At 47.4% G+C, this 71,497-nt stretch overlaps 1 protein-coding gene across 1 annotated transcript; it reads left to right on the top strand.

The window, feature by feature from the left end:
- The first annotated feature begins 11,717 nt into the window (after positions 1-11,717).
- Positions 11,718-57,766, top strand: C1_2H1orf174 (chromosome 1_2 C1orf174 homolog). The gene is made up of 5 exons (XM_085608865.1): positions 11,718-11,842; positions 24,793-24,906; positions 27,385-27,894; positions 50,433-50,562; positions 53,874-57,766. Exons 1-4 carry the CDS (start codon positions 11,816-11,818, stop codon positions 50,544-50,546), a joined length of 765 nt encoding a protein of 254 aa, XP_085464991.1. The 5' UTR covers positions 11,718-11,815; the 3' UTR covers positions 50,547-50,562; positions 53,874-57,766.
- Positions 57,767-71,497: the final 13,731 nt, after the last annotated feature.

Here is a 71,497-nt window from a genome sequence, read left to right as displayed (position 1 = left end):
AAATATGGTGCAATTCATTTTGCACAGCAAATCTCTCCCTAACAAATTTACAGAGCTTGAATCGCACACGACAAAACGGTGCATTTCAGAAAATGTCCCTATGTTAACTTTAACTGGATCAGTGAGATACGTTTTTATCTGTCTGTTGGATACTCCAACTACTTGGATTGTTTCGTCCGAGAGAGGAAGATTTTTAACATCAGCTGACCTAACAGTTGAACGAGTAGCATCAGTATCTACTAGGAAAGTAATGTTTTCGTCATTTACCTTTCCATACACAAATGGGCCTGTCTGGTCTACTTCTAGAGTTGCGCCAAGTATGCACTCTTCTTCCTAACCTCGGCACCGTCAATAACCTTCTTCTGACTCACTCTCATCACGTCGTAGCCAATACTGCGAAACGGCACTAGCGCACGGCAGCTTAGTTACCTGTTCTTCGTTGTAGAATCCTGTCTCATTACTGTATTTCTGATGATTTACGCTCTGTGGAAAAGGCGGTTTTGGCACCTGATTCTGTTGGGGAACAACCTGCTGCTGTTGCTGCGGTTGACAACTCACCTCTTTCTGCACCTGTGAATTCAATGATGCATTATCACCATTAGCACTCGGTGGAAATTTACACTCGGATTTCCAATGCCCTATTCTTCCGCAATTATGACATGGGGATTTCTTTTTGGCTTCCTCTATATTAAATTGTCCTTTCCCTTTTCCGATATTTAGCTTTGGTTTCATACCTGTACCATTTGCCTGTTCAATCAATTGAGCCTCCTGTCTTTCAGCCACTTTTACTTGAGCCCACATGGCTTTTTCTTTTAATTTACGCTGCTTTGCTTCAATTTCATCACTAAAATATTTTGCATGTCTTAGTACTTCATCTATCTTTTTATTTTGCCAATCTACTGTATGCTGTTTAATCATTTCACTTACTTCAGGTCACAACCCATACACAAATCGATATACAAAATGACGCCGATCTTTTTCACTCAAGTTTTCCTCACCACTATATTGTTTAAAGGCAAGGATCAATCTCTCATAGTAAGCGTGTACTGATTCTTTCGCTTCTTGATGAGGTCTATCAATCTTTACCCAATCCGTTTCTTTAGGAGGTACTTTATTTTTCAGAAAGGTAATTACTTGTTCATATTTTCTCATTACTTCTGGATCAGGGGCACCTGTTTTTGGATCTCTAGGTTATTCTTGTGTAGGCCAGCTTATCATTACCTTACATTCTGTCCATAAATCTGCTGGTACTATTATGTCAAAAAGACTATTCAAATCAATCCATAGAACTTTTGATAATTTTACAAACCTGTCTACCTGCCTATACCACTCGACTGGCTTTTCGCGCAGTCGGGGAATATCATTGGTAAATGACAAAATATCTTGTCTAGTCCAGGGGACATGTACATAGCCTCCTCCTGGAATCTCTCTCATGAGACATTCAGTTACTACTTTTTCTTTTTCTTTTACTGGGTAAGCTGCAAACGTTTTATCCGTTGCATCGTCTCGTTTCCGAAACCATCTACTTTTCCATTTGTCTACATCGCCCCATTTTCTCAATAATATAATTAAATCTTTAATCTGAGTTGTTAGTCCTGTTGTATTCAAATTTTCAATGTCTTTTTCAGAAAATCTACTCTATATGGTTTTTGTAATGACTTTTCGAAGTCAATACCCATTTCATTTGCTACTTCTTCTAGTCTATCATGTAAATTTCTAGCTCTCCATGTTATACTTTTGCATAGGAACATTAATTCTTCATCCTGATAGCTTTTTAATTTCTCTGTAGGAATAGTCCCTACTATTAATTCCTCTAACGCTATTTTTTATTTGGACACATCTAAAGGTCTAGGCTCAGCATCTTTTTGTTGTAAACTCCTTAGCCATTCACTTAATTCATCAGAAGTAGGACCTACGGTAATCATTTCATTTCGTGTCTGTTCTAATCCTTTTGGTGATCATGGTACTGACTATGTCATCATTATTGCTCTATTTACTAAACTCTGATTTACAGTCAAATCTTTAGGAGTACTATGTTCGGAAATCCCTACCGTTTGTCCCCATGAATTTTCTCTTGTATCTTTTCTTTGTATTTCATTTTCTCTGCTTCCATTATAAGGAATCGTCAGACAATGCTCACTATCCTTTTGTTTATCAAAAATCGGCATTACTGGTCCTATTGTTACAGGAACAGTTACAGCTGCCATGTTTTTGGTTAATTCCCTAATTTTCTCAATTAATTCTAAAGAAGTTCTAGCTAATTCAGCTGAATTTTCATTTGCCATTTTGCTAGATTGAGTATTTTCTGTTTCTCTGAAAGGATTATTTCTTCCTACCTCATGTGGTACTGTTTCAAATGTTATATTCTGTGGCGATTCTTTTACTGGGGCACTCGGTGTCAATGTGGAATTTGGTTGATACGGGGGTGGATTTTTATAAAACATGTCCTCGAGAACATCATCCTCCGACTCATGCACACCATACTTATAACTTTCTGATCCTGTATTATTTCTCTTTTCTGTACATTTTCTACTAGTAGTTTCTTCAACATTTCTCATAGGAAACAACCCATCAGTCATATTTGCAGTTCGCCATCTCTTCATTCTATCATCATGATTCTCTTGTCCATATGATCTACCAAACATATATCTATACCTTCCGCCACTTCGTTGCCGTTCTCTGTCATACATCTCATCTTCCCATTCTGTCAATGCCTCAAACTGTGTAGGTCTAGGTCTCGGTTCTAGTTTCATCATTCTTTCTCTCAAATTTCTCAAAACCGCTAAATTAAATGAACCATGTTCCGGAAATGCCAAAACTCCATCATCTTTTGTATACTTTGCCCAATTGTCTAACCAAATACATGTATGATAGCCATATTTCGCAACCATAAAAGATGCGGGTGATTTTGCTGGAGGAAGCAACTGTCCCTCTCTAGTCACAATCGGTTTGTCCTTTTTAAATAAGTTCTTGATTTTACCGAACCAGGACTTTTTCTCCTTCTCTGGTGGATCGTAATACATAATTTTCTCTTTTCTGTATCGCTAGTTTTCTTCTACGACTATTTTGTTTGTTTTATCCAATCGTAGCGCGACTCACACTAACGCACCAATCCTGAGCGTCTATGTCACTTTTGTAATTCTCCAATCCCAGCGCGACTCACACTAATGCACCAATCCGGGGCGTCTACGTCACCCTGTAATTCTCCACTCCTAGCGCGGCTCACACTAACGCACCAATCCGGAGCGTCTACATCACCCTGTAATTCTCCACTCCTAGCGCGGCGCACACTAATGCACCAATCCGGAGCGTCTATGTTTCTTTACTGACTGTCCAATCCCAGCGCGGTCTTCTTGACGTCAGCTTTTCTCGCTACTCCTGCTCCTGTTGACCCCTCCTTTACAAAATTTATCGGCAAACTTTCTGCATTCACTTTTACTAACAATTCTGTTAGTAACGACATAAAAACGCCACCATTGTCTGTTTCGCTAACAAAAGGATAGGCTTGACCTTTTTCACAAGAATTCCGTCTTTCCCGAGAGCAGTGCTTACTTCTGCCCTACTACGGAATCATGACATCCGTCGATAAAGTAGCACATCCCTCTACTTTACCCTTCTAGCAAGCATTAGCTAACCGTTTCTCTAGAAATAAAACACCTGTTGGAGACCCAATGCTCCTGAGAATTAAAACCAGAGTTTCACAATTAACCTGAATGCGATTTCATTTACACACATTCATACAGAAAATGTAGTTCATTCACACAGAATCCTGTCTTTCCCGAGAACAGCGCTTACCTCTGCCCTACTACAGAATTATTTCATTTGTTAATAAAGTAGCACATCCCTCTGCTTTACCCTTCTAGCAAGCTTAGGGAACACCTATTACCTTTCCAGTGATGAGCGTAATTAGAGTTCCTTTTGGACTCCTGGTACGTAAGACCAAAATTTCACAGGTGGCCTTCGCAACCCATACACTTCTTTCATACAGAAAATATCCCTAATGGCAACACACGACGATGTTACCAAATCGAACCAGACAACGCATCGTGCAACTTCAATCGTCATTCCCGAGAACAGTGAACAGTCTGTTCTACTACGGAATCGTTACAAACTTCCGACTTCCTGCATCCCAGAAGCCGTCAAGCAACATGGAACGCAACGCGACTCAACATAGAGTGGTATACATAAACCAATACTTATCTAACATCCACAATCAATAATCAATGTTCTAAATTGAAAAATCAATAAGCAATAATCAATCTATAAGCAATAATCACCAAACCAATGCAATAAAACCATCATTCTGCTACCAGAAAAACTGATCCAGCACAAACACAAGTGGGTGAAATTTACAAATTCTCTCTGCGTCACAGACCCTTCGTCACACTAACTCCTTCACACACACATTCATTGGTGGGGCCCATAACACCAACACTCGTACGTTTCTCTCACAGGTCTGCACACAGGAGGAAGGATGTGCTGGACATGTGGGGGTACCTTATAACCTATAGGGAAAGAAAGGTTATCTTACAGAATAAACATTAACATTCGCCACCTATAGATTCCTAATCCCAAACATCAAGGCACTCCACCCACTTGGTCGACGGACCAATTAGTTGGATTGGTTGATGGTGATTTAGAACCAGCTAAAACACATTTAAGACTCAGAATCTTTTATTCTCTTTAACAAAAAACCACAAACTCATAATTTTTATTAATCAATATTTGTTTATCTAGAATTTCATTGCAAATAATATTAGCGTTTGTTTCATTAAAAGTTTTAGAATTTTCTAGATCAAATTATTTAAATCACAGAACATTATATTGACCTATTCTGGCTATCTGGGTTTTCTCTAATTCATTGGCTCTGCATAACCGAATTAGCCGTTAAATTGTCCAAATAAGCAGGCCAAAGCTTAAGGTCCAAAAGTTCTTTGATCAGCACATCACAGTCCCAAAGATCGCCAAAGGACCAAGAGTCGTGCAAGCATCAGTCATCGCCTGTGGGGTCAAAGAGGGTGTGCAGTCATTGTAACCGCTGAATGCCTAGCCCCTCCCTATTCTACTACTCTTTATATAATACATTTGGTGATAACATGAAACATTTTTAGGCGGAGAAAGTCTATGATTGGCTAATTGAAAACGTCCGATTTTAGTCAGTCAGCTTCACATGGATTTTGCTGATTCGTTTCCGGAGATGGCGTATTCCTTATGTAACAAAGTTTTGGTTTTTACTTGTATGATCCAATTGTTCATTTAAACCAGTTTTTTACAGTCAGGACTTTGGCATTCCACCAAGATCCTATCCTTGACCGGGGACAGTGTGGAATAGGTTATGTGGAGATTCAAGGAGCCATTCGAGTCTGCGCAGTAGAGATCGCGCTTCACGAGACGGTGGCTGTTAGACGGACCGGGAGGGTCGGCCGAGGACAAGGGGAGAGGTCTCCGGGGAGAGCCGTCTCCAGCGATCGTACAGATGAGTAACTTCCCCCCCACAGATATACACCACACAAGGATAGGATTTAACGTTCTTTATGAGCGATTTCTTAAGGTACGATGGAATGTTACAAGGAGGTCTGGACTCAGGGGTCCCCTCGATTCTAGTCTTTTGGTTTGGGAAAGGGGGTAGCGGGACAGTCTGGTTACCAATCTGGTAGCTGAGATGGTATGGTGGATAGCTCACAATCCTCGAGCTCCATGTTCTAGCTTTGGACGGGCCGCGGCAGCGCCAGCAGGTCCCGGTGAAGGTGGTCGTTACACGGTCCGCGGCAGCGCCAGCAGGTCCCGATGAAGGTGGTCGTTACACGGTCCGCGGCAGCGCCAGCAGGTCCCGATGAAGGTGGTCGTTACAACGGTCCGCGGCAGCGCCAGCAGGTCCCGACGAGGATGGAGGATGCAGAAGGCCGCGGCAGCGCCAGCAGGCAGGATGATAGTTCACAAGGCAGGGCTACGGCAGCGCCGGTAGTCCGTCAAGGCTGAGTTCTTCTCGGTGTCTCTCGACTCCAGGATACAACTGCCTTCCTGCTCTGGAGCTGCCCTAGTTATAGGTCTGGCGCTCTTTGATGTCCGGACCCTCGCACTTGGAGGTCGGAAGGTCCGGGATGAGGGAGTCCAGACACCCAGCAGGGGGGTGGAGCCAGCGCCCGGGGGAGCTGGAGGGCGATCGGCACCTGGCGGGGGAGAGCTATCGACACTTCTTTCTCCCATTGACCTGCCAAGTGGTCCGTTCACCTCCTGGGTGGATGGTGGTGCCGGGATGTCGGGGCCTGGCCAGGCCCAGGGTTAGGGTCGAGCTGAGGCCACGCGGCCTCGGGGTGCAGTGTCCAAGATGGCGGCTGGTCCGGCCGGGGAAGCCGGTAGTGGTTCGGCCCCATGATACATGGATGTCCGGGGGCAGGAGTTCCGTCGGGAGACGGGGTGCGGGTTGTTCTTGTGGGTAACACCTGGAGGGCCGGGGCTTGGGCCCTGTCATGCGGGGAGGGAGCAAGCCCTTCATGTGGCCTGTCCAACAGTGGCCACTTCTGAACTCCATGTCGGGTGCCATTTTCTGGGTAGGCCCAAATGCCAACTTAAGCAAAACAAACACAAAAGAATAGTTAATACAAAGAAATGAAGATTCTAATGTTATACCCTTACTAATCCCTTTATTATTAGTATTTTCCTAGCGTATAGAAACATTTAAAGCAATTATATTTACCTTTTGGATCCAACCTAGAACGCAAACATCACCAAAGCAACATAAATCATGCAATATCTATTTTCCACATGTACTACTATTAATATGCGTACATATTTTAATTATTAGAGTTAATTTGCCAAGCAAAAAGCAATAAGTCCCTCGTGTAATTTGTGTATGTAAAGGGTTGGTTAAATTTCACACAGCAAACCGTTAGTAAAATTATAATCAATAGATTATAGTGTTAATATTTTCATGCAAATAGAGGAGGTATACAAAATTTTGCTCTACCTGCTACATCAGTAACACGCTGGATCAATATAAAACAAGCATTTGCAATGCAATAGGTCTCGCATTTGCGAGAGTTTAAGCTTTTGACATTGTAAATGACAATGCCTTTTATTTATGTGTTTTGAAAACCTGCAAGTATTGTGTAAACACGCACTTTGTACTTATAGGTGTTTCTTACGATAAGCAAGGCTGGCAGTAACTGTGCCTCTTTGTACTTGTAGTCTATGCTTACCAGAAGCCAGGCTGGTGGTAAAAGAGAAGCAGTTACTGCCAGCCTTGTGTGTCGTAAAGAATTTGTGTTTACCCACCACCTTACAGGTTTTCAAAACACATGCAAGTAGATTTGAGTCTATTTTCTGCTAAAAAAACAGCACTAAATAAATAAATAAATAAATACATTTTGTGAGACATATTGTCAGCTCACAGAGCTTGCTTATAGCTTACTATTTGTTGCCTTTATGGTCACTCTCATGTGCTTGCTTCTTGTTCATTGCTTTGTGTGGGCTTTACTTCCTCTACTTGTGTTTGTCCCTTCCAAGAGCATTAAGGCATTACTTGCGCCCTTACACTGCCTACTTTCTCTGGTACTACTGTTTTCTTTTTGGTGAATCACTCCACGGGAGTGCACGTGGTTTCCAGCTCGCTCTTTTGTGTACTTCTTTACCCTGCACAGCTTTGCTTTCTCTTGCCCACAGAAATATGCAGCCGGCTGAGACACTGGCTTAATTTTTCTTATTTTTTCTAATTTATCCATGCTGCACAGCACCAGGGATGTTATAGAGCATGACTAAAAACCACTGACAAAGCCAATAGGTCCCAACAGTGAGACCAACTGGCTTTGCCAACACTTGTTTTAGTTGGGAAGAGACGTATTTTAACATTTTGTAAGCTGGGGTTCACAGGTTTAGAACACAGAGACAATGAATGAGATTGTAGGAGTAAAAGACCCTCATTTAAAGCAGAGCAATTCATTAAAGCATTTGGAACTTTTGTGATAGATTCGAGTAGGTAAATTCCAGCTTTTTCCCTGGGAATAGAATCATGAAAAGGAGGGGTGGTTGTTCTACAATCTACACCGTGCGTAGGAATTGTTGGCCTTCTTCGTTTATTTGGTAGTTCAGGGACGTTGCTTTATCAATGATACCAAGGCTTTTAGAAGTAGATGCATTTCAGTTTCTCCATTTGTTTTGGAGTATTTCAGAGTGAATATTTCAACTTGGAACACAGGTGCCGAAAGCAATGTTCTGGGGTTGAAAGGATCGACGTGTCTCATGATTAAGCGGTAAGTGAGAGAGGGAAAGAAGCAGGGTGGATTCACAACTAACAGTCTAAGAACGGCTCAGTGCAAGATGTATTCCTTGGAAAAGGGCAAAATGCAGTGACACACAGTGAAGTTAGCCAATTGCTGAGGAGGTCTGACCTACTGCAAAATGTCCCATGTTGTAGTGGGCAGAAGAGACATCTAACTGAAACAACAACAGACAAGCGGATGAAGAGGGCTGGATAAAAGCCCTAATAAGAAAGTATATTCTGTATATAATTTAAGTTAAATCAAAAGGTTTTGGATAACACCAGATCTATCAAAAATAATATTGCAGTAAATGTTTAAGAAAGGTCAGATGCTGGGCGATGATGTTCATATTCTGGGTGCAGTGAGCCACACAAACACACTTAGGCCAGGGTACCACTGCAGCTGAAGTAATTGTAATAGCGCTTACTACCCTTGACGAGGGGTCAAAGCGTTTTTCGGCAAGTAGAATGCTACAACGGAACCCAAAGAGGATTTAGTGGTGAATTAGTATAGGGAGATTTAAAATTAATTTGAGCGGTGGGAATGTGAGTTTTTTATTTGGATTGAAAAAGGACAGTGGAGGGCTAGAAGAGGGAAGGGTATGCATTTATATAGTGCTTGCCATCACTGATGAAGTGTTGAAGCGCTTTTTGGCGAGTAGCATGCTACTCAGGAACGCAAACAGGATTAGTGGGGAATTAGTACAGAGAAATATGAGATTCATTTGAGTGGTGGAAATATGAATCTGTTAGTTGGATTGAAATGGACAGTGGGGGGATAGAAGATAGGAGGTCTTGAAAGTGTTATTTTTTTATCACAGCAGTAGAAGATGGTTTGAGATGAGTAATGGAGATGTGGGGGGTACCATTTTAGGCTAAGTCACTGTACACTGTTAGAGAGCCTAGACACACCATCCGAGAGAAAAGTATTCAGAAATGAACTGAATTTGCTTTTACATTTGCAGAAGAGATTTACTGCAAAACCTATTTTAAAAAAAATAAAAGGCACGCTCGAAAAGTCAGTCAATACCAGCGCCAATCTCTGCACTGCCCCCACGGTCACCCCCTGACAGCAGGACAAGATAGCCATCAGGAGCGAGATCAGAGAGGAGGGGTCATCATCCTAAAAGAAAACAAAGGTCGAGATTCTTAACGCATCTAACCTGAAAGGAATGTCTGACAAGAGTGCGTGGCTTAATTCAGAACAGTGACCCGGGGAGGGAGCAGGGCCGCTTCACAAACCTGATGAGATAAAGGAATAACATCTTTCATCGGTTATCAGAGTGTGTTATGCTGAGTACCGGTACTGCGAGAAGTCACCTTGATGCCACGCAGGACTTTTTAATACAGTACCCATAGTTCCTCGTTAGACTTCTAGTCCTATAGAGAGGAGCCGCGTGAATCAAGCAAGACAAGGTCTGTGTGGGGAGGATGGGGGCGAGGTAAATCTATTTGTGGATTTAAGCCATGGCAGGGGGTGTCTTTGTCCTGCTACTGTGATTTAATTACTATTAACAAAAACAGCAATGGCGCAGTCGGAATTGGAGCGCCAGTGCCCTGATAGCAGTCGCCAGGCCCGGGGCAGGGCTCGCCCCCGGGGAGTCCAGGAAAGGTGGGGGCCCGGTCCTGTGAAATACCTGGTCTCTGTCAAACAACGTCTGTCATTAAGGGCCCTGGAGTCCGGGTAATTGGTGTAAAGTGAGCCCTGAGACGAAGTATTCGGCCTGAAAGGAAGTTATCGGAAAGCCAAGCGCATGCAAGGAGTGGGTCAGAAGCATGTTTACTCAGATTGCCCCTAATGGCACCTAGAAGAGAGGCTGCTGCCACAGACGCAGCAACCCTCGAGATGGCTGCACAAGACACGATGACAGAGCAACTCCAAAATGTTCTTAGACAAACACCGCTTCATACTAGTGGCAATTACATCAGGGTCCCTAGCAGTGATTGGCGCCAGCTGTGATGTGCCTTATAACAGCTAAATCTTGTGGCACGCTTTTTTGTATGCAGCCATTAAAAAGCAAGCATTGGCCGCACGCGCGCCTCGCGCTTAAAGTAAAAAAAAACAAGAAGGGCTGGGCGAGAAGGGAGGGGGGAATGCCAGCAACAGAGAAGCCCGCGAAAGTGAAAGTGATCGTGATTACGATCGCTACGGAGTTAAGACACATGGCGCTGCGCGCGTGCACGTTCACGTGCACTGTAGCTTTAGGCCACGGCAGCACTTTGAAAAGCCCAGATATAAAATGTCTCTTCGAGCCTTTGGCTCGCGAGACCTAAAAAATAAGGGAGAGTATATTTTCGAAATGCAGGGAGGTAATGAAGGTGCATGTGAATGCAGCCAAACTGAGAGATGGACGAGTGAGGCACGAGTAGAAGAAATTCGAGATGCAAGAATGGGGTGGGGAAAGGGAAGGTAAGGAGGGAAAACATTATAATTGGTTGTATAAGGACAATACTATGCTGGAAAAAGGAATGGAAGGAATGATTGAGAGTAGCTCCGGAGGTGATGGAATGGAAGAGTGATTGAAACTGTTCCAGTTGTGAAGGTTATGTGATATAGCCTGGTGAGCAGAATGGAAGGGTCCACTCCAGAGCAATCCTAATCGTATTATCAGATGACCGACCTATGTAAATGATTAAGAAGTGCAATCAAGTTTCTATTTATCTACATAGCACCATTTAGTTTATTATGTTAAATGTATCTTGTATGTTGCAGTTTGATTTTAAATAGGGTTATAACTGAATAGTCTAGTTCTTTTATCAAATGTTAAAGGAAGATGTGTAGTGTTCTAACACTGTAATCATTACGGAAATTCAATAGCATGCATTCTTCAAATAGAATTCTGTTGGGGAACACAGTTGGAGGTACGAGGAGGATAGAGCCGTAAGTCGAGGATCGGAGCTGGCGTGTCTCCCGGGCTGAATAACGCGCGTATTTTGCCTTCTTCGTGTAGGCATGTCACACTTTGTGCACAACACCATAGTCCTGAAATTCCCCGGGGAGACGTCACAAGGACTCCTCTGCCTCAGGGCACTCCCATTGCATGGATCGATTAACTTGATGAGCTTTTGCAAGAGTGATTTTCCCATCCAATACTTTAAGTTAAATTTGTGTTTTATTTATATGTTGTGGATGTCTCTGCCCCCGTCCCACGCACTAAAATACCCTTCCACTACTAAACTCAGGAGGATCAGTGGCACAATAAATACTTTTTACACACTTCAACCTCCGTTCACCAAACAGTCCGCAACTAGAACACTCTTGATATGAATCCGACTCAGACTAGTGACTAAATTAACACTCGGTCCAACTTCCAAGATGGTGATGGACTATACCTATCAACGTAAAAGGCAGAACATGTATTGACTCCCCAGCCAATCAGCAGTTCGGAATTCCAGTTGACGCACTAGTACGCTCTGATACTAGTACATTTTACACATTAGCAGTACCTCCTACTCACAGTATATGTTCAGTCTTGTGATTGGTTGTTAAGCGACCCGGAAGTACTGAAAATTACGGACAAATGACATCCGTTTAAAGATCAGCTGCGGACGGCAGATATGAGACTGAATTCACGGTCGCTCCGTGTAAGTAGTGGCAGATGGTCGCTGATCTGAGGTTGTAGATGAGAGTAAAGGGATATTATTGGTGTGCCACAACCTTGGCAGTCCTTCCAAGTAATATCTTTTGGGATTTTCTCTATTTTTGAGGTTCGATCTGTTTACGTGTCTACCGCAGTATAGACAGAATTTTATTTTCAGCCCAGCGTTAATTGGGTCTTTGAAAACCTAGAGACGTGGGATTGTAGGTGAAGAGAGCTTGTTATAAGCATGGAAGAGGATACATAATTTAACACCGAGAAGGCTTGTGTTTAAAAAAACAAAAAACGTGTGTGTTGTGTGTGTGTCTATGTCAGCGAAGGGAGTCCAAGCTCAAGTGTATCCAACGATCTGAAGTGTGTAGGAGTTTGAGGTAATATATTTGTTTTCCTTCATTTGGGGCTATAGTGAGTCAGGTACTCTTAACCTATTTCCCAGATGGATTGGTATATACTTCAAAACTTTAAACTTGATCCTAATTTTTCTCCGGGCGCAGTGGAGGTTTTTAAGCGGTGGGGTTACATAATAAAACATCCTTATGTTTTCGTTTTGTCATGCCACTTGATTATGAGCACCTTTTGAAATTTGCTGATGAAGTAAAGCTCTGAGTCAAACATAACTTCCATTTTTTTTGTTTTATGGTAAATTCTCATTTCTGTTGCCCAAATAACTGTAATCCACATTCAGTTAAGTGACCTATTTTGATGGCCTCAATCATGAAACGTTTGGGAAGAAATGCAAAAATGTGGAACCCCAATGAAAATACTGATTTCATTATTAATGAAAAACAAAACTACTCTGAGATGTGCACTGGAATCGTGTTGGGCTACAATTATACTTTTTGAAATAAAAGTTTTAAAGACAAGGACCTAAGCTTCCTGTGCTTTCTTTAATATCTTATTTTCTCAGGATTGAGAACTGATTTTTTTTTCTTGCCTGGTTCTCTAGAAATCTTGTCATCCTGTGTGCTTGAAAGACTAGGGCTAGTTCTAATTGGTGGCAATGACCGTTTCTCGCAAACCCCAATGGAACTTCAGATACATTTTGAATGTGTTGAACCGCATTCAAAAATATTTACTGTTAACAAAAATATTGAACAAAATAGTAATATCAGTAGGTCGTAAGAAAATACCTTTCACTTGGTACGTTGGATCAGGTTTTGTTCCTTGGGGTGGATATATTGTTTAGTCTTAAACACTGATCACACCAATCTCAATTGTCTATATAGGTTCTTGTGGTTGGAAATTGTTTAAATCAATTGTGAGAGCCATACGGCTATTAGCTAACCCCCTGTAAAAAAATGGATTATAATTTGGGGTTTGCTGTCTACCCACGTCAAAGAATCGCATCCCATGTCCGTGTAATTCCTCAAAACCACTAAATTAACCTGAGCTCAACCCCCTGGTAACTGTGGCACAGAGCAGACCAGCTTAACTTGCGCATTGTGTAAAGTATTTATGCAGTACCAAAACAGCAATAAATTCAAAATGCAAAAACAATTAAAAAAAAATCCCTAACTGAATTAGAAAAATAAAATATAATCAAATAAACAAAGTGACAAATATCCAATAGGGAGTACTGTAGGTCTGAATTTTTAAGCAGTAATAGCTCTAAAAAGCACAAGTACTAATTGTAGTCAATTGGCGTGTAGACTGGTACTTAAGTGCAATTTGAGGCTGACCAAGATGAAACTTGGGTTTGATGCACTAACCAGGTTTGTCCTGGTCAAAGATTTCACCTTCTGACTTAGAATTTTAAGTTCCAATCCAATCAAACATTTATAAAGCGCAGCAAATCACCATGAGGGTCTCGAAGCGTTGTAGATGTTGGATGCTGCGTGTTGTTTGGTTTTGTCGGGTCTTGAGTTCTTTCCTGAATTGCTGGAGCAAAGGGGCGGTCCTGAGGTTCAGGGGAAGGTTGTTCCATGCCTGTTCCATTACAGGCCTTTTCCACCAAAAGCGTACACCTCTGAGGGCTGCCTGGTCCTCAAGGGAGGCACTTAGAGATTCTCAGGGTGTTAGACAGAGGCCAACAGCAGGGCCCAGTCCAGATACAGCAGCTGGCTGTAGGTGCCAATATCAGCCCTCTTGTCCAGTCTGGACTAATTTTGGCAGCAGCACCCCATTGTCATTGCATCAGGCCACTCTCCCTGCCTGCATTTACCACGTACCTAGGCTTTAAGCCACTTGAGGAGTGCACGTAGTATCAACTCCAGGGGGCATCCACTCACAAGACCAGTCCACAAAATTTCGAGGTGAACCCTCTTCCTTGTTAGTGCCCACCAAACCCATCTTCTGCTTGTGCTGTGAGGAAATCAGGGAGTTATTACCACTATTTCTTGAGTCCAGAAATATGCCAGTAGTACTAGTTCAGAGTGGGTCTTCCACACTTGAGACAGGGCTTCACCAGCCATGCTGGTCTGCCCTTCTGCTCCCCTTCTCAACCTTTCTTCCTTGGGCAGGAATTTAAAAATTGAGTTCTTGACCCTGGGAGTTGCCTAATCAAGCCAATGATGCTGCATCACCCCTCCATCGCTCCTTGTGAGATCTGTATATTAGTTGCATATCATCTTGCACAGTTTTCTGGGAGGAAAGAAAGATAGAAGTTAACTTCAAAAGTACAGCATATCGCTGTGATCAAGGCTGCATCCACTCAGGTCTAGTTTCTTCCATCAAAGACTTCAGAGGAACCCCATGTACTCTGAGTCAGAGGACTGCCTGCCTAAACCCCCCCCCCCTTCCCAGACCTCCCACCCCCCTGTACGTTGTAGGACTATCCTACAGTTGCTTCACTGGGAGGTGCTGCTAATCTGTGCATGGACATTTCACCCCGCCCCTTTGCTCTGTCAGAGAAGTCTAATCTTCCTTGGATGCACCTATTGTTTCATTGACACTTTGGTATGCTAGCAGAGCATAAGAAGGACTGACTCTTCTAGCAAAGCAGCTTAAAACCTGAATCTCATTAACTAACTTGAGGAAAAACGCACAGTTTTATCAGTAAATGAACAGACTTGTATAGAGTAGACGTGACTGTATATATCTTTGTGACCCAGTGATTGATGCAAAGGGGCACATTTCTGCCCCTTCTACCTTTTTGTTACGTTAAAAAATTACATCATAAGCACGCTTTACCCCAAAATTCAAACTATTTTAAACACTAGTGCTTAAGCCATTAGCCACAAAGAGAGGGGTTGGTTCTTTTAGATGTCCAATTGCATTGTAAGGCCTTTGCAAGCTACAACCAATTTAATCGGAGTCTAGACGCTAAGTGTTGGTACTTAAATGCCCCTCACATGCGGACAGCTGTGCACCCCTGCCCTTTGCACTGCTTTGTGCTTAACTCAACCCTTAGCCTTCATTGGGCTGTGTGTAACAGGAGGATGTACATGTGCCTGATTGATGTATATGTGGACACTAGGATGTGTGTCTGCTTGAAGGTACAACACATAGTAGGCAGCTTGTGGGGGTGTCTGAGTGTGTTAGGATGTGTGTCCTGGAAGAGGTAAGTGCATTTGAGACTGCGCACATGTGAATGCTTGTACAAGGGTATGTGTGCGCTTATGAAGAGCACAATACACTTCTATTTTGGGAGGCCCAGGGCTTGGTGGAGAGGTAGATGTTTCGCCCAGGCAGATTTGTGGATTGCTGTGTTCCTGAGAGCTGGGTGGGACACACACTGGAGGAAGGAAAAGCCCGGCTCTTCAGTGTGCTTCAGTAGGAGTTCTTCGATTCTGAAGGGAGGTCCGTCATCAGAGGGGCTTGGACACATCTGACGAAGGAGATGGGGCTGGTAAGAGAATCATAAAGAGTAGGGCTGGGGCCCTTCGATTAACTTTTGAAGCACATATTACTAAGGCTGAAATCTGGATGTGAACCTCTAGTCACTCTCTTGGCCTATATATGGGACTATCAAAATTGGAGACTGTCCTGCTGTGATAGACTGCTCTCTGGAGGAAGAGCACACCAAAGGAGTGGGCTTTTCAAAATGAGCAACCAGTAAAACACAAACTTCAGAGACACCAAATCACAAGTATGTCTGTAACTGAATTATAAAAATGGGAGTTTGAGACTCCCAAATCGTCAAACTGAAGCTGTACATCATCTTGGAGAAGCTCAGCACAAGTTCTGCTTGTTGTGACCAGTGCTGGTGACTAGGGGTCTTCCAGTCTCCCTTGCTTGGTGAGGTGACATCACACAGAAGGGCCAAGAACACTTTTTTTTGGAGCCTATAGTACCAGTTTCTGCCTAACCCAAGACCATTTGGCCCTGTGAGGAAATGGAATTCGCTTGGAGGGTGTGAAGACCAATGTGGATCCATTGCATGGATACTGGGAGCCGAGAGTGAGATTCTGGTCCGTCTGTACTGCCACAACGATTGGACTGTCGGCCTATGTGCTAAAGTCCACAACACACTTGCCAGTTGGGGGCAGCAGTGAAAAATTCAGGTTACCAACCTTAGCGCTGCATTCGGAGACGGAGGGCTGTTGCCTGATATAGCGCTGTGACCTGAAGGGGGCTGCCACCTTGGTTGTGCAGCCTGCGAGTCCAGTGTTCCAGGTGGGGGCTGCAGGGAAGAGATAGGGTCATTGCTCTGTATGTGCTGCTGATACCCTACTTGCATATCAGGAGGAAATGGCCATGAAAGAGATAAAAGTTGACTCCCTGAACTCGTGTGCAGCTGAGACCACATAGTGGGCTGTGACCTGTTAAGAGTGAGAGCAACGACTTCAACTCCCTTGTCCAGGAGCATCGGAGACCTGTCCTGGACCATGAGAGACTTAACGCATTGAAGGAGAGCCAAGGACAGCTGCAGCAGCAACAAAAGCTCCCTGCCTTCTGGACTAAACCGGGTTGCCGAGGGGCACCCTGGGACTCTGAACTGCCACTCCGCTGGAGCGGGTAAGACTGACCAATGGGCTGCTGGGCTCTGGGGAACTTGCTCTGAATTAATGCACTCCAGCGCAGGGAGTCCGATCTTACTAAAGAGCCCCCATAGAACTTTTGAGACTTGAACACTTAGCAAAAAAAACATATTTCTTTGCATTGTGTTTTATTGTACTTTCTATTAGTGGATAAATGCTCTTTTTTATACAAAAAACAAGAAATTGACTGGGCACATTTATTGGGGTTGCTGGATGTATTTTGAGTTGAGTCTGTGCATTTCTTACACCTACCTCCTCCCTGAGAAGCCTTGGACTGCTCGACTCGTGCTACCACTGAGAGTGAAGTGTTGAAGGGGTACTTTGCCCAGTTGCTCATAGCAAGCCTGGTCCCGGGACAGCAAGAGCAAAAGGTCTCAACCACCATGGTTGGGCCCAGTAATTTCTGCTTGTCCCGTGGCCCTCTGAACCTGGTTGTGACATCAATCTTAGTCACACAGCAACCTGCACATGTGTGAACACCCATATGCAAACGTGTAATCTGTGCGGTGTCTCGTACTGCAGCTAAACAGCAGTGGACCTCTATATTAAAAGGAGGGCACTGTATGCTGCAGTTAAGTACCATTTTAACATGGAGTCTACAGTAAATGTAAGTATTTATTAAAGATACTTGTAGCAGGGTTTCAAAAACTGGAAATCCATAAGCAAAAAAAAAATAGGTTTTTATGCAGGTTGTAACCCACTTCGTTGCAATGGGACCCACAGAGCCATACAGCATTTGGCCAATGGTGGAAGGCACCTAACTTATTTGGCATCATATATATATGGGGTATTGTTTTATAATTTTGCATTATGTATTATGTATGGTCGAGAGTTTTAACAAAGTTTAATGAATGCTAAATATCTTTAGCTTTTTTGTACTTCAAGGCTACAAGAATGTTTCATTGATTTAAAAGTGAGACTTGAAAGGTAAGTGCAGAAGAAGTGACCCATCGTGATCCAGTGGCACCACTTTGGGGGCCCAACGGAGGAAGCGTGGAAGAGGGATGTGTTAGAATGGATTCTGGTTGAAGAAATAAAGATGAAGCAGTCAGGAGGGACGAGAGGGTTGGTAAAGATCTGACTGCTTTGGCAGACATAATGAAGTCTTTAGTGGAAGCAGAGGAGAATAGACCACCATGAAAATACAAGATGGTGTCAGCTACCTGGCGTAACGGTGAATATGAGTGTAGACTGATCACTCTAGATGGACAAAGCATAAATCAAACGAGCGTAGAGGCAGTCTGTATGTGTGGTCAATATATAAGAGGAAATTATGCTGGAACTGCCGTTTATGCCAATATGAAAATTGTGTAATTTTCCCTGAATTATTTCTTTCCTTTTCTTCTTTGGCAGGTAGAGATGAAATTAATGCAATAGGACCAAATTACGTTTCGTTGGTGATGTTTTTTGAATGCTTCATGTGAAGTGAATTGTTACACCAAAAAGTGATAAATAAAGATTTAAAATATATTGAAGGTTATACTAGGCTTATGTACATATCGAAAGTTTTATTACTATTGAGTTTTATCAGGGCACACCTCTTATAACTTTTTGCAAATGATCAATTCCTTAGTAGATAGACGGATCTCTTTCTAAGGTTGGCCTGAAAAGTTTTGAAATGGCAAGCCATTATAGATATGTGGAACATATGTTATTATAATATGCTGGTTAGACTTGTTAGGGCGCCTGTGAAAGATATCTGGTAGTAATGTTATACAACTGAAATACATTCTTTCGTATGTCATCTGTCATGTGTAAATGTCACCTTGAGTCCCGCCAAATCTGATGCATGATTTCAGTTTTTTAGAATTCAAATTTACTATAATAGTTATGTGTCGCATGTCAGCAATGGTGGCCATTTTTAGAGTATTTATTGCCATATCACTCATGCTGAGTGACTCTTCAATAATGTAATTGCCCAGTAGTTGAGGCTAAAGTTGAGTTTGCCCATACCCTCTATTGTCAGTGGAAGTTCAATATACTCAAGTGCACAGCTGGGCTTCCTTTCATGTAAAGTTATATATACCAGAATAGAGCCTTTTAAAGAATTGTGTGTGTATATATATATATATATTTAGACATAGACTAACATTTCGGTAGGATCCCTGTTTTGATAATTAAGACCACAATTATTTAGTAATGGTTCATAATTATTTACTACAATCTCGGCAACATTAGTTTCTACTATGATCCTAATGTAATGTCACCCCGGAGGTATGACATCGCAAACCTGCTGTTACCATTACCTGTATCTATTTAGCATTCAGTATGTGCCAAGAACCTTCTTTAATTCTACAGCTAAAGGGACAAGAGTGAAGGCGGAAGTGTGTTGTATTATTAGAGTACCATGCATTATTGGAAAATGGCAAAGCAGCTATCCCATCAAACACTTCGAGTGCTACACTTTGTCAGTAACCATTTGATTATGGAAAGGAGCTTCCACTGGTACGAGTATGCCATCATGTTATAGTTTTTCTGCAGCAAGTGATTGTACAACCATCTTCACCCTAGCGATGAAGAACTAGTCGAATTTTGTAATTGCATAGTTTGCTTGCCTTTATTGGGCCCTTCACTCAGGCGACTACACATTTTATTTGCATTCCATGTTTTCGCAGACAGATTACATTTTCGTGACACGGGCAAACACTAAGATGGCTGAATAGTTGAGGTATCAATTTCAGATCATTCGGTCATTGAAGGAAAGCTGATATGGGGGTAACTACAAGGGAGGGCAGGTATCGTTGTAGATGTACATGGGAATATTTAGGGACTTGCTGGATAAAATGGCTAAGGAAATAGAAGAATCTTGTTACAACCAACAAAGCAGTAGATCCCTTCGACACTCCATGGGACACATCAAAGCAGTAGTAAGTGGGATCACGAGAGCTATAGCTTCAAGATATGCTAGAGAGGGAGGCCTATTAGAGACTAAAAAGGCCTTGAAAAATCTACTCGCCCAATCGCTATGGCTAATCAGGTTTTATAAGGACGAGCTATTTTTAGGGCCTACTGGCCCTTTCTGGCAAGAGAGCTTGAGCTGGCAAAGATCAGAAAGTGAATTAGCAATAACCATGCCTTTAAATCTTGTATCTCTTAACACTTGCTGCGCATTCAGAGGTCAAATTTTCTTTCTCGGTCTGCAAAGTTAGAAGATTTAAAAGTTTTAAGTGAATTGTTTGACAAACCTGTTGGTGTACACGTAGTGTGAAGTGAAAGACTGTAGATGTCAGTTTTTTTCTAACACATTTAAATAGATTGTAAATGAACTGTACCATATAAAAAATAAATAGGAGTTGGGAATTAGATTATTTTCTAATTCTGATGTGTGATGAAACAAAGATTTTTATAGGATCAAAACAAATCAGATATTTGCTGAAACCCAAACGTCATCGTTTGTACGCTACATACAGACCTTAAAAAATTAGAAAAATATTACCAGACCTGGAGGTCTAGTGACTTGAATAATCTACTCAGGCTAACTGTAATGCACTTGATCTATAAACTTTTGTCAAATTGTGTGATCCTAGGCATGTGTTTTATATCAGGTCTGCTTTTTTCTTCAGTATCACATACAAAAACACGTTCAAATATGTGAATTCAGCAAGTCTGCTGTACAAAAAAAGTATTTTGTTTGATTTAATAGACTAAACTTTTGCTTGATGTGTAATAAAAATCTAGCCCCCATATAAGTTACACATGACCCCATGACTTGCATCTTAGTTCACTAATAGCATTGTCATCAGGGTGCAGGCATGGATGTTTCTCAGTTCATATTTAAAAACTCTCACTCTTAATAAATATATTACTAACGCATGATGGGGAAGCACACTGTCCTTTCCAGGAAGACATTTTTTATTGAATTGGACACAAACTTTCCCACTGGCATGCCATTTTCCCAGACATACCTGAAAGGTATTTTGAAGGCCTACAATGTTAAACTATGTTGTGGTCATTGGCGTAACGAAACTTGAAGGGGCTCTCTTGCAAGGCACATAGAGGGGCCCCCTCCGGGCTCAATCATGACCTCTCCAGCCAGAGTAATGTGCTGAGGGCCCCCCCCCGGAGCTTGAGGGCTTCCCGCATGGCAGGGGCTACGGGGGCCTGTGTTACACTTCTGGTTGTGGTAAGCTACATAGCCTTAAGAGCCAGAGTCCAAGCCAAAGGTGAAGACGTGGATAGATTTCTGCTAGCGTGAAGAATGAGACGGGGTTGCTCTTTTTCCCTCCTGCTGTTTCCTCTTGCGGTGGAACGATTGACGACAAGAGCTTATCCTCAAATCAAAATGAGTTGCTCCCCCACTTTTGAGCAATTTGAAAGTATGTTAGGAATCTGTATAAATGCACAAAAGTCAGAGGCCCTAAGTACCTCGATATCCACTTACTGCCATCTATATTATCTTACAGTGAACTTCAAATCAACCTACAATGTGTAAAAAATTCAAATTCCTAGGCGCTTCTTATGGGAAGGCGTGTGATAGTGTACAGTTAATTGGTTGCTTTTATTAAAAAAAGAAAAACGGATACTCCAGAATATGGCTCTCTACGAATATTCCATGATTAAGTCGTATCCATGTCCTTAAAATGCAGATCCATCCATCCATCCTTCCTTCCTTGCTCTTTTTTTATCCCCACTCTCCATGTTCCCTTCCCTCGTTTGGAGATAAGTGAAATACAGGAAGAAAAATCCTAAAGTTTATAAGGGCCGGTGAAAATTAACCATGAGTGCCAGTGGCACCAAGAAAAAGCGGAGACTTGGAATACCCATTTTTTAGTTATTGTCAAATGGCACACCAACAAGTTGTGGTAGAACGCCAACTGGGTAATGAAGAAAAATTGTCTCTTATTGCATCTAGCGTAGTTGGAAGAACAGTGGGATTTGACATGGGTTGAGAAGTGGCATAGGCTGAAGAACACATACCTAGCAATATTAGTAAGAAAGAGCTGGGGATTTGGGATGGGGTATCTAAGATGAGGGGAGGGCTTCAGTCTGTCATTCACCCCTGCTCTGAAATGAGAAACTTTTAAAAATTGGAAGAAAGGGGACTGCACTAGTCAGACCCATTTCTGGATGGAGGGATTAGTCATTTGAGGAATTTAAATTTGACTTCAAAATAATAGAATGACCGATTGCAGTACCAACACTTAGCTATTTGGCGCAAATGCTGACAAACAGGAGGTGGCCACTGGGCCTGTTAGATTGTTTGATGAGAAAATTAAAAGCTGCATCTAAGTATCTGCCGGGCACGAAGGATGATTAGATGTATGGGCAATAAGCACTACCAGGGTCTGACTGGCCTATCGGGCAATCAAGCAGTGCCCATATAGGCTTGTCTCACAATTCAGTTGTGGTCCGTTTCTTTTAGGCTGTTTGTGGGCCTATATTATGTGCTGCTGGGCTGGTTTGTAATGTTGATTTCCCCAAAATTAAAACAAACCTTGCCTGCAGTAGGCTGAATTCCATGCAGTCTTCCTTACTTTCTACAGCGAGTCTTTAGAAGGTCATAACTACCCCAATTTGCAAACATGGGGCATTTTCTTTTACCTATGTAATTCAATAATGGGGACCACTTTTATTTTGGTGCCCAGGCTTATTTTTTATTCCAGCCTGACCCTTAATACTACAAACACATAAAAGTATCCCCTACAGGTAATCTGCTTACAAAGTTATGTTTCAGTAGCCTAGAACCAAATAACCCGTACATAGACCGTTTTCCCTAGGGGTCACAGACAAATGTTGAAGGTGCAACAATGAGTGGGAACATCATGCACATTTGTTGGGATTGTGCACAGATTCAGACATTTTGGAGAAAGGTTTTGGATCATGTCAAGAGAATTGCAGGCTTTCCAAAACCAGAGAATCCAGGTGTTACCTTGCTGGGAAGTAGGGTGTCCCTGTTTAGAGAAAGAGTAAGGTAGACTGGGCGCTGCTCCTGCAAATTTGAACTGCAGTTAAGTTATTAAAGCTCCACTGAAAGGAGACAAACTCCTGATGTTGAATTGCCTTGTGTTTCCACAGATACTGGTTGCTTCTAACAATGGAAAAGGGCTTACATATTTTTTTATGTTCAGAAACGAAATTCTCAAAAATATGCTTTGCATCCGTTTGATGTAATGTCCTCCAATTGTTTACTTGAAATAATTTGGGAAGATTGCGCAGGGGTATCGGGGGTGGGGGCGTCATCACTGGATCTGGGGTATAGAGAAAACCAGCCTGGAAAAGGACCTCTCGAAATACCCTAGGTCAATACCTGAACCATGGTAGGTGTCACAACTGATAACATATTGTCTGGTGGAATGGTGGGGGATATGTGGGTCTATTTTGGAATGTTTTTTGCTATTAATTATGTAGGGCCTGATTGACGTAATCCTATCTCCATCACCCCAGATTGTTGGAGTGTGGAATTCCTACTTCTTTTCATGTTGCAGTTTCCTAAAGCGTACTTCCCATTCTAATTATTATATCTTTAACCACACATAGTGGTGATCAATGCTGTTATCCACTCCAGTTCGATTTTTGTAACTTGGTCTGTGGCTTTCGGCTAAAGCCTTAGTTGGACTGTAATGCATTTAGTATGCTGCATCAACGTTTCACCTACATTCAGCCAACCAGCCATTTTTATTGGCACAGAGATACCAATCTACTCTTACCGTTTTCCAAGTTTATTTACTCCGGTGCAAATTTAGTAACACCGCCCTCTATCTTCACACGTCATCAATAGAAGATCTTCCTCCCACCCTCACTGGGACATGGCGATAGTATCCAGATTTGCTGTCTTGAGAATCGAAATGGAACCATACATTTTGTCACTGACTCTTTCTGGAAATAAGAATGTATGGCCTTATTGGAGCCTGCTGCTCTAAAACCGATTAGTGTTCACAGTCTAGGAAATAACACTAATTCTAAAGCTTAAGGAGCTTACATGTTTTAGAGTGACCTAATGTGTCTAGTAATCATCACTACCTGTATCAACAGGAAGGTAATCTAATAAACTTTGAATGCTCCCACCATTCCTCAAGAGATTATATCTAAGTAATTTGAGGAAAATATTTCAAGTGGGGACTCTGCTGGCTAATGTTCAGCAAAATACTCTTATTGTCCGCCTTGCACTCTTAGTAGGTTAAATGAGTCCAACAACTGAGGAAATCCTGGTACCTGCTACTCTGCACATAGAGAAAATGTATGTGCATCTTTGCTCAAATGGGGCCCTAGAATTGCAGCTTTGTACCAAACAAGAACGTTTTGATTAATGTGGTTCCTTACTTCAGATTAGTGTATGTTTTTTTAATTTTATTAACACTTTCAGCCAAAGGTCTTTTGTGACCGCGAAATAGAATAAAATAAAAATCATACAGTTTGCTCCTTGTTGCTGTTAAGTGGAACCAGCTTTGTGAAGGGGCGTGGAAGGAAGGGTTTTGTGTACAGGGTGTAAAGTATAGGATATCTGGGAACACTATAGTGAAAAAAACGGGAGTGATTAAGAAAAGGCCTCTGTAGGCCTTTCATGAGGCATCATAGGTTATCAGATTATTTCCATGGATTCTACAAGTTCCTACTGGGAAGGGCCAATTCATAGACTCAGCACGTCAGAATCTGGACTTAAGATTTGGTTTCGCTTAAAAAGGAACTGAGCAAATGGCGCCTGCTCCAGTCGGTACTACATAAAGATGTTTGCACCTAATCAAAGATGGAACAACTGATTGCTGAACTCGTTTTAAATATATAACACACTCTATAAATGTTTGCGAAGTATAATACATATTTTATTAAAAGAAACAAATGCTGGAAACACCTTACAATGAGTAAAAAATGATAGACTGTTTTTGCCTCAAACATAGGCTGTTTGTGTACACACTGGCAATCTGGAATGAGTGTTTTTTTGTTGTGTATCTGTTACAATCAATCTGTTGATAGCTAGCAAACACTGTTCGAGGCGTAATAATGTGGTTAATTGTTGTGGGTAACTATGTTGAATAGAGGTTTGACCTGAAAAGTGATGGCAGCATTTGGTTATTTTTAGTTCACAGATGGAGTGCGGTCTTCTGCACGTCCAAAAAGTAGAAAGTGCACATCGGATGACTCTTTCGCCGATGAGGAAGCTGAGATCTGCAGGTCCACAAAGACCGCTTGCCTGGTGAGACATTTCTGTCATTGTCTTTTTATGCTGCTGTGTATAGTTAGCTGCCATTATTTCTTAATCGTGTTTCAGCTGTTTTCAGTTTTTCAGTGCCTGCTTTTCTCACAGGCATCAAGGTACTTTGGTGGTGGTATTTCTAGGAAAAAGACAGTGAAATAATTCCAAGAACTTGAATAAAAACATTTGCTTGTCTGAAGGGGAGGGGATATTGGATGTGTTAACTATATACTTTGTTACTGATTGTATCTGCTCCCTTTCAGTCGATCACAGTTGATTATAATGGCCCCACTTCTGTAGCATACATCAGTCACATTTAATAACAGCGGTTCCATTTTAAAACTATAGGAAAAGATACATTTATACAACCGTTTATGAAATGTAGGGGTGAAAAGATTAAAGGAAGTTACTTAAACAGCTTTGTAAAAATTGTTTAACCAACAGCAGATTCTGGTGTCTTATTACCATACCACTCCCAAAGGCTGTCGGACTTTCTAACCTCTGTCAAGGTCCTCAGAAAAACCTATCGCTATACTGAGGTATGCTGGTCCCTACATTGTAGACCGCTTTTGCTTCTTCCTCACAGGTTGTACGGTTACATCTTCAAAAAAGATATTGGACAATGCGGTTACAGATATTTTCTGCCCCCTTGTGATGCTACATGGTACACCGAAGCCAGAAGAGCGGGCCATAATTTATATTTCTTTTATAAATCTCAGCGTGCAGAGTTGGGAAATATAATAAAAATATACCTTAGAAATTCACACAAAAAAACCAAAGGTTACAGGGACGTTTTAGTTAGTTTCAGACTTCACAGGCACAAACCATAGAAATTCAGCAGTTCTAATTATACTTATCTGAAGAAACTATAACTCGTTCCATAAGGTAACTATAACTGGCGGGTGCAAATGTTTTCATCTGTTGCCCTGCCTGCTTCTCATCGGCCAGGGAAACTGATGAAAAGTCTGCTCCCAGTGGGAGCTTTGAAATGGCTCTCTTCCTCCCACCCACCCCCTGCCATTCCCCTCTCCCACCGCCAGGACCTGGCCCACTGAGGTGACATTAGAAAAAGAAGCGCTGGAGACCACTGATTTTTTTTTGGGGGGGGGGGTTTGGCCACGGATCCACTACGTTTTTAGGGCAAAAAAATGTTTTTGGCCCCTGGCGGAGTATCTGTGGGTACCCAACCACCAGGTGTAAGGCGGCGTCAGGGTATTCCTACCCCTTCCAAATACTGAATCACAGATGCAAATTGCGATTCCGTTAACAACTTACCAAATCACAATTTGCCTTATGTACATTTAAAATAGCATTTTTATTACTGTTATAAACTGTCCAATTCTGCGAATCTGCCCATTTGGGACCTCAAAAATGCTTTGTGCATCTGGCCCCATATCCTATGGAGTTGCATAGTTTTGGATCATAAATGGAAAGCTAGCTAGTCTGAATCTAGAAGCACATTTATTTTAAGAAGTTTATCTCTTCCCCGGCTTCACAAGTAAAATCAGGTCTTGATCCTATGGGCGCCAAACTGATGGTCATCTCTCAACCTGCTTAGTCTAGGGGCTGAGGGGAGAAGAGGTGGTGGCGCTGGTGAGGGGAGTTTTGAGTTGCGCCAGTCATGGCTTGTACCTGGAGGATTCTGCATAATGATATTTTATTTGCTTGCGCAGTTGTGTGAAAATTATTTTCCATTGTATAGCGTTTGTTACTTAACAATTTAACAATTTTCCATTCACTGTTTTAGCGCTTGACTGTACTTGGCTCGATGGTAAGGTACAAATTGTACAAAAAATTAAGAGTACTTCTGAAGTGGTTCGGATGGAGCACTGGGGGGCCTGTTTGTTATCTACAAATTAACGTTTGAGATGCTTTTACTTTTTTCGTTTCTGATGATATTGTGCACTGTCTCTTTTGATCTTGGAATCTAGTTGGCACAGAGACAAAGGAGGTCCATCTTTATAAACTGTAGCCTATAATGTACCATTTTTTGCTTCAGCCCAGATAATTATCAGCAAGTATCTATTATTTTCTTTGCGTTAACTTTGGGGAAAAAAAAGGGTTTTCAAGGCTGATAGTGTAGGGGGTGTTCTGAGGATTTGTGTGCAGCGTTCAACTGCTGAACTTGCTATACTGTGAAGTCTATTTTCTGCTCTTCAGTACTTGTTATCACAAACGATTAGATGAAATTAAAGCTTGTAAGGTTTTACTTTTATTTCTGGGGGGGGGGGGAGGCAGTGCATGTTTTGTGATAGCAAAGTTGTTAGTTAAAGCAATGTGAAACTGTTGACTGTCTGTTGGTCCCCTGTAATTGGAAGCTGAGTTTTGTGGGACCATGCACTCTAATATGCTTGTTGGCCATTAAAAGCGCGCCTCGGTTTAAATATTTAAAATCTACAGACCATTAACTATATCAATTGTCCTACATGGGGCTACTCTCTGTGTATGAACTATGGATGTTTATATTCCCCACACCAGGCTTCATCACGCAAAATGGAAAAGCGGCCTTCAAAACCGACCAAATCTGGAAGAAATAGTGCTGTGACGTTAGAAATACAAGGGCTAATATCCAAAAGTAAAGCTGCTACCTCCCAAAAACGACCAACAAAAACCAGAAATGACCTACAACGTCTGCATGAAACACCTGACAATGGCATGATTTCGCAAAGTAGAGGGAGAAGGATTCCCACTCATGGTTCAGAGGGAGCAATCTCCAAAGAAAACCCTGGCCCTTTGGGCGCTAGCAGCATTCCCAAGCTGAGCGACCGTCAGCCTTTGGCGGGCAGCGATGAGTCTTGTCAATCTGATGCTAGCCTAACTGCAAGAGAAGACAGTGGTGATGGTCATGCGTTTCAGAATGAGACCATGGGAGGAGCCTCAGCCGCTCTGAAGACACCAATCCAAATTGATAACAGTGTATTCATGGATGAGGACAGCAACCAGCCCATGCCCTTGGGACGATTTTTTGAAAATGCTGATCTCATGCAGGTAAACAGTGTTTACATTTATTGTTGATGCTTTAGGCATGGTAGAATTGCTTTGCATTACTAGAAATAAAAAACAGCAGTTTAAAAAAATACTGAATAAATAATTTAATCCAGGTAATGTATATTACATTTGTGGCGGTTTTTGGAGCAGTAAATGGAAAAATATATGAACTCCATGTAAAAGAGTGGGCTGCAGTCCTCTCAAACATTACTGCAAAGAATTAAACATTACTCACCTGTAGCATTCATTTTTCAACATTGATATCTTTACCACTTGGAATACTAGTGCATGTCTTGTAGAATCTGGGAACGGCTTGTTAAATATTTTTGTAATTGTTTGGATTTGTCCTGTTGGGCACTGTCTTGGAAAACATGACAATGTCTATGTAAGAGAGTACTCCACCCCCAAACCACAGGGGGTTTCACCCGCCCATCAAACATTTCTTCTTGAAGTCCCATACTGTCCTTTTTCTTCACCATAAATGCTGATCAGGTGGGGGAGTTAAGAATATGAATACAGTACCCCTATTTTAGTCAACTTCTACCCTCTCAGTAATGGGATCTTCATCATTCACGAAATAAGCGAGCAGTGCCCCATAAAAGGAGAGGTAGGAGAAAAGGTTAAATAAATGTGCATACACTGTGCAGTTTGACACCGCTCACCTTCTTTGAAGGTCTGCCATTGCATCACAATCCATACAGTACTGCATACAAGACATGTACACTGTTCTTCTGTTGGAGGTCCAATATATTTCAGTTTTGCGGGCATTTCCTAACCTGCTGCAACAAATTGAAGGATGGAGTGCCTTCAGTGGCATTAGAGGGCTGCTGAAGGGCCAGTGAGTTGTGTCATACTCATCATTCTAGGCTGATGAGAGGGTGTGTGGCCATTCTAGAATGCAGTGAGAAGAGACATGCATTAACCTGAAAAACTATTATCAAGCGCCGGTTAAAAGCTTTGCGACCCTCAATGCATGAATGTTGAAAAATGTTCTAATACTGAACAACCAAGAAGTTGAATTTCCACTTATTGCTTTAAGGCACACAAACAAATGTGATCCTTCCCTTCTAGGCTCTCTACAAACAGAAGACATCTCAGTCACTCACCCATGAATAGGACACTTGACCCCGCACTCTTTTACTCCGTGTGCCATTACCCCACATTTTTTACACCGCAAAATCTTTTACAACGCAACCCATTACAACGCATTCCCCATTACAACACAATTTACTATTCGAACTCCACCAGGGCGTTATTTTGGGGAATGTGTTGTAATAGTTTGCTGTGTAAAGCCCTGCTTTGTAAAAGATTTTGCGGTGTAAAAAATGTGGGGTAAATGGCATGCAGAGTAACGCATGCGGGGTAAAGGATGTTTCCTCTAACCCATATAGTAAATTCCTTGGCCTGTACAATATAGTTTGTGCTAATGCTTACTGCTTGCATTCATCAGTCAACCTGCCAACCTCTTTTTTGTGATGTAACAATGATCAAACATCTGATCTCCTTTTATCACCAGAAAACAGCAGTGGGCGATATAAAAAACAAAGGGTAAAGTAACGTTATAGTTTGGTGAAATGTACAGTAAGAACGTAACGTTTTAAACTCTAAACTCTTATAATAAAAAAAACCTTGCTCAAGGCATACCAGTGCTTCAAGTAATAACAATTGTCTATACTAGATTCTGCCTACTTGCACTGTTTCCATGATAAAGTGAAGGATACCAACGTAAGCTTGAGCCTTCAATGTTAAATTCCTTCACATTTACTGAGAGTTTTTTAAATATTCAATTTTACTTTTCAGTGGGTATATACTTTAGCAATCTAACAGTAAATTTTCTAAATAGTCGCAGATCCCCGCAAACCCCCATCCCCCCAGGACTTTCTATGCACTCTCGGGTGTCCGGTGACCCGATGTTAAGAATCGTTGCATTAGACTAAATCACCCTTATTCTCCTCATTTCTACTATATTAGGCAACCAATAAAAGCCAATCTTGGCTGCCAACCTCTAAAGGCCCTGGTAAACCGCCAAGTTGAAACCCCCCAACTGCTCAAGGTAGCAAGATCAAAACCTCATTTGGCAAAATTCATTCTTTGTCATGTGCAGCAACAAGCGCTTTGAATTCTTCACTTATTGACTTAAAAAGAGCACCTACTCTTCTCTCTGTAAGAAACACCCAAAAGCCCACCTTTTACACCTCCTTTTAAGCCAGTGTATCTCTTCCTATATCATTTAGACACCCTACCTGATTAATTACTCTGGTTTACTTATCTAACTCAAATAAGCTCTGAATTGAAATCATCTGTTTATGTAAAGTGTCTAAATACGCCCTGTGGTTCAGGAGTGCTACATGAACTGTTCAACAATTTTTAGGAAATTGCATACCTCCTTCTTTCTCATCAATCTTGTATGACAAGGGCCTAAAATGCCTACACTCAATAACAATGTGGTGATCTGACTGTCAAGATACACCTTTAGAATGCCCATGGTCCTTTTATCATCCACCACACATTTATCAGAAGCCGCAGTGAGAGCTGGGGGAATACTACACGGTAGAATCTGCTATAGAAAAATAGTTGTTGGATTAGAGAATAAATCCAGTGTACTTTTTCATAACGAGAAGAAAACAGAACTGAAGAGACTGTTTTTTTGCAGAGCATGGTTGTTGTTGAATGCTGACAGTCACAGCTCCTTCTGCACCATCCTTGGCCTGTTTATAGAATTTACTAGTCAGTCAGTAGACTTTACTAATATATTTTAAATGTGAATTAAAGCTTATTGATACTTCCCAGTTCCTGCTGGCCCATCCACAATGGTTATTAATATCAGTGTTGCAGAAATACCTATTCTTTGTGATGAATAGATGTTTTACCTTCATTTGCGGCACCTCTACATGCCCTAAGAATGATCCTTTAAAATGTGCATCGTAGGTAAATTGGAAACTTATTCATGGTCCACAAGTGGTTGTTTTTGGCAGAATTTCTGAAATCGATATGTTTTAGTATGTGGAGTTGAATACCTACTAAGATAGGTGCTGCAGATCCCATTTATCTGAATCGTAACATTCCAGTATAGACTCTGTCACAGAGGACAACAAAGACCGGCTAGCTATAAAGAGGAGAATTGCTGCATAGTCGAGTTATCGCTAATGCAGTGTGTTGCAGCACTGATTGAGCAGCATTCAGATTGAGAAGAGCCTGGCTGGAAAAGGAGTGTAGGCTCAGAAAAGTAGGTGGTTGAAGTACAGTGCTGATCAACCCTACAGTGTTGAGAAAGCCAGAGGGGCGGTCAGGCTTCCAAAAAAAAGGTGTGAGCCTGTGAAGGGAGTGAGGTTAGCCCTTCGACTTTAATAGAGATGGTTCTGGCACCTGGAGTTTAGATTCATGTGGGCTCTTCAAGTCTTTCTGCACTATATTTGGAACTCTTAGATTATTTGTTCATACCTCAGCTTTAGAGCCTTACTTCATGCATTCTGGGAATCCAGAATTATATGTAAAAGAAAGAAATAGCGGGAACAAATGTGAGTGATCTGCAACCCAAATCTTTGAGGAAATGTCTCAAACAATTTTGAACTGTCTCCTCCGGTCTAAACTGCTTAACCTAAGTGTTGGAGTGTCTAGGATCGTTGAGTGGACCCTCTTCATTCAGAAAACAACACCTGAAGCAAATAAGGGAAAAGACAGAATATTTGGGCAGAGCGTCAAACTGGCTATGACAGAAGTCAAAGTGTGACAAACAAACTTTCAGAAGCAAACCTGCATTAACAAATGTAGCTGTACACCTTGAATGTAATGAAAGGGGCGGGATAGCAAACAAGGAATCTGAACGAAGCTAGTGTGGGACAGGAAATCCTTAGCTGTGAAGATGGTCTCTCTGGGGATCATAAAAGTAGTTATGAAGTTCCAGCGAAAGTCAAAGTATCTGATCTGTTTTTTTGGTTCTGGTCGCTAGGTTGATATCCCAGGTGGCAGAGCACAGTACAAAAATAAACTATTTGATGAAAGCACATAGAAAGCAACATCATTGTGGTTAGCGTATAAGAGGATGTGGTAGGGAAGAGCGCATAGGTCTTCCACAGGACTGGTGAAGTCGTGAATTTTTTCAGAAAGAAAGAATTTTTAGTCTATGGCTAGTTAATATGTATAAAGCCTTACTAATTGCTTAATTTAGTGGTTCTGTACACATTTTTATGGTCTATGTCTAGTAATGTATTCCACGTTTTAGTTTTGGAAAGAAAGTAGAATCTCAACTGCAAGGAGCCACAATTTTCTTAATTTCTGGACCCTGTTTTTACTCTTCTAACAGACTTTCTCAGGAAAGACTGTGTAAATCTGCAAAAGAAAAAGTTCTTTAGAAATTCATTGACAATGAATAAGAACTAGATCAAAACTTTGTCGACGACTTTTTTTTCTCCACTTATCCTGTTGATGCTTCCCTATATGCTAAAATTAAATTCAGAAAGATATTCGCATAAGCAGATCTATCTGGGCTATAACCTCTCTATCTTTAAGCAATCCGAGAAATCCCAATTGAATCATTAGCTGACCAAGTTTCCTTGGCAGAAATTTGAAGTGTGAAGGGGAGTTTTATAAAGTCAAGCTCTCGCACTCTCACTCACTCTCTCTTGCTTTCACACTCTCGCTCTCGCACTCTCTCGCTCTCACATTCTCTCTCTCTCGCTCTCACTCTCTCGCTCTCAAACTCTCTCGCTCTCACACTCTCTCACACTGTCTCGCTTTCACACTGTCTCGCTTTCACACTGTCTCGCTTTCACACTGTCTCGCTTTCACACTGTCTCGCTTTCACACTGTCTCGCTTTCACACTCTCTTGCTCACACTCTCTCTTGCTCACACTCTCTCTTGCTCACACTCTCTCTTGCTCACACTCTCTCTTGCTCACACTCTCTCTTGCTCACACACTCACTCACACACTCTTGCTCTCACACACTCTTGCTCTCACACACTCTTGCTCTCACACTCTCTTGCTCTCACACTCTCTCTTGCTCTCACACTCTCTCTTGCTCTCACACTCTCTCTTGCTCTCACACTCTCTCTTGCTCTCACACTCTCTCTTGCTCTCACACTCTCTCTTGCTCTCACACTCTCTCTTGCTCTCACACTCTCTCTTGCTCTCACACTCTCTCTTGCTCTCACACTCTCTCTTGCTCTCACACTCTCTCTTGCTCTCACTCTCTCTTGCTCTCACTCTCTCTTGCTCTCACTCTCTCTTGCTCTCACTCTCTCTTGCTCTCACTCTCTCTTGCTCTCACTCTCTCTTGCTCGCACTCTCTCTTGCTCTCGCACTCTCTCTTGCTCTCGCACTCTCTCTTGCTCTCGCACTCTCTTGCTCTCGCACTCTCTCTTGCTCTCGCACTCTCTCTTGCTCTCGCACTCTCTCTTGCTCTCGCACTCTCTCTTGCTCTCGCACTCTCTCTTGCTCTCGCACTCTCTCTTGCTCTCGCACTCTCTCTTGCTCTCGCACTCTCTCTTGCTCTCGCACTCTCTCTTGCTCTCGCACTCTCTCTTGCTCTCGCACTCTCTCTTGCTCTCGCACTCTCTCTTGCTCTCGCACTCTCTCTTGCTCTCGCACTCTCTCTTGCTCTCGCACTCTCTCTTGCTCTCGCACTCTCTCTTGCTCTCGCACTCTCTCTTGCTCTCGCACTCTCTCTTGCTCTCGCACTCTCTCTTGCTCTCGCACTCTCTCTTGCTCTCGCACTCTCTCTTGCTCTCGCACTCTCTCTTGCTCTCGCACTCTCTCTTGCTCTCGCACTCTCTCTTGCTCTCGCACTCTCTCTTGCTCTCGCACTCTCTCTTGCTCTCGCACTCTCTCTTGCTCTCGCACTCTCTCTTGCTCTCGCACTCTCTCTTGCTCTCGCACTCTCTCTTGCTCTCGCACTCTTCTTGCTCTCGCACTCTCTCTTGCTCTCACACTCTCTTGCTCTCACACTGTCTCTTGCTCTCACACTCTCTCACACACTCACACACACTCTCTCACACTCTCACACACACTCTCTCACACTCTCACACACACTCACACACACTCTCTCACACTCTCACACACACTCTCTCACACACACTCTCTCACTCTCTCTCACACACTCTCTCTCACACACTCTCACTTACACACACTCTCACACACTCTCTCACACACTCTCTCATACTCTCACACGCGCTCTCCACTCGCTCTCGTGCACTCTCTCATCCTCTTTCTCTCTCGCTCTCTCACGCGCGTGCTCTGTTGCTGTCACGCGCGTGCACTCTTGCTGTCACGCGCGTGCACTCTTGCTGTCACGCGCGTGCACTCTTGCTGTCACGCGCGTGCACTCTTGCTGTCACGCGCGTGCACTCTTGCTGTCACGCGCGTGCACTCTTGCTCTCACGCACTCGCGCGCTTGCTCTCACGCACTCGCGTGCTTGCTCTCTCTCGCGCTCTCTCGCGCGCTCTCTTGCGCTCTCTCTCGCGCTCTCTCGCTCGCTCGCTCTCGCTCGCTCGCTCTCTCTCGCTCGCTCTCACGCCCGCACCCGCACTCGCGAGCTTGCTCTCACGCACTCGCGAGCTTGCTCTCGCGCACTCGCGTGCTTGCTCTCTTTCTCTCGTGCGCTCTCTCACGTGCGCTCTCTCGCGCTCTCTCTCTCGCGCTCTCTCTCTCGCGCTCTCTCTCTCGCGCTCTCTCTCTCGCGCTCTCTCTCTCGCGCTCTCTCTCTCGCGCTCTCTCTCTCGCGCTCTCTCTCTCGCGCTCTCTCTCTCTCGCGCTCTCTCTCTCTCGCGCTCTCTCTCTCTCGCGCTCTCTCTCTCTCGCGCTCTCTCTCTCTCGCGCTCTCTCTCTCACGCTCTCGCTCTCCCGCTCTCGCTCTCCCGCTCTCATACACACTCTCGCTCTCATACGCACTCGCTCTCGCTCTCACGCTCTTTCTCTCTCGCGCTCTTTCTCTCGCTCTTTCTCTCTCTCGCGCTCTTTCTCTCGCTCTTTCTCTCTCTCGCGCTCTTTCTCTCTCGCGCTCTTTCTCTCTCGCGCTCTTTCTCTCTCGCGCTCTTTCTCTCTCGCGCTCTCTCTCGCGCTCTCTCTCGCGCTCTCTCTCTCGCGCTCTCTCTCTCATGCGCACGCGCTCGCTCTCGCTCTCATGTGCTCGCTCTCGCTCTCATGTGCTCGCTCTCGCTCTCATGTGCTCGCTCTCATGCGCTCGCTCTCGCTCTCATTCGCTCGCGCTCTCATGCGCTCGCGCTCTTTCTCTCTCGCGCGCTCCTGCTCTCTCGCGTGCTCCCCTTTCTCGCGTGCTCCCCTTTCTCGCGTGCTCCCCTTTCTCACGTGCTCCCCTTTCTCGCGTGCTCCTCTTTCTCGCGTGCTCCTCTCTCTCGCGTGCTCCTCTCTCTCGCGCGCTCCTCTCTCTCGCGCGCTCCTCTCTCTCGCGCGCTCCTCTCTCTCTCTCTCTCTCTCTCTCGCGCTCTCTCTCTCGCGCTCTCTCTCGCGCTCTTTCTCTCTCGCGCTCTTTCTCTCTCGCGCTCTTTCTCTCTCGCGCTCTTTCTCTCTCGCGCTCTTTCTCTCTCGCGCTCTTTCTCTCTCGCGCTCTTTCTCTCTCGCGCTCTTTCTCTCTCGCGTGCTCTTTCTCTCTCGCGTGCTCTTTCTCTCTCGCGTGCTCTTTCTCTCTCGCGTGCTCTTTCTCTCTCGCGTGCTCTTTCTCTCTCGCGTGCTCTTTCTCTCTCGCGTGCTCTTTCTCTCTCGCGTGCTCTTTCTCTCTCGCGCGCTCTTTCTCTCTCGCGCGCTCTTTCTCTCTCTCGCGCGCTCTCTCTCTCTCTCGCGCGCTCTCTCTCTCGCGCTCTCTCTCTCGCGCTCTCTCTCTCGCGCTCTCTCTCTCGCGCTCTCTCTCTCGCGCTCTCTCTCTCGCGCTCTCTCTCGCGCTTTCTCTCGCGCTCTCTCTCGCGCTCTCTCTCGCGCTCTCTCTCGCGCTCTCTCTCGCGCTCTCTCTCGCGCTCTCTCTCGCGCTCTCTCTCGCGCTCTCTCTCGCGCTCTCTCTCGCGCTCTCTCTCGTACGCTCTCTCTCGCGCTCTCTCTCGCGCTCTCTCTCGCGCTCTCTCTCGCGCTCTCTCTCGCACGCTCTCTCTCGCGCTCTCTCTCGCACGCTCTCTCTCGCGCTCTCTCGCGCTCTCTCTCTCTCGCGCTCTCTCTCTCTCGCGCTCTCTCTCTCTCGCGCTCTCTCTCTCTCGCGCTCTCTCTCTCTCGTGCGCTCTCTTGCGCGCTCTCTTGCGCGCGCTCTCTCTCTCGCGCTCTCTCTCTCTCGTGCGCTCTCTTGCGCGCTCTCTCTCGCGCTCTCTCTCGCGCTCTCTCTCGCGCTCTCTCTCGCGCTCTCTCTCGCGCTCTCTCTCACGCTCTCTCTCGCGCTCTCTCTCGTACGCTCTCTCTCGCGCTCTCTCTCGTACGCTCTCTCTCGCGCTCTCTCTCGCGCTCTCTCTCATACGCTCTCTCTCGCGCTCTCTCTCATACGCTCTCTCTCATACGCTCTCTCACGCTCTCTCTCATGCGCTCTCTCTCGCGCTCTCTCTCGCGCTCTCTCTCGCGCTCTCTCTCGTACGCTCTCTCTCTCGCGCTCTCTCTCGTGCTCTCGCGCGCTCTCGCGCTCTCTCTCGCGCGCGCTCTCTCTCACTCTCGCGCTCTCTCGCTCTCTCTCTCGTGCTCTCTCTCGTGCTCTCTCGCTCTCTCTCTCGTGCTCTCGCTCTCTCTCTCGTGCTCTCGCTCTCTCTCTCTCTTGTGCTCTCGCGCTCTCTCGCGCTCCTTCTCTCTCTCGCGCTCCTTCTCTCTCTCGCGCTCCTTCTCTCTCTCGCGCTCCTTCTCTCTCTCGCGCTCCTTCTCTCTCTCGCGCTCTCTCTCTCGCGCTCTCTCTCTCGCGCTCTCTCGCGCTCTCTCTCTCGCGCTCTCTCTCTCGCGCTCTCTCTCTCGCGCTCTCTCTCTCGCGCTCTCTCTCTCGCGCTCTCTCTCTCGCGCTCTCTCTCTCGCGCTCTCTCTCTCGCGCTCTCTCTCTCGCGCTCTCTCTCTCGCGCTCTCTCTCTCGCGCTCTCTCTCTCGCGCTCTCTCTCTCGCGCTCTCTCTCTCGCTGTTAGACGGACCGGGAGGGTCGGCCGAGGACAAGGGGAGAGGTCTCCGGGGAGAGCCGTCTCCAGCGATCGTACAGATGAGTAACTTCCCCCCCACAGATATACACCACACAAGGATAGGATTTAACGTTCTTTATAAGCGATTTCTTAAGGTACGATGGAATGGTACAAGGAGGTCTGGACTCAGGGGTCCCCTCGATTCTAGTCTCTTGGTTTGGGAAAGGGGGTAGCGGGACAGTCTGGTTACCAATCTGGTAGCTGAGATGGTATGATGGATAGCTCACAATCCTCGAGCTCGGTGTTCTAGCTTGGACGGGCCGCGGCAGCAGGTCCCGGTGAAGGTGGTCGTTACACGGTCCGCGGCAGCGCCAGCAGGTCCCGATGAAGGTGGTCGTTACACGGTCCGCGGCAGCGCCAGCAGGTCCCGATGAAGGTGGTCGTTACAACGGTCCGCGGCAGCGCCAGCAGGTCCCGACGAGGATGGAGGATGCAGAAGGCCGCGGCAGCGCCAGCAGGCAGGACGATAGTTCACAAGGCAGGGCTACGGCAGCGCCGGTAGTCCGTCAAGGCTGAGTTCTTCTCGGTGTCTCTCGACTCCAGGATACAACTGCCTTCCTGCTCTGGAGCTGCCCTAGTTATAGGTCTGGCGCCCTTTGATGTCCGGACCCTCGCACTTGGAGGTCGGGAGGTCCGGGATGAGGGAGTCCAGACACCCAGCAGGGGGGTGGAGCCAGCGCCCGGGGGAGCTGGCGGGCGATCGGCACCTGGCGGGGGAGAGCCATCGACACTTCTTTCTCCCATCGACCTTCCAAGTGGTCCGTTCACCTCCTGGGTGGATGGTGGTGCCGGGATGTCGGGGCCTGGCCAGGCCCAGGGTTAGGGTCGAGCTGAGGCCGCGCGGCCTCGTGGTGCCGTGTCCAAGATGGCGGCTGGTCCGGCCTGGGGAGCCGGTAGTGGTTCGGCCCCATGATACATAGATGTCCGGGGGCAGGAACTCCGTCTGGAGACGGGGTGCGGGTTGTTTCGGTGGTTGACACCTGGAGGGCCGGGGCTTGGGCCCTGTCATGCGGGGAGGGAGCAAGCCCTTCAGGTGGCCTGTCCAACACTCGCGCTCTCTCTCTCTCGCGCTCTCTCTCTCTCGCGCTCTCTCTCTCTCTCTCGCGCTCTCTCTCTCGCACTCTCTCTCGCGCTCTCTCTCTCGCACTCTCTCTCGCACTCTCTCTCTCGCACTCTCTCTCTCGCGCTCTCTCTCTCTTTCGCGCTCTCTCTCTTGCGCTCTCTTTCGCGCTCTCTCTATCGCGCTCTCTCGTATGCTCTCTCTCGTACGCTCTCTCTTACGCTCTCTCTCTTACGCTCTCTCTCTTACGCTCTCTCTCTTACGCTCTCTCTCTTACGCTCTCTCTCTTACGCTCTCTCTCTTACGCTCTCTCTCTCTTACGTGCTCTCTCTTACGCGCTCTCTCTTACGCGCTCTCTCGTACGCGCTCTCTCACGCGCTCTCACGCTCTCGTATGCTCTCTCTCGCGCTCTCTCGTACTCTCTCGCTTGCGCTCTCTCTCGCTCTCTCTCGCTTGCTCGCTCGCTCGCTCTCTCTCTCTCGCTCTCTCTCGCGCTCTCTCTCTCGCGCTCTCTCTTGCGCGCTCTCTCTCTCTCTCGTGCGCTCTCTTGCGCGCTCTCTCTCACGCTCTCTCTCGCGCTCTCTCTCGCGCTCTCTCTCGCACGCTCTCTCTCGCACGCTCTCTCTCTCGCGCTCTCTCTCTCTCGCGCTCTCTCTCTCTCGCGCTCTCTCTCTCGCGCTCTCTCTTGCGCGCTCTCTCTCTCTCGTGCGCTCTCTTGCGCGCTCTCTCTCGCGCTCTCTCTCGCGCTCTCTCTCGCGCTCTCTCTCGTACGCTCTCTCTCTCGCGCTCTCTCTCGTACGCTCTCTCTCGCGCTCTCTCGCGCTCTCTCTCGCGCTCTCTCTCGTACGCTCTCTCTCTCGCGCTCTCTCTCGCTCTCTCTCTCGCGCTCTCTCGCTCTCTCTCTCTCGCGCTCTCTCGCTCTCTCTCTCTTGCGCTCTCTCTCTTGCGCTCTCTCTCTTGCGCTCTCTCCCTCTCTCTCTTGCGCGCTCTCTCGCTCTCTCTCTTTCGCTCTCTCGCTCTCTCTCTTGCGCTCTCTCGCTCTCTCTCTCGCGCTCTCTCGCTCTCTCTCTCTCGTGCTCTCGCTCGCTCTCTCTCTCTCGTGCTCTCGCGCGCTCTCGCGCTCTCTCTCTCGCGCTCTCTCGCGCGCTCTCTCTCACTCTCGCGCTCTCTCGCTCTCTCTCTCGTGCTCTCTCGCTCTCTCTCTCGTGCTCTCTCTCGTGCTCTCTCGCTCTCTCTCTCGTGCTCTCGCTCTCTCTCTCTTGTGCTCTCGCGCGCTCTCTCGCGCTCTCTCGCGCTCCTTCTCTCTCTCGCGCTCTCTCGCTCGCGCTCTCTCTCTCGCGCTCTCCCTCGCGCGCTCTCCCTCGCGCGCTCTCCCTCGCGCGCTCTCCCTCGCGCGCTCTCTCTCTCGCGCTCTCTCTCTCGCGCTCTCTCTCTCGCGCTCTCTCTCTCGCGCTCTCTCTCTCGCGCTCTCTCTCTCGCGCTCTCTCTCTCGCGCTCTCTCTCTCGCTGTTAGACGGACCGGGAGGGTCGGCCGAGGACAAGGGGAGAGGTCTCCGGGGAGAGCCGTCTCCAGCGATCGTACAGATGAGTAACTTCCCCCCCACAGATATACACCACACAAGGATAGGATTTAACGTTCTTTATAAGCGATTTCTTAAGTTACGATGGAATGGTACAAGGAGGTCTGGACTCAGGGGTCCCCTCGATTCTAGTCTCTTGGTTTGGGAAAGGGGGTAGCGGGACAGTCTGGTTACCAATCTGGTAGCTGAGATGGTATGATGGATAGCTCACAATCCTCGAGCTCGGTGTTCTAGCTTGGACGGGCCGCGGCAGCGCCAGCAGGTCCCGGTGAAGGTGGTCGTTACACGGTCCGCGGCAGCGCCAGCAGGTCCCGATGAAGGTGGTCGTTACACGGTCCGCGACAGCGCCAGCAGGTCCCGATGAAGGTGGTCGTTACAACGGTCCGCGGCAGCGCCAGCAGGTCCCGACGAGGATGGAGGATGCAGAAGGCCGCGGCAGCACCAGCAGGCAGGACGATAGTTCACAAGGCAGGGCTACGGCAGCGCCGGTAGTCCGTCAAGGCTGAGTTCTTCTCGGTGTCTCTCGACTCCAGGATACAACTGCCTTCCTGCTCTGGAGCTGCCTTAGTTATAGGTCTGGCGCCCTTTGATGTCCGGACCCTCGCACTTGGAGGTCGGGAGGTCCGGGATGAGGGAGTCCAGACACCCAGCAGGGGGGTGGAGCGAGCGCCCGGGGGAGCTGGCGGGCGATCGGCACCTGGCGGGGGAGAGCCATCGACACTTCTTTCTCCCATCGACTGCCAAGTGGTCCGTTCACCTCCTGGGTGGATGGTGGTGCCGGGATGTCGGGGCCTGGCCAGGCCCAGGGTTAGGGTCGAGCTGAGGCCGCGCGGCCTCGTGGTGCCGTGTCCAAGATGGCGGCTGGTCCGGCCTGGGGAGCCGGTAGTGGTTCGGCCCCATGATACATAGATGTCCGGGGGCAGAAACTCCGCCTGGAGACGGGGTGCGGGTTGTTTCGGTGGTTGACACCTGGAGGGCCGGGGCTTGGGCCCTGTCATGCGGGGAGGGAGCAAGCCCTTCAGGTGGCCTGTCCAACATGCGTCCCCCCCAGCTGAAGGCGGGGAGAGTCACCCATCCTCTTGGGGACTCTCCTCGTCGAGGCGGAAAAAGCGTGACAGGCCATCTGCGTTGGCGTGGTCTTGGCCCGGTCGATGTTCCACAGTGAAGTCCATCCCCTGCAGGGAGATGGACCAGCGCAATAGTTTGGGGTTTTCCCCCCGCATCTGCATTAGCCACTGCAGGGGTCGATGATCTGTTTGCACCCGGAAGTGGGTACCGAAGAGATAGGGCCGGAGCTTTTTGAGGGCCCACACCACTGCGAAGGCCTCCCTCTCGATTGTGCTCCAGCGCTGTTCTCGGGCCAGGAGGCGTCTGCTGATGAAGGCCACCGGCTGGTCAAGACCCTCGGGGTTCAGCTGGGAGAGGACCGCCCCGATGCCGTGGTCGGAGGCATCCGTTTGCACAATTAATTCCCGACTGTAATCGGGGGCCTGGAGCACAGGGGCAGTGCACAGGGCGGCTTTCAGCTTCTCGAAGGCCGCTTGACAGTCTGGGGTCCAGTTAATCTTCTTCGGGTGGTTTTTGGAGGTGAGACCCGTGAGGGGCCCCACAATGCTGCCATAGTCCCTCACGAACCGCCGGTAGTAGCCGGTGAGCCCCAAGAAGGCTAGGACCTCGGTCTGCGTGACTGGGGGCTGCCAGGACTGGATGGCAGCGATTTTGAGTTGCAGAGGGGCCACCAGACCGCTTCCCACCTGGTGTCCGAGGTAGGTCACGGATCCCTGACCAATTTGGCACTTGCCGGCCTTGATTGTGAGGCCGGCCCGCTGGAGGGCCTGCAGGAACTCTCGGAGGTGGTGGAGGTGGTCGGACCAGTGGCGGCTGTACACAGCGATATCGTCCAGGTAGGCGGCGCTGAACTCCTCGAGCCCCGCCAAGACCTGGTTCACTAGTCGCTGAAAAGTAGCTGGGGCATTCTTCATGCCGAAGGGCATGACTTTGAAGTGGTAGTGGCCATCGGGGGTAGAAAAGGCGGACCGTTCTTGGGCCCGGGGTGTGAGACCGATCTGCCAGTAGCCCGCTGTCAGGTCGAAGATGCTGAGGTAGCGGGCAGCCCCCATGCGGTCGATCAACTCATCCGCTCGGGGGATGGGATGAGCGTCGGTCCTGGTGACAGCATTCAAGCCCCGATAGTCGACGCAGAATCGGAGTTCAGGAGTGGTGCCGGGGGCAGCAGCTTTGGGGACCAGCACGACCGGGCTGGCCCAGGGGCTGTCCAAGGGCTCGATGACCCCGAGCGTGAGCATCTTGGATACTTCCTCTTGGATGCAGGCCCGCACCCGATCTGGTACGCGGTAGGCCCGGTGTCTGATAGGGGGACTGTCCCCAGTGTCCACGTCGTGCAAGCACCAGGGGGTGACCCCTGGGGTGAGGGAAAACAAGGTAGCAAACTGCAGCAGGAGGTCCCGGCAGCCTTGGCGCTGCTCTGGGGTGAGGGCATCGGAGAGCCGGACCCCGTCCACGGAACCATCTTTCTCCTGAGTCTTCAGGAGATCAGGGAGAGGCTCGGAGTCTTCTTCCGCTCCACTGTCTGTAGCCATCAGGAGGCTGAGTTCCGAGCGCACAAAGTGGGGTTTGAGTCTTTTGGTGTGGAGGACCCGGAGGGGGTTCCGGGGAGATTCCATATCGATGAGATAGGTGATGGGGCTCTTGCGTTCGACCACTTTGAAGGGCCCCGTCCACTTGTCCTGCAAGGCACATGGTTCGGTGGGGGACATCACCCACACTTGTTGACCAGGTTCGAATTCGACGGAGGAGGCATTTTGATCGTACCATTTTTTCATGTCCTCCTGACTGGCCTCAAGATTCGCTTTTGCCATTTCCCTGAATCGCCGGGTCTGATTGCGTAGTGTCAGGAGGTACTTGAAGACGTCTGGAGGGGTCTTTAGGGGGGCCATCTCCCAACCTTCTTTGACTAGGCTGAGGGGCCCTCGCACAGGGTGCCCATACAATAGTTCGAAAGGGCTAAAACCGAGGGACTTCTGGGGAACTTCTCGATAGGCGAAGAGGAGGCACGGAAGTAGTACATCCCACTGGCGACGGAGGGGCTCTTCCAATCCCCCAATCATTCCCTTGAGCGTGCGGTTGAATCGCTCAACTAGTCCGTTTCCTTGAGGGTGATAGGGGGTCGTGAATCGGTAGGTGACCCCGCACTGTTGCCAGAGGGACTTCATATATTTCGAAATAAAGTTTGTGCCTCGGTCGCTGACGACTTCTCGGGGGAAGCCCACCCGGGAGAAGATCCCCATTAAGGCCCGGCCGACCACCGGGGCTGTTACAGTTCGCAGGGGCACAGCCTCGGGGTAGCGGGTGGCGTGGTCCACCAGTACCAGGATGAACCGATGTCCTTGTGCTGTGCGGGGGTCCAGGGGCCCCACAATGTCTATTCCCTCCCTCTCGAACGGGGTGGTGACAACTGGGAAGGGTTGCAGAGGTGCTTTGAGTTTGCGGCCGCTCTTCCCGCTGGCCTGGCACGTGGGGCAGGACCGGCAGTGGTTGAGGACGTCGTTTCTCATCTTCGGCCAGAAAAAGTGGGTCACCAGGCGACTGTAGGTTTTGTCCTGGCCCAGGTGTCCAGCCAGGGGGACATCGTGGGCCAAATTTAACAGGAAGTCTCTGAAACGGAGGGGCACCACCAGCACTCGACTGGCCCCTAACTCCGCGATTCTCTGTTCACTGTATAACAGGTCGTTATCCCAATAGATCCAATGGGCTCCGGTGGTGTCCCCTGCGCTCTGGGCGATGGCTTGCTGGCGGAGTCCCTCGAGGGAGGGACAGGTCTTCTGCTCTTGACGGAACTGTTCCTGGGTGGGCCCCCCTTCTTGACGCCACTGAGCCAGGTCGGGAAGGTCCTGGGGCTGGGCGACCCCTTCGGGGGTTTGCTCTGGGGGGTCGGTATAGTCGGTGTCCTCTACTGGAGCGATCGGGGGAGGAGGTGCAGGCCATTCTGGTTCTTCTGGTCGGGGGATGGCACGGGCGGCCATGGACCGGGTGGTTACGCACGCCCAGTCCGGGAGGCCCAACATCCCCAGGTGCTCTCTTCTTTCGACGGCGGCCCACGGGGAACTCTCAAGATCATTCCCCAGGAGACAGTCCACGGGGGCATCATCCCGGACCGTCACCTTCAACATGCCGGAGACCCCTCCCCATTCGAAGGGGACGCAGGCCATTCGACATAGACTCTCTGAATTGTCGGCTGAGCGGACGGGGCAGAGAATGTTCGGCAGGATCTGCTCTGGTTTTACCAGGTGACAGCGGACGGCCGTCACACTGGCCCCTGTGTCACGTAGTGCTTCGGCCCGGCGCCCATTAATGTTCACCCACTGGCTATATTTCCTGGTGTTGGCGGGTAGGGGGGCCCGCGGGACCATGTCTTTTCCCCCTAGGCACGTTAGAACCATGGCGGCCGGTTCCCACTCTTGTTGTGCCTGCTCGTATTCTTCTTGTTCTTCGGAGATTTGTTCTCCCCCCAGGGCGGCGGCAGCTACCTGGCGGGGTTTTGGAGTTTGGTTCTGTGGACAGTTCGGGTCATTGGCGTAGTGGCCGACTCGCTGGCATCGGTGACACGTGACGTTGGCTCGGAACCCCGGGCGCATCGGGGGGTTGCCCCGGCTGGCCGGGGGCGGGGTGCTGGCGGCGGGAGCGGCCGGGACGGTGTCTCTCCCTCGCCCCTGGCCTCCTCCTCCTCCTCGGGGACGGTGCCGACCTTGGTTGTTCCGGTTCTGCTCGTGTGGCCCTCTCCGGCCCACTCGGGTGCTTTCCCACCGGTCAGCTTCGGCGGCGAGTTGCCGTGGGTCAGTCAATTTACTGTCGAGGAGGTGCTGCCTGAGCTCGACGAAGCAGTTGTTAGAGAGGTGCTCCCACACCATGAGATTAAAAAGTTGCTCGTAGGTCGTTACGTGGCTTCCCTTGATCCAACCCTCGAAGGCTCGGCTGAAATAGTTGACATATTCCACCCAAGTTGTACCCGGGATCCGGGTGCAGTCCCGAAACCTCTGGCGGTACATTTCGGGTGTGAGCCCATATCGGGTGAGGAGGGCAGCCTTCATGTGGTCATAGGATGACATCTGATGGTCTGGGAGCTGTAGCAGGGCATCGCGGCCTTCGTTGACGAACCTCCCCCATAGGCCGGCTCCCCAGTCACTTCGATCGATCCGGTGGGAGGTCATGGCGATCTCGTAGGCCTTGAACCACTGTTGTATGTCGTCCTCTCGGACATACTCTCGGACGACATCCTTGGGGATGTGGACTTTCTTTTCTGTCGCTCCCGGGGTGCGCGGTCGCTCGGGCACCTCCGGTTCTTTGTTCTGCTTCCGTAGTTCTATTTCTGCCAGTTTGCGCTCGTGTTCGTATGCTAATCTCTTTTCTTCGAGCTCTCTCTGCCTCTGTTTTTCTTCCCGTTCTTCTCGGAGCCGCAGATGTTCTAGGTTCAGTTTTTGCTCATGCTAATTTCAGTTCACCGTCCATTTTGAGCCGTGCCATTTCTAACTCATGTAGTCTGTTCTTTTCTCCTTCTTGGATCTCTTCCTGCGAGAGGCCCGTTCCTCGCTCCTCGGGAGCCGTGACGTTCCTCTCTGATGCTGCACTGTTTCGGTCTGGGGATCTGGCGGCCCCGGTTTCTGCCCACGACTCAATGGCGTGCTTAAAATCGTCTTTGGTACTCAGGCCGGTGGTAGCAATGCCTAGTTCCATGCAGAATTGTTTCAATTCACGATGGCTGTACTCTTCCAATTTATCCATCTGGAATTTCTCGGTGGATCCGCTCTCTTTGGTTGACATTGTGGTTTTGTCGTGGGGTGAGCTACTCTCTGTACGATTACGCGTTGATTCGGATCGCGCCGCTGGCCACCAATGTTAGACGGACCGGGAGGGTCGGCCGAGGACAAGGGGAGAGGTCTCCGGGGAGAGCCGTCTCCAGCGATCGTACAGATGAGTAACTTCCCCCCCACAGATATACACCACACAAGGATAGGATTTAACGTTCTTTATAAGCGATTTCTTAAGGTACGATGGAATGGTACAAGGAGGTCTGGACTCAGGGGTCCCCTCGATTCTAGTCTCTTGGTTTGGGAAAGGGGGTAGCGGGACAGTCTGGTTACCAATCTGGTAGCTGAGATGGTATGATGGATAGCTCACAATCCTCGAGCTCGGTGTTCTAGCTTGGACGGGCCGCGGCAGCAGGTCCCGGTGAAGGTGGTCGTTACACGGTCCGCGGCAGCGCCAGCAGGTCCCGATGAAGGTGGTCGTTACACGGTCCGCGGCAGCGCCAGCAGGTCCCGATGAAGGTGGTCGTTACAACTGTCCGCGGCAGCGCCAGCAGGTCCCGACGAGGATGGAGGATGCAGAAGGCCGCGGCAGCGCCAGCAGGCAGGACGATAGTTCACAAGGCAGGGCTACGGCAGCGCCGGTAGTCCGTCAAGGCTGAGTTCTTCTCGGTGTCTCTCGACTCCAGGATACAACTGCCTTCCTGCTCTGGAGCTGCCCTAGTTATAGGTCTGGCGCCCTTTGATGTCCGGACCCTCGCACTTGGAGGTCGGGAGGTCCGGGATGAGGGAGTCCAGACACCCAGCAGGGGGGTGGAGCCAGCGCCCGGGGGAGCTGGCGGGCGATCGGCACCTGGCGGGGGAGAGCCATCGACACTTCTTTCTCCCATCGACCTTCCAAGTGGTCCGTTCACCTCCTGGGTGGATGGTGGTGCCGGGATGTCGGGGCCTGGCCAGGCCCAGGGTTAGGGTCGAGCTGAGGCCGCGCGGCCTCATGGTGCCGTGTCCAAGATGGCGGCTGGTCCGGCCTGGGGAGCCGGTAGTGGTTCGGCCCCATGATACATAGATGTCCGGGGGCAGGAACTCCGTCTGGAGACGGGGTGCGGGTTGTTTCGGTGGTTGACACCTGGAGGGCCGGGGCTTGGGCCCTGTCATGCGGGGAGGGAGCAAGCCCTTCAGGTGGCCTGTCCAACACTCGCGCTCTCTCTCTCTCTCGCGCTCTCTCTCTCTCTCTCTCGCGCTCTCTCTCTCGCACTCTCTCTCGCGCTCTCTCTCTCGCACTCTCTCTCGCACTCTCTCTCTCGCGCTCTCTCTCTTTCGCGCTCTCTCTCTTGCGCTCTCTTTCGCGCTCTCTATCGCGCTCTCTTTCGCACGCGCTCTCTCGTACGCTCTCTCTCTCTTACGCTCTCTCTCTCTTACGCTCTCTCTCTCTTACGCTCTCTCTCTTACGCTCTCTCTCTTACGCTCTCTCTCTTACGCTCTCTCTCTCTTACGCGCTCTCTCTTACGCGCTCTCTCGTACGCGCTCTCTCGTACGCTCTCTCACGCGCTCTCACGCTCTCGTATGCTCTCTCTCGCGCTCTCTCGTACTCTCTCGCTTGCGCTCTCTCTCGCTCTCTCTCGCTTGCTCTCTCGCTCGCTCGCTCTCTCTCTCTCGCTCTCTCTCGCGCTCTCGCTCTCTCTCGTGTTCTCGCTCTCTCTCGTGTTCTCTCGTGTTCTCTCGTGCTCTCGCTCTCTCGTGTTCTCTCACGCTCTCGCTCTCTCGTGTTCTCTCACGCTCTCGCTCTCTCGTGTTCTCTCACGCTCTCGCTCTCTCGTGTTCTCTCACGCTCTCGCTCTCTCGTGTTCTCTCGCGCTCTCGCGCTCTCGTGTTCTCTCGCGCTCTCGCTCTCTCGTGTTCTCTCGCTCTCTCGTGTTCTCTCGCTCTCTCGTGTTCTCTCGCGCTCTCGCTCTCTCTCGTGTTCTCTCGCGCTCTCTCTCGCGCTCTCTCTCGTGTTCTCTCGCGCTCTCTCTCGTGTTCTCTCGCGCTCTCGCTTTCTCTCGCGTGTTCTCTCGCTCGCTCTCTTTCGCGCTTTGCTCTCTTTCGCGCTTTGCTCTCTTTCGCGCTCTCGCGTTCTCTCGCGCTCCCGCGCTCTCGCTCTCTCTCGCGCTCTCGCTCTCTCTCGCGCTCTCGCTCTCTCTCGCTCTCTCTCGCGCTCTCGCTCTCTCTCGCTCTCTCTCGCGCTCTCGCTCTCGCGCTCTCTCTCGCGCTCTCTCTCGCGCTCGCGCTCTCGCACTTGCTCTCTTGCTCTCGCGCTTGCTCTCGCGCTTGCTCTCTTGCTCTCGCGCTCTCTCTCGCGCTCTCTCGCTCGCTCTCGTGCGCTCTCTCGTGCGCGCGCTCTCTCGTGCGCGCGCTCTATCTCTAGCTCTCTCGCGCTCTCTTTCTCGCGCTCTTTCTCGCGCTCTTTCTCGGGCACTCTCTCTAGCTCTCGCGCTCTCTCTCTCTCGCGCTCTTTGTAGCGCTCTCTCTCTCGCGCTCTTTGTAGCGCTCTCTCTAGCGCGCTTTTTGTAGCGCTCTCTCTCTCGCGCTCGCTCTCTCGCGCTCGCTCTCTCGCGCTCTCTCTCTCGCGCTCTCTCGCGCTCTCTCTCGCGTGCTCTCTCTCTCTCGCGTGCTCTCTCTCGCTCTCTCTCTCGCGCTCTCTCTCTCTCTCTCTCTCTCTCTCTCTCTCTCTCTCTCTCTCTCTCTCTCTCTCTCTCTCTCGCGCGCGCTCTCTCTCTCGCGCTCTCTCTCTCGCGCTCTCTCTCGCTCTCTCTCTCTCGCTCTCTCTCTCTCGCGCTCTCTCTCTCCGCGCGAGAGAGAGAGCGCGAGAGAGAGAGCGCGAGAGAGAGAGCGCGAGAGAGAGAGCGCGAGAGAGAGAGCGCGCTCTCTCTCGCGCGCTCTAGCGCGCTCTCTCTCGCGCGCTCTCTCTCTCGCGCGCGCTCTCTCTCGCGCGCTCTCTTGCTCTCGCGTGCTCTCTCTCGCGCGCTCTCTCTCTCGCGCTCTCTCTCGCGCGCTCTCTTGCTCTCGCGTGCTCTCTATCGCGCTCTCGCTCTCGCGTGCTCTCTCTCGTGCTCTCGCTCTCGCGTGCTCTCTCTCGTGCTCTTTCTCTCTCGCGCGCTCCTCTCTCGCGCGCGCTCCTCTCTCGCGCGCGCTCCTCTCTCGCGCGCGCTCCTCTCTCGCGCGCGCTCTTTCTCTCTCTCTCTCGTGCTCTTTCTCTCTCTCTCTCGTGCTCTTTCTCTCTCTCTCTCGTGCTCTTTCTCTCTCTCTCTCGTGCTCTTTCTCTCTCTCTCGTGCTCTTTCTCTCTCTCTCGTGCTCTTTCTCGCACGCTCTTTCTCTCTCTCGCACTTTCTCTCTCTCGCAATCTTTCTCTCTTGCTCTCTCGCACTCTCTGTCTCTTGCGCTCGCTCTCGTACTCTCTCGTGCTCTCCCTCTGGCGCTCTCTCTCGCACTCTCTCTCGTGCTCTCTCTCGTGCTCTCTCTCGTGCTCTCTCACGCTCTTCCGCTCACACACTCAGTCGCTCTTGTGCGCTCTTTCTCTCTCGTGCTCTCTCTCGTGCTCTCTCTCGTGCTCGCTCTCGCTCTCGCTCTCTCTCTCGCTCCCTCTCTCTCTCTCGCTCTCTCTCTCGCTCTCGCTCTCTCTCGCGCTCTCTCTCTCTCTCTCGCGCTCTCTCTCTCTCTCTCCGCGCTCTCTCTCTCTCTCGCGCTCTCTCTCTCTCTCGCGCTCTCTCTCTCTCTCGCGCTCTCTCTCTCTCTCTCGCGCTCTCTCTCTCTCTCTCGCGCTCTCTCTCTCTCTCTCTCTCTCGCTCTCTCGCGCTCTCTCTCGCTCTCGCTCGCGCTCTCTCTCGCTCTCTCTCGCGCTCATTCACCTATTTCCTCACACTCATTTACTTTCACTCCCTATTACTGTCTCATCCTCACACTGGTTAACTCATACTCACGCTCACTTCATTCAGTTGAACTCACTGTCACTCACACTAACTCACTTTAGAGGCTTACATATACAGACACACCACATAAATCCCGACAATCGTAGTCACCTGCACAAACAAATGTTAGGTTTTTTTTTACATTTTTTTTTTTTATTCGCTCCAGCTGCCTGGGGTAGTCCATTCATAAGCTAATATTCTCTTTTTGTGTAATAAAAAAAAGTTGCTGAAAACAAGGACAGGACATCCTGGTCCATAAGGAAGAGATACCGCTGGTGGTTTCCTCTGTATTCTAAGGAAGCGTGAGACTGGCACTATAGCCTCAGTTAAGCTTTATGCCAGTAAGTATTCTGATTGACAATGACAAATTACAGACTCTGCTTAGATTGTGCTAAGACAAGGTTTTTGTCAGTATACAATTCTGCAAAGTATTGTGCCCCCTGCCGAGCCTTTTAAGGTGTGTGTGTGTGTGTGTGTGAACTCCAGCCAGTCTTGCAGTATATGTAGTGTATTTCATGGAGGGATGTTTATGAATTGAATTGGCAAGCCGCCTCTTCTTCTACTTACTTGCTGGTGAGACAATGTTGAAATGTAGCTCTTGAGTTTTGGCGCAACATTTTGCAACCATTGGCATATCTGTTGGTGTTCCTCACACAACAGGTCAAATGAGGAGATGTGTATAAAAAAGTATTAACTTGAGGTTATAAGTATCAAAACAATCTCTTGTGTCATTGGGGTGGTGGGGTGTTAGTTGATGATGTGTCAAGAGATCAGAAACTCCTTCAAAGGAAATGTAATGCCTGGTTCCAGGCTCGGACGAAAGGGCCTTTAAATAACATTATAAACATCTTTCGACTTACAAAATTGGTTAAATATTTATTGAAAAGCAAACCTGTGTTAATCTGCTGGTTTCATCTTACATGATATTGCTGGTCTAAAATACCAAATGCAATTTCCTGCTGTGATTAAACTTGTTTTCCTCATGCAGGAAATCCCACCAGTTGTCCCTGCATACTCGTCAATGAGCAGAAGAGAATTCAGGAAACTGCATTTTAAAGCAAAAGAAGATTATGAGGAGGAGGAGGAGGAGGAGGATGTATAACTGCTGAAGGAATAAGGTGGGAAAACTATGATTATTGTTTTAGTTAAATTTAGGTACTTCTGAGTAATCAGTTAATTGTCACTAATTTTTAATCAAACATGATTAATATTTTACTTCCTAAAAACTATATTTTCAGTCAAATGATTCATTAGCAAATAATTGGTGGACCTAGAGGATAGATACCATAAATCAGTGACCTCTTTCTAGTTTCCAAACAGAAATTACTTCCTCTGTTAAGTAACCATTCGTAGCTAAATGAAATGACTAGGCGAGAAATCTGAGCCGTTATCTTTATTAATGAAGCGTGCTTTATTTAGAAGTGCTTTTGGTCACCCTGGTTTGTACATCCTCCCAAAATGCTAATTGATGACCACTTCAAGATAACCCATCACCTTTCCAGAAATCTTAGATTAATCGCGTCACGGTGTATTCATTTTCATGCTGTTGGGAGGCATGACTGAGATCACACTTGGAAACTGAATTTCTTTCACTTTTGAATCAAAACGCAGATGATACCCACGTTGCAGCTAAATTAAATAAAGAATCATAGAGGATTTAAACTAAAAGGCAAAGTTTGGATTTTGAGTTTTTTCTAATCGGGTAGAGACTTCTAGTCCTAGATTCCTTACTTTAGCATATTCCTCAGGCGTCCGACTGGATCCGAAAAAACTTGAGCAGCAACTCTGTGTGCTCGATTGGGTCTGCGACTGAGTCATGTGTGCCGGATCTGACGTGCACTTTTCCTGTATAGGCACTGATATTAGTTCCTTTCTTTGTGCTGATCCAGAAAGACTACATCTGTCTCTTTTGTCCCACCTTTTTGAACCCTTTTGTCCACTCTTTAGCTCCTAGTGTGCTTTAGGGATGTCTCCTACAAAACCTACAGGGTTTAAACCATGCAGAGAATGTCACCAGCTATGGCAGACCCCCATTTGGTTTGCCTGTTGTGCCCAGAGGCAGATCAGGACTCCAAGAACTGTCCTGACTGCACACCATGAATCGCAGTCGTTTGGGAACGAGAGATGAAGCGTGTTGCAGCCGGACTTTGAAAGACTCCACACTGCTTCCAGTCCCAGTCACATAGAAGTTCCCGTGCTCAACTCGGAGTCGCAGTCATATCATTGCCTGGTAAGTCTCACAAACACAAAAATCTAAGAAGGTGAACCACTCTTCGACATCACCACGCAAGTCCAAAACTATGGACGAAGCACAGGAATGGTGCCAAAAGTCAAGGCCCTGCTCCCGCATTCCACATGCGGAGCCTGAGCTTGTGACTGCTCTACACACCTGAGCTTGTGACTGCTCCACACCTCCCTGATTTTCCTAGAACTGGATCAAACCCACCTAGCTCAAGAAATTATAAGGCCATGCACCTCATATTCGAGCAACCCAAGCCCTCTGGAGTGTGAATCCACAACCTTCTGTGGGGTTCATCGCAATGGTGCCGTTCCCAGCACCGCTGATGCCTCTTGGTGACGCTGAGCCCATAGAACTTACTCCAATACGAAGCCGAACCAGCATCTCATGATGTCAAATCTGGTGCCAACTCGACCCATAAGACTGTTCAGACCCATAAGACCATCCGATGCCTCCTCTCTTTGATGGGCACTGTGGGGATTTTGGTTGGGATGGATCTGATAATCCTACCTACCCTAAAAAAGAACCTTTGGCCCAACCAGACAGTTACCACTGGTATAAAACTGTCTGACGCCAGTGGTCTAGACACCTCTCCAGATCTGATCTTGTCTCCTCTTTTAGTGTGGTTACGGAGGAGGGGGGGCTTCCTTTGCTATAGTGGTTAGGAAGGCAGCTGAGGTCCTCGATCTTAAGCTACCCTAGAAGGGTAATGTTTTGACAGAGGTGCTTCAGCCAGGTATACTGCCACAGAACTCTTCCCACCCTTTAATGAAAGCCTCTCGGATGTCCCGCTCGGGAACTGGACCAAGCCTTGCATGGGTACCTCCTGTGCACAAACCAATTGTACATCACCACGGGGATCATGCTTTCCTCACCCAGCACCCCATCTTTGAGAGTCTGGTTTTAAGTTAGGGTCCTCAGCAGCACACGTCAGGCTACACTTAAAGGTGCAGACCTATCTGAGGCATGGTAGAAGTCAGATCTTCAAACTTGACAGAGTACGCTTTCAGTTTAAAGCACATCCCTCTAGGTATGGCCTTCTTGTTGCAGAGACTTATATAGACTAGGATAGAGCTCAATACTTCTTATTGATATTTCTTAAAGCTCAGTTTTCTCTCCCAGTTTCATTAGAGAGGCAGAGCTCGCAATGCCAGGCTAACTTAAAATCAAAGGCCAACTCTTGTCATGCCACTCTTCTGAGTGTCCGCATCTTTCTAGAGACCTCAGTGAATGTGTCAGTGCCTTTTTAGGGGCAACCATTCTTTGTTCTTGTCAGACTTGTGGTTTTGATCATATGGTAAGACTGATTCTGGGTTAAGTTCCACTGTGGGGGTAATATTCAGTAAAAACACAGTTGATGGCAACTTGCAAGTGGAAAATCGCTCACCTATCAATGTGTATTACATTGACTGGTTTTCTAGGTTCTGAGGAGACAAGTAGTCAGACTAGCAACTTCCCAGTTTTGCCACCTTCCTCGTGCTGTCTCGCTGATAATTCCTTATAACGGATGCATCTCATCCTTTTTATCAATTGCACATGCTTAATTATAGGGCGTTGTGTCGCTGCTAGTCATCGGGGGATATGCAGGTAATTTGTTCTCAAATTCCCTTAGGGACCCTTAAAGTTTTGTAATCTCCTGTCTTTACTGCTGTTTTGCCCATTAGTACGTCTTGATGCAGATCCCGAACACAACTACTTTAAACACTTCGCATTCAATGGATGCTATTTGCACTGAGCCTTTATTAATGGAGATGCAGTCATTTTGCTATCCTTAATGATGCTATTGAATTTCCCATCCTGCAGTGCTGTCACTTGCAGGTTCTATGTGGGTATTAATTCGATTGCTTTCCAGTGTCAATAATAAACTGTTTTGGCCAGATAACGTGTGACCCTAGTTTTCAGAGTTATGTGTCGTGTCCCATGACTGTTGAACTTAAAAACATGTCACTCATCAAGTGTGTAAGGTTTGCATTGGAGAGTAAAAGATTAGTACTCTCGGACATTATGGTGAATTTCACAGCAAATCTTGAGCACTTCAAGTCTGTTCCCCAGTTTCACTGATCATTGGACAAAAAATTGGAATCAGGTCAACATTGGAGAAATGTTTTTTAGCACCTGGGGTCATCTCTTAGGAATGGACAGTGGGTTATGACTAAACAAATAAGTTGACAGATTTTTTTGTTTCTACAGGTCACTCGAGATGCTATAAAAGTGCCCAAAGAAACTGATGAATGTACCGTCCACCGTGAAGTGTCACCGACAGCCTGGATCCAAAATGCCTTGTCATCAACCCATGTGTTAAAAAAAATATATATTGTTCAGTTTTTATAGCTACTCTTGTTAGAGGCTTAAGACCGTGAGAATTCTTTTAAATATAATGTAGCAAGTCACCTCTTGGCTTTTGGGCAAAGACCATTAACAAGGAGGCATCCATTACTTAAAATTTATATTCAATTATTCTTTGGCATAATTGGTTTGATAAAGTAAACATAAAATCAAAAAACCCCAAGAATGCGGGGTCTGTGGGCCAGACATCAAACTAACTTATTTGGCTAAGAAAGCCCCCCTTTACATAAAGTTTAAAGTGTGGGGGGGGGGGGGGGTTTAATTCTAAATGTCTAAGCAGGATTTTTTTTATTGCCTTAAGGTTGTTCCATATATGGTTTCTACAAGCATATAGGGTACACGCATGCTCACAGAAGCTTAGCTTTGTTACTTTTAAGGATCTCAATCTAAACTATTAAAAAAAATTACCCTGTATTAAAAGAAAGTTTTGCACTTACAAGTGAGGCTTTGGTAGACGTTTACCATGGTTATTGTGGCTAGAGTGACCAAGTCCCAGAAAGACAGTGCTCACACTAAAAGTGTAGCATATTTGCATAGTATTAAATGAGATATATATAACTCCAACTTTCAATCAGTTGGTCTTAAGCTGGATTGCTTTCACAGTTCAGAGCTTGCATGCACGTGTTACACCTATATAAATCCTTTATCTCCTTAATGTGTATATAGTATTTTTATAGAAGTTAAAACGTAGATGGTTTTGTTGCCTATATCCCTAAAAATCAAATCGCTAAATTGAGATTAATTAAAAATATGAGTAATCCGTATAATTTTCAAGGAAGTCTCCAATTTCTATTGAACTGGGCCCTTTTATGTATTCAAGCAAAATAGACAAAGAGTAGTGAATTGTAATGCCAATTACTGAATCCATTTAACATAGACCATCTAAAGGCTGAATTGCTGTTGGTCTATTTTTGGTACTCTGCCCCACACATGCCAACAAAAAGTCTGACTGCTGAACCCCACAGCTACTGCGACTGCATATTTAAACACTAGAACTTTAGACCAGTAAGTGTCTGAAGACGCCATCTATGGCTGAAAACATACAGTTTAAATTGGTACTGCCTTTTGTTGCACTTTATTATAAACATTTGTTTCTAATTGTGCAAAAAAGTGATTTTACTTATTTAGAGCATTCATTGGAATTCCTTCTGTTTGGTCCTTGATTCCGTAGTGAAAGCGGTTTATAAAGTGATGCAGGTAGCAGTAGTGGCTTGGCATGTAATAGATTGTGGACATTTTAATAGCACATTAGTGACCGCACACCACCTTCCTTTTCTATACGTAGTAGAACTCTAACTTTTCTTGGTAGACTGGAAGGATAAGCGCATGCTTAACTGTGGTCTAGTAGAACTGTATTGCCCCATATGCTTCAAGATGCATTCTTGCCACCTGCTGAAATATTTTTCTTGGGAATATCAGGGTGGTATCAACCCCTGAGTAGATGGTGAGCAAATGGCCATAATTGCATGCTGTATATTGTGAATGAATATCTGGTGGGTAGATGAGGATCGTTTTCCTTTTTTTATTTGGGTTTTTTGTTACTACAGTCTTTCCAGTATGTGAATTCTTTTGAAAATGCACTTCTGCCTCATAGAATGCCATTTTTTGTGTTATTCACACTCGAAACCTTGCCTTTCTTTTTTTATTTTGTGCACACACAATATTCTACAGAAGAACGCTTTACAACCATACACGCGATGCTTTGCGAAACATCTTACTTTGATTGTTAATTTATTTGCAATGTTGCATATCTACTGTGTACATTAGAAAGTATACAAGAGGTATTTTGAAGAATGGGAGAGGGACGGTGCTATATACTCAAACCACTCTTGTGTGCTGAATTGTAAATTTAAGCTGTACAATGCTGTGGATTTTTGAAAAAGTTATACATTTTGTTCTGCTTTGGGACATTTGGCAATATGCTGACAGGAACAACTGACCAAAACAATATATATATCTTTGTAGGAGAGAGAGTCCACAATATTTGTAAGAAGTGACTCCTATAGGAAGGGGCTAATTGCTGCAGTGGTAAACATATACTCACTCTGAGTACTGCAGAGCATGCTCACTTGATATGTTCAGTTCACTTAATCGAGTTGGCGAACTCCGTCTCAGTAGAGCAGGGTGGGTGTCTAAATTTAATTTGCAAACTACATGATTGTACACCATTTTCTTGCCTTTAAGCATTTCTAGCATGCTCGTTCCCAGGCGTTCGCTATGTCTGCTAGAGCTCAGTAGATGACTCTACAGAAGGACACAGACAGTGAAGTCTGATAAGGGTATGCTGCTTCTGCCTTCAGTTGTCAAATTGTAGGTGACAATCCGGGCGTTCGCACTCAAGTTGTCTGGACAGGACTGTGAAATAACTATTTGGCGTTTGAATGGGGAAGAGTTAAAACCTTTCCTGTACAGCGCTTCAAAGCTGAAAACCTGGTGCATTAAGCAGCTGCCTAAATATTAGACAATTGTTACCTAAAAGGGCTTGTAAAGTTAACGTGCAGCAGGGGCCTTATAACTAAAGGGAGAATGTTTTTCTAGCACTTGCTGACAACAGCCATTGTGTATCTTGAAGATTCACTTTTATGTTTTGTAAAATTAAGTTTGAGGAATTTCCAATCAATAGTGCCTCAAATCTGATCAACTTCGACATCCTGTTATATACAGTTACTTTTGATATAAGCGAATGTAGAACACTGAAAAGCATTACCACATTGACGTAAATGTGGTCTTATTTTTGATCGTCATTGGTAACGTTTATTTCTGCAGGAAGATATACTTCTCCTTGCGCTCAAACTGGAGTGATCAGTGTTCTCCTTGGTCACTCGCTGAGAATTACAAAACCGATTTACACACATTTTTTTTTACTATTTCTTTGATTTACATAGAATTTCATTTGGGTTCCCAGAAACTATTTTAGTCATAAAAAGGAAATCTTTCTTTTTGAGTAAAAAAAAAAAAGAAAATATTATCTCACACCGTTTGTCGATCTAAAATAAAGGCTATTAACAGAAATGATGGCGAGGTGCCCAATTTGGGCATTTTCTTCCAAAAATACTGTTGCCTTGTTTTTCCTTTTGAAGTCACCAGCTGAATGTAAAGATGGTTAGAAACACCGCATCCAATGGCTGAAAAAAGATTTGCCATTTGAATACTGATTGTTGCCTTGCAACACCCGTCCTAAGTACAATGTGAACACTATTGTGAGGCGCCTTTGTAGACTTGAAAGTGCATGGGTTGTCTCAGGAGTCTGAGCAAAATAATTTTGGGGTAGGTGCCTGACAATGTTGTGCCTATTCTTCCCAGGTGCATTCCATCAAAGGAGTCCTAGTGTCAAATATTTCTAGCGAACATTTGCTAAGAGAAGCCTAGATCTACCTTGTTTTTCTACAAGGGTTTGCTGTCTGAATCCCCACGCTTGACATGAGAAGCTTTGAGAATTATTGCTAGAAATGTAGAATCTTAACTTGATACACCTGATTAGTCCAGTTCCCAGGTTATGATGAATATCATGTGCAGCTGGAAACAACTAAAGTGAATGTTACTCTTTAATTCACACGTTTTCAATGAGAACTTCTAGAGTTTTGCATTTGGTGGTGGAAATGCAGATTTGTTGTACTGCATGTTCAAGTCTTGTAAATAGTTTGTATGTTACCACTAAAAAGCATTGTTCCATTTATCGCAATGTGTAGTACTGTTTTGCTAATTGTATACATACACATTAAAATATCTTAAAACTTGTTGGTGTCATCTAGCTGGGATGTGTGAAGGGTGGACTTTGACTTGTTTCTTGCAAATATTTGTATAGTTTGATGTTGCTCAGACCCTTGAAAATTTAATGTTACTCGCACAAATGCTAAGTAATTTGAATATTTGTTATGTTTTGAGTATTTCTAGAGCTCACGGTTCACCTTATAGGCCATCCTGGTGCTGAAATTTGGAGGCAGAGCTGGTCTGGTCCGAGGCCTAAGAAGAGCTTTGTCTTCAGTTTCTTGCAGAAATTAAAAACTGATGAGGTGGCTCTTGTATGAAACGGCAGACTTTGTGAGTGCGGTAAGAGAATGCGTGACATCTGGCTCAGGCTCTGCATTTGCATGGGATGTGCTCGAGCAAGAGTCTGGCAGAGTAGAGATGTCTGATCGGTGTTTGGAAGATGTTGCAGCTGTTAAGGTAGGCAGGGCCTAGGTTGTGCATGGTTTTGTAGTTTTGTCTAAGTAGCTTACAAAACACATTTGTGAATGGGAAGCCAATGAATGTCTTTGAGGTGCAGGGTGATGTGAGTTCGAGAAGGAAGCCAGAGTGGGAGTCTGGCTTTTGTGCTTTGGATGGTCGGAAGGCTTCTGTTCAGATGGGCAGTGATCTAAACATAGAGTACCTGCTGTAGTCTAGCTTGGTGGGGGATGAGTGCCTGTGTGACAGTTCTGCGTTTGATGATTTGCAGGTCAGAGTTTTGAAAACTGCTCTATTTTAAATTTTGTTCACAGTAAAATTGCTGGTTCCAATGGAGAGATAAGCACACAATTTGATGAAAGGACATGGCTTGAGGGAGATTGAAGCCCAGACATGCAAGCCGCACATCCAAAATTGTTCTGTAGAGGAAGCCATGATGTTGACTAGTTATTCGACCTTGAGCACAAAAGAATAGGTTGCACCTAAAACCTGTGATGGTAGCAAGCAGGGTACTGCCCCAAAGGTTCAAGAATTGGAGTTTTTACAGATGTCCACATTAAAGAAGTAGATGGTTTAGTCTGCTGATCCTCTTGTTGTTCAGAAGAAAGCTTTTTTCCTGGACCTTTAATTATTATTGAATATACTCATTCCCAACTCTTGATTTTCCCATAGGAGATTGCCATCCTAAGGTGAAGCACCTAAAAAATCTCCATATAGTAACCTCTCAGGGGGCACGCCCTGCATTTCAGAAGAGCCTAGTCATTAGCTGTCGTAATAAAATCAGCACACAAAAATAAATGCTAGAAGTAATCTTTGAAAAAAGCCTAGATGTTCTTGTTTTTTTGCCTGGAATACATCTCGTACAGGGAATATCAAACAGCATCTGCATTTTGATGTTGAAAACAAGACCAAACGCCATGCCTCAATGGATTGATGGTTTTGACCCAAAAGAAAACAAAAAACATTTGAGGCTTACTGATTTATGTTGCAAATTCAAAGAATAAATAAGATCTTCAAACAGTAACTCTTTTGTGTGGGGGCACTGTTCAATAGAGATACTAAATATAAGAGGAAGGATGAATATAAATGTTTTAGGTCATATACCTCCCATTATGTTTCAGTGGACGAGGTACTGTTTCACGAGACTTTTTAGTGTCTGAGAAGATGGTAGGGTGGCATTGCATAGGAGGAGAAACATCTTATATATTCATTGCCTGAGATGACCACCACTAATGCTGTGATAAGGAGGTAGCGGTCAGATTCCACACATATTAATCTGACTGCTACCTGTTTTATGAAGGAATGACCAGGGCAAGACCGTGTCTGAGTGATGCAGAAAAAAACAAATTCAGAAGCTGTGAGAAGTTGGCCTCGTATATGATGTTCACTAGTTAAAGTGACCACCTTGTACCATGCCAAGCAACCCTTATGGTGTGGTTGTAAGTCAACCTTTTCGGACTAGCTGCCCTAGTGGTAGCGTAGGCTAAGCAGTCTTAGAGGCTAAACTCGTTAAAGCGTGTTAAGCAAGCTGTTTTACCATATGTAACCCCCCTTTATACCAATGAAAGGACACCACACAGATATATATTCAAAATATATATGTATTTATTACTCAAAGTATCCCCTAGACTCTTTATGAGCACAGGAGCACAAATCGTTAAACAAGAAAGTATTACAATATACAGAAGTTGCACTTTATATGGATAGGCCCTGGTGGCCGATCAAACCATATACTAAAATAGTGGTATAAGTACCACGAACAGGAAAGGGAAAAGCCCTAGGGCCTCTAGAATCGCTGGGCCTACAAGGAGCTAACGTTAGTTAGTGACCAGGAGGCCACGGGTCGCGTGTGTAGTGAGGAAAGTTACACGCGGGCTCCCATAGGTTTTCAATGGGTGCGTAAAAGTTCAAAAGTTACTGCTAGAAGGATCTTCTGGATGGACTACGAACTTAAGACTTAAAACACAGACACTAGAGATGTTTCTCTACACTTGGGCACCGGAGTGCCAGCTTTACCTCACCCACAGGAAGCGGGTGCATAGGTCTCGAAGTGCGTTGGGTTTCGTCTATCTGTTCAATGGAGCCTGATGACAAAGATGCTGCAGGCGGTCGGTCCAGAAGAGATGCGGTGGATCCAAGGGTGGATCGGAGTTGTAGAAGACCTGAAAGCAGAGAGGACAGTGTTCACAGTCACTAGCCAGTGACCGGCGTGGCACCAGGTAGGTACCAGGCGATGTCGGGTGCAAACAGGTGATGAGGTGTAGCTTGTCTCCGCAGCCACGTGGTCCCTGAAGTTCGACGACAACCAGGAGTCGGTTCACGAGCTGTCCCACGCAGGCTCTCGCTGTCGGCGGTGTCGGCAACTCGAAGGAAGCAAACAAGCCTTGGCAAAAGCAGGAGTCGTGGAAAATGAAGAAAGCTGATTGTTCTGACCAGCAAGGTCAGAGGGGCTGCTCCTTTGGAGGGCAGCAGGGGCCAGTCTGGAGCAACCAGACCAGCATCGTAGTTTTCAAGGTTCGTCGCCAAAATGGCCACTAGCCAACAGGCCAGGGACCGGGCAGGCGCGTCGAGATGCAAAGTGCAGAGGGGCCCCACGCAGATCGTGGAGATGCTGGAGGGCTCACCTTTGGTGCAGATGCTGCTCGGATGTTGGGCTTCTCAGGACCCAAAGCACAACTTGGAGGGAGCCTCTGTTGTCGCGCTTGCAGCTTGTCGTGGGTCTTTCAAGATGGCTGGCTCCACGTGTCTCGGTGCCTCCACGGGTTCCTTCTTTTCAGGGACTGTGGATCGGGTGGTGAGAGGTCTGGAGGTCCAGGTCTTGTCGGGCTCTGGGCTCGGGCTCCCGCGGGAGGCGGCGGCAAAGCAGACGTCGAGTAGCTGGTTGGTGCTTGCGTTAGCAAGATGGTCACTCCCTGACCATAGGGGAGATTTCCTTCTGTCCTCTGTGCAGCAGAGCATCTAAGTTCCCGTCTTCTTCTTTGTAGTAAGTTGATTCCAGGATGTCTGAAGTCTTAGGACACAGCTCCTACCTTTAAGCGGATTCTAGGGGCCGGACTACCTGCTAGGTCCCTCCCTAAGGGTGGGACCAGGAAGGGGGGTGGTTACACCCCCAATCCTTTTTCCAGCTCGCCCCAGGTCCGGGGCTGGTGTGCCCCAGGACCGGTTTGAACTGGCATATGCACCGAGGCTCCTTGTGAGCCTCAGGCATGTCTGATTCTTTTCAAGCCCTACCTGACCAATACACAAAATCCTGTCTGGGGTGGTGCACGCACCTCCCCTGGCAGGAAACCCTTTGTCCACGTCTCCCAAGCTGGAAGGACTCCCAGCAGCAGGAGGGCAGACTTGTGTCTGTGGTGGCAGCATCCATTTTGTGGAGCTGAGGCTATGTCTGATTTTACCCGGGTTTCAGGCACTGTACATGTTGTGTCCCTCTAGAAGGGTGGAATGCTAACCCCGTCGCCAGAATTGGCGAGGGGTTAGTATTCCAATTCGTATGACATCTTACTCGACATGTTTTGATAAAGCCAAACCAAAGTTAGCATTTAACCGCGAGGTTCATAATGCACTTAAGAGTATATGGTATGACGATATCTGGAAACGGTAGAAGGAAGTTGTTCCGACCACTGCAGACAGGCTCAGCTCATGCCAGAGCACCTTCTCACATGGAACCAAGCACTCTGCCTTCAGGATTGTCAAGGCCTGCCATAGGAGTGACTTATAGGTTACCAGGTGTCCCATTTAAGGTTAGGTATAGGTATACTACACCTAAGTAAGAGGTGGTTACACCAACTTACCCCAGCTGAGTGATCAGCCAGTTGTGTCAAATTGCTAGGCCAGGCCAGGGGTGGCATAATACATGCTTCAGCCCCTGGTAGGCCTTATATACACCAATGCCCTGGGTACCTAGTGTACACTGGTACAGGGGCTCACAGGGTGATCCAATTCCAATTGGTTGTCAATTTAGTAGAGAGAACAGCAGGCTGGGGGTCTGATTAGCAGGCCCACAGCCTCAATATGTCAAAAACCAGTGAAGCAAAAAGCAAACATTTGGGGTGACCATAGGATAGCAGACCCTACTCTCCTACACAACCCCCCCCCCCCAAACGGAGGAACATTAAACTAGCCTTGACCAGTCTCGTCTTCATGTCCTAAGTGGAAGTACCTGGAGAGACCATCTGCATTCCCATGGTCTGTACCTGGCCGGTGCTCCACTGTAAAGTCCATCCCCTGTAGGAAAATGGACCACCTAAGCAGTTTGGGGTTTTCACCCTTCATCTGATTTAGCCACAAGAGGGGCTTATGGTCGGTCTGAATCTTGAAGTGAGTGCCAAACAAGTATGGCCTCAGCTTCTTCAGGGCCCACACCACAGCAAAGGCCTCCCTCTCAAGCTGACCAATTCTTCTCTCTGGGGGTCAACCTTCTGCTAATAAAAGCAATGGGTTGGTCTTGACCATCTACATTAAGTTGTGACAGCACAGCTCCCACACCCAACTCAGAAGCATCTGTTTGGACAATAAACTCTTTGGAGTAGTCAGGACTTTTCACAATAGGTGCAGAGCACATGGCCTTCTTCAGGTCATCAAATGACTTTTGACAGCTTACTGTCCCCTGAACCTTTTTGGGCATCTTCTTGGATGTCAGATCATTAAGAGGAGTCCCAATGGATCCATAGTTCTTAACAAACTTCCTGTAGTACCCAGTCAAGCCCAAGAAAGCTCGAACTTGAGTCTGGGTGGTTGGAGGGGACCAGTCCTTGATGGATTGTATCTTACTCTCCAGTGGTTGAACTTGGCCTCCACCTACAAGGTGGCCCACGTACACAACCTTACTCTGCCCTATCTGGCACTTAGTAGCCTTGATAGTGAGGCCTGCCTTTTGCAGAGCCTCAAGTACCTTCTTCAGGTGGATCAGGTGATCCTCCCAGGTGGAGCTAAAGACAGCAATGTCATCAAGATATGCTGCACAAAAGTCATCCAACCCAGTAAGGACTTGATTCACCAACCTTTGGAAGGTGGCAGGTGCATTCTTCAGACCAAAGGGCATCACCAAAAATTGATAATGCCCACCTGGGGTTGAAAATGCTGTTTTGGCCTTAGACTCCTCAGATAATCTGCTTTGCCAATAGCCAGCTGTCAAATCAAATGTGCTCAAAAACTTAGCAGAAGCCAGTTTATCTATGAGCTCATCTGCCCTTGGAATAGGATGTGCATCTGTCCTAGTGACAGCATTGAGTCCTCTGTAATCCACACAGAACCTCATCTCTCTCTTGCCATCTTTGGTGTGAGGTTTGGGGACCAGAACCACTGGGCTAGCCCAGGGGCTCTCTGAGGGCTCAATGACACCCAGTTCCAGCATTTTGTGTACCTCAGCCTTTATACAGTCCCTGATGTGGTCAGGTTGTCTGTAAAGTTTGTTCTTTACAGGGAGACTGTCACCAGTGTCCACCACATGGGTACACCAGTCAGTTTGACTAGGTATCGGTGAGAACATATGTTGAAATGAGTGTAGAACTTGTCTACATTCGATCTGCTGATGCTCAGTGAGGTTGCCTCCAAGGGTCACTCCTTCAACTGAACAATCTTCAGGGTTCTGAGACAACAGGTCTGGGAGAGGGTCACTCTCTTCCTCCTGTCCCTCATCTGTAGCCATGAGCAAGCCCATGTCTGCCCTGTCAACATATGCTTTTAACCTGTTAACATGGAGTACCCTGTGGGGACTCCTGGGAGTTCCTAGGTCCACCAAGTAGGTAACCTCTCCCTTCTTTTCCAGGATTGTATGGGGTCCAGACCATTTGTCTTGGAGTGCTGCTGGGGCCACTGGCTCCAACACCCATACCTTCTGTCCTGGCTGAAACTCAACCAAGACAGCCTTTTGGTCATGCCAAGCTTTCTGTAAGGCCTGGCTTGCCTCAAGGCTTTTGGATGCCTTCTCCATATACTCAGCCATCCTGGAGCGGAGACCAAGTACATAGTCCACTATGTCTTGTTTAGGCTTTTTGAGAGGTAACTCCCATCCTTCCTTCACTAAACACAGTGGGCCTCTTACAGGGTGCCCAAACAACAATTCAAAGGGGCTGTAGCCAACTCCTTTTTGTGGGACCTCTCTGTAAGCAAACAGAAGGCAGGGTAGAAGGATGTCCCATCTTCGCCTGAGCTTTTCAGGTAATCCTTTGATCATACCCTTTAGGGTCTTGTTGAATCTCTCAACAAGCCCATTGCATTGTGGGTGATAAGGGGTGGTGAACTTGTAGTTGACACCACATTCCTTCCACATAGCTGTCAAGTATCCTGACATGAAGTTGGTACCTCTGTCAGAAACCACCTCCTTAGGACACCCCACTCTGGAGAATACTCCCAGCAGGGCCCTGGCCACAACAGGAGCTGTAGTGGTCCTAAGGGGAATTGCCTCTGGATACCTGGTGGCATGATCCACTACCACCAGTATAAATCTGTGCCCAGATGCAGAGGGAGGATCCATGGGACCCACTATATCTATCCCCACTCTTTCAAAGGGAACCCCCACCACAGGTAGTGGTATTAGGGGGGCCTTTGTTGTGCCACCTGATTTGCCACTGGCTTGGCAGGTCACACAGGAGCGACAAAACTCCTTGGTATCTTCATTCATGTGAGGCCAGTGAAAGTGAGGGACAAGCCTGTCCCAAGTCTTGTTCTGGCCTAAGTGTCCTGCTAGAGGAATATCATGGGCCAAGGTAAGAAGGAAGCCCCTAAATTGCAGAGGTATAACCAACCTCCTGGTTGCACCAGGTTTTGGGTCTCTAGCCTCTGAATAAAGGAGCCCATCATCCCAATACACTTTATGGGTACCTTGAGCATTCCCAGCAGCCTCAGCAGCAGCCAGCTGTCTGAGGGGTTCAAGAGATGGACAGGATAACTGAGCCTGCCCCAAGTCAGCCCTGGAAGGTCCCCCTGTCCCCAGACACTCAACCTGATCAGGTTCAAGCTCTTCAGGGACAGTTCCTTCAGGGTTCTCTAGATCATCTTCCTGGGAAGGCTGATCATCACTTGGAGGCAGGGGGGAAGGCACAGCCTTAACCCTCCTGTTCTTCTTCTTGGTAGGTGCTTGGTCCATTGTTCCAGGATCCAAGACCTGTGGTTCAGTAAGGCACTTTTTGGCCTGTGACCTGGTGACAGCAAGGACATGTGGTGATATACCTAACATCTCTGCATGTGTCCTGTACTCCACTTCTGACCATAGAGAACTCTCTAGGTCATTGCCCAACAAACATTCTACTGGGAGGTCTGCACTAACCACAACCCTTTTGAGGCCAGTTACCCCTCCCCATGAGAAGTTAACAGCAGCCACACTATGTGAAGTAGTGGCATTGCTGGCATTGGTCACCAGGTAGTTCTCACCTGGTATGTACTGTCCAGGGTCCACAAAGCCTGGTGTCACCATAGTGACACTGGCACATGTGTCCCTGTAGGCTTGAGCCACTTTTTCATTTATTAAAGGAGTCTGTCTGTACTTGCCCAGGTTACTGGGGCTCACAGTCAGGGACAAATCCATGTCCCCATCACAGATCAAGACTGCCTGTGTCAGGGTTCTGTCTAAGTCAGAATCTCCTTCAGTTCCCATAGTGATTCCCACTACACCCTTTGTCTGGGGACCAACACTGCTAACAGTAGTACTGGGAGCAGGTGCCTTAGGGGCAACAGTGTTGGGGGCTCCACCCTTCTTACAATCACTAGTCCAGTGAGTTGTATTCTTGCAAGATTTGCACCAGGGTTTCTTTGGACCTTCTTTCTTCTTCCCTTTAGGTTGTTGGGACCCACCCTCGTTAGTACTAGTTTGGGGCCCTGTTGAAGACTTCTGGTCTTTGGATTTCTGATCTCCACCCTTTTGGTCTGTTTTCTTCTGATCACCCCCTTGGCCCTGGTTCTGGTTCTTTTGCTTAACCCTGGTTCTGACCCATTTGTCTGCCTTCTTTCCCAATTCTTGGGGAGAGGTCAGATCTGAGTCAACCAAGTGTTGATGCAGTTGCTGGTTCTGACAGTTATTTAAAATCTGTTCTCTCATCATCAAATTGTACAATCCTGTATAATCAGATACCTTACTTCCCAGCAACCAACCCTCCAAAGCCTTAGTGGCACATTCAATATATTCAGACCAGTCCTGAGTCTGTGTCTTCTGGGTATCTCTGAACATTAACCTGTACTGTTCAGTGGTTAAGCCTAACCCATCAACCAGGACACTCTTCAGGGCTCTGTAGTTTCTGACATCCTCCTCTCTAACAGTGAGGAGTCTATCTCTGCCTCTACCTTCAAAGGAGAGCCATAAGATTGCTGCCCACTGGTCTTCAGGAACCTGCTGCACTTTGCAGGCTCTCTCAAGAGCAGTCATCCACTTGTGGATATCATCCCCACTTTTGTAGGGGGGCACAACCTTGGACAGGTTCCTATTGTCAAAGACCCTATCTTTGTCCTTGGGGACAATGCTGCCACCAGTGGGTATAGACCCACTCTCTCTAGGTTGCCTATCCTTGTTCAGTTTCTCTTCCATCAGGGCTACTTCTAGCTCCTGTCTCCTGATCCTCAGCTGAGCTTCCTTCATTCTGGCCTCATGCCTGTCTCTCTCTTCTGGAGTGGTTCCCGTTAGATGGAAGCAGGCAGTAGTCACGCCAATTCTGAAGAAGGCGACCCTTAACCCCCTTAAACCTGAAAGCTACCGCCCTATCTCTCTTCTCCCTTGGGCCACGAAAATAGCGGAGGCCCATGTGAATGCCACTCTTACAGACCATCTTGGTAGGCGTAACATTCTCGACCCTACCCAGAACGGGTTCCGTGCGGGTCACAGCACGGAGACTGCCCTTCTCTCAATGGTCGAGCATCTGCGTTCCGTGCTGGATGCCGGTCGGACGGCGGCACTACTGTTATTAGATCTTCGTGCCGCCTTCGACACGGTCTCGCACGGGATTCTGCTTCGGCGTCTTGAGGAGGTGGGCGTTTCTGGCTCCGCCTTGCACTGGTTTTGTTCCTTCCTTACGGATAGGTCATTCCAGGTGGCGATCCCGCCCGGTAAGTCGTCATCCTACCCGCTAGACCAGGGAGTCCCACAGGGGTCTTCACTGAGTCCCACCCTTTTCAATCTGTATGTGAGACCATTGGCTGCGGTCGTCAAGCGGTGGGGCCTGACCATGGTCTCTTACGCAGATGACATGCAGCTGGCGGTCACACTGAGTGGGGACTCAGACCTGGAGGCTCCCAGGTTCTGTGATGGTCTGCGGGAAGTGGCTAACTGGATGAATTCCAACTGTCTCCAGTTAAACACCAAGAAGACGGAGATTATGGTGGTTGGTAAACAGGTGGCTTTGTGGGATGACAAATGGTGGCCTTCGGAGTTGGGTGTGACTCCCCTCCCAGCGGCAGAGATAAAAAACTTGGGGGTGTGGCTTGATCCTTCTCTGAGTTTCATCTGTCATACCAAGAAGGTGGCGGCTTCTTGCTATGGCATCATCAGAGGACTTCGACCCATCCTCAAATTCTTTGATGCACCCACAAGACAGCTGGTGGTCCAAGCATCAGTGCTGTCCAGGCTGGACTATGCCAGCTCCCTACTGGCGGGGATAAACCAGTCAGAATTTCTGCGGCTCCAGCGGGTTCAAAACGCTGCGGCCCGACTGGTGACAGGTCTGCCTAGGCGATGCTCGGTGTCCAATACTCTGCGCTCTCTCCACTGGCTCCCTGTGCAGCAGAGGATTAGATTTAAGGTTCTCTGCTTTGCATTTAAAATCCTAAAGGGTACTCCCCCACAAATCTTGGAGATATTGCTGATTCCCTATGTCCCCTCTCGCACTCTTAGATCGCTAGGCCAGAACTTAGCAGTGGTCCCGCGTTTTAAGTTGAGCAGAATTGGTGGCCGCTCCTTTCGAGTCCTGGCAGCGAGTTGGTGGAATTCTCTTCCTCCACAAATCCGGGCCATCGATGAGCTCCTTCAGTTTAGACGGGCTATCAAGACCTTTTTATTTGTTTAGCTTATCAGTTGTGTCTCGTTTCCTTTTGTCCGCTTTTAGTGCTGTGGGCAGCTGTGCGCGGTACAAATAAAAATAACATAACATAACATGCTCCCTCCTCTGAGGGCTGGTCATCCTTCTTCTGGAGTGACCTTGAGAGCCTCTAGAGGCATGAGAAGCATTAGAGTCACCTGAGTGATTCCTCTGCCTCCCAAGCCCCTGGTTAAGTCCACTAGGGAGATCCAATGGGATGAACCCATTGTCAGTCCCAAGTAGCCTTAAGTTAGCTGGGCCACGTATAACACTTGGCACTGGGCTAGTTCTCCCTTCATCCCCACTACCATCTGTATCAGTACCCTTATCACTTTCATCCTCTGTAGTATGATTCTCATCTAAGGGGTGACTATTGGAAAGGGGTACCTCAGTAGCATCTTCAGAAGGGGGGCCTAACTGGGAGGCTTTCTTGAGAGCTCTCTGATCTTCATCAGCTTGTAAGAGTTCTCTGAGTTCAGCAGAGGTAGGGTTCCTGGGCTGTTTAAGGCCCCTGATGTTTGCCAACTGCCTGAGCTCATTTTGATTTAGGGTAGCAAAGATGGTTGGTGCCCTCTGGGGGTCACTCTCAACAGAGATGGGTTCATTGGACCCCTCTGCCCCAGCCATTGCTCTTAAGTGTGGGTGGATGTGTTGCAACTACCTACACTTGGGTTTTCCTACTAAACCTATCTAGTAGTTGTAGTCAGGGTGTGCTACTCCCTTTGCTCTACAACAACTAAGTTCAGTAGAACTTAAGTATATCTAATCTTGTTTTATATGTACCTAAAGGTACCTGTATGATCATTCAATTGGTAACAAAGAGATTACAGAGGTAAAACACAGCAAGCTCAAATCCAACCGCTGCTCACCAATGTGAGAAGTTGGCCTGGTATATGATGTTCACTAGTTAAAGTGACCACCTTGTACCATGCCAAGCAACCCTTATGGTGTGGTTGTAAGTCAACCTTTTCGGACTAGCTGCCCTAGTGGTAGCGTAGGCTAAGCAGTCTTTGAGGCTAAACTCGTTAAAGCGTGTTAAGCAAGCTGTTTTACCATATGTAACCCCCCTTTATACCAATGAAAGGACACCACACAGATATATATTCAAAATATATATGTATTTATTACTCAAAGTATCCCCTAGACTCTTTATGAGCACAGGAGCACAAATCGTTAAACAAGAAAGTATTACAATATACAGAAGTTGCACTTTATATGGATAGGCCCTGGTGGCCGATCAAACCATATACTAAAATAGTGGTATAAGTACCACGAACAGGAAAGGGAAAAGGCCTAGGGCCTCTAGAATCGCTGGGCCTACAAGGAGCTAACGTTAGTTAGTGACCAGGAGGTCCACGGGTCGCGTGTGTAGTGAGGAAAGTTACACGCGGGCTCCCATAGGTTTTCAATGGGTGCGTAAAAGTTCAAAAGTTACTGCTAGAAGGATCTTCTGGATGGACTACGAACTTAAGACTTAAAACACAGACACTAGAGATGTTTCTCTACACTTGGGCACCGGAGTGCCAGCTTTACCTCACCCACAGGAAGCGGGTGCATAGGTCTCGAAGTGCGTCGGGTTTTGTCTATCTGTTCAATGGAGCCTGATGACAAAGATGCTGCATGCGGTCGGTCCAGAAGAGATGCGGTGGATCCAAGGGTGGATCGGAGTTGTAGAAGACCTGAAAGCAGAGGGGACAGTGTTCACAGTCACTAGCCAGTGACCGGCGTGGCACCAGGTAGGTACCAGGCGATGTCGGGTGCAAACAGGTGATGAGGTGTAGCTTGTCTCTGCAGCCACGTGGTCCCTGAAGGTCGACGATGTCCAGGAGTCGGTTCACGAGCTGTCCCACGCAGGCTCTCGCTGTCGGCGGTGTCGGCGACTCGAAGGAAGCAAACAAGCCTTGGCAAAAGCAGGGGTCGTGGAAAATGAAGAAAGCTGATTGTTCTGACCAGCAAGGTCAGAGGGGCTGCTCCTTTGGAGGGCAGCAGGGGCCAGTCTGGAGCAACCAGACCAGCATTGTAGTTTTCAAGGTTCGTCGCCAAAATGGCCACTAGCCAACGGGCCAGGGACCGGGCAGGCGCGTCGAGATGCAAAGTGCAGAGGGGCCCCACGCAGATCGTGGAGATGCTGGAGGGCTCACCTTTGGTGCAGATGCTGCTCGGATGTTGGGCTTCTCAGGACCCAAAGCACAACTTGGAGGGAGCCTCTGTTGTCGCGCTTGCAGCTTGTCGTGGGTCTTTCAAGATGGCTGGCTCCACGTGTCTCGGTGCTTCCACGGGTTCCTTCTTTTCAGGGACTGTGGATCGGGCGGTGAGAGGTCTGGAGGTCCAGGTCTTGTCGGGCTCTGGGCTTCGGCGGGAGGCGGCGGCAAAGCAGACGTCGAATAGCTGGTTGGTGCTTGCGTTAGCAAGATGGTCACTCCCTGACCATAGGGGAGATTTCCTTCTGTCCTCTGTGCAGCAGAGCGTCGAAGTTCCCGTCTTCTTCTTTGTAGTAAGTTGATTCCAGGATGTCTGAAGTCTTAGGACACAGCTCCTACCTTTAAGCGGATTCTAGGGGCCGGACTACCTGCTAGGTCCCTCCCTAAGGGTGGGACCAGGAAGGGAGGTGGTTACACCCCCAATCCTTTTTCCAGCTCGCCCCAGGTCCGGGGCTGGTGTGCCCCAGGACCGGTTTGAACTGGCATATGCACCGAGGCTCCTTGTGAGCCTCAGGCATGTCTGATTTTTTTCAAGCCCTACCTGACCAATACACAAAATCCTGTCTGGGGTGGTGCACGCACCTCCCCTGGCAGGAAACCCTTTGTCCACGTCTCCCAAGCTGGAAGGACTCCCAGCAGCAGGAGGGCAGACTTGTGTCTGTGGTGGCAGCATCCATTTTGTTGAGCTGAGGCTATGTCTGATTTTACCCGGGTTTCAGGCACTGTACATGTCGTGTCCCTCTAGAAGGGTGGAATGCTAACCCCGTCGCCAGAATTGGCGAGGGGTTAGTATTCCAATTCGTATGACACCTTACTCGACATGTTTTGATAAAGCCAAACCAAAGTTAGCATTTAACCGCGAGGTTCATAATGCACTTAAGAGTATATGGTATGACGATATCTGGAAACGGTAGAAGGAAGTTGTTCCGACCACTGCAGACCGGCTCAGCTCATGCCAGAGCACCATCTCACATGGAACCAAGCACTCTGCCTTCAGGATTGTCAAGGCCTGCCATAGGAGTGACTTATAGGTTACCAGGTGTCCCATTTAAGGTTAGGTATAGGTATACTACACCTAAGTAAGAGGTGGTTACAC

Source organism: Triturus cristatus, chromosome 1_2 (genome assembly GCF_964204655.1).
Source record: "Triturus cristatus chromosome 1_2, aTriCri1.1, whole genome shotgun sequence".
Classification (NCBI taxonomy): Eukaryota; Metazoa; Chordata; class Amphibia; order Caudata; family Salamandridae; genus Triturus; species Triturus cristatus.
Note: the sequence above shows the minus strand (reverse complement) of the source record. Positions and strands in the feature narration are given on the sequence as shown.

Coding starts and splice junctions, on each gene's coding strand:
- C1_2H1orf174 (XM_085608865.1), top strand. CDS start 11,816: ATGAGACTGAATTCACGGTCGCTCCGT. Junction 11,843..24,792: donor TGAATTCACGGTCGCTCCGT/GTAAGTAGTGGC, acceptor GGTTATTTTTAG/TTCACAGATGGAGTGCGGTC. Junction 24,907..27,384: donor CCACAAAGACCGCTTGCCTG/GTGAGACATTTC, acceptor TCCCCACACCAG/GCTTCATCACGCAAAATGGA.